Source organism: Diadema antillarum, unplaced genomic scaffold, assembly GCF_040938485.1.
Source record: "Diadema antillarum isolate AM-2024a unplaced genomic scaffold, OU_Dant_1.0 seq00000063_RagTag, whole genome shotgun sequence".
Lineage (NCBI taxonomy): Eukaryota > Metazoa > Echinodermata > Echinoidea > Diadematoida > Diadematidae > Diadema > Diadema antillarum.
The window spans coordinates 357,612-429,700 of NW_027271166.1; the positions used below are offsets into that span (position 1 = coordinate 357,612).

General features: G+C 38.7%; 5 protein-coding genes across 5 annotated transcripts; 1 reads left to right on the forward strand and 4 right to left on the reverse strand.

Annotated features, from left to right (window-relative positions):
• Positions 1-3,023: 3,023 nt before the first annotated feature.
• Positions 3,024-14,055, reverse strand: LOC139725873 (U5 small nuclear ribonucleoprotein 40 kDa protein-like). The gene is made up of 9 exons (XM_071636951.1): positions 13,923-14,055; positions 11,421-11,550; positions 10,586-10,679; positions 7,874-8,039; positions 6,471-6,593; positions 5,971-6,091; positions 5,385-5,467; positions 4,006-4,171; positions 3,024-3,212 (listed from the first exon to the last, which is right to left on the reverse strand). The coding sequence occupies exons 1-9, from the start codon at positions 14,028-14,030 to the stop codon at positions 3,163-3,165; spliced, it is 1,041 nt and encodes a 346-aa protein (XP_071493052.1). The 5' UTR covers positions 14,031-14,055; the 3' UTR covers positions 3,024-3,162.
• Positions 14,056-19,102: 5,047 nt separating this feature from the next.
• On the reverse strand, positions 19,103-27,135 carry LOC139725875 (zinc finger protein 706-like). Its single transcript, XM_071636952.1, has 4 exons — positions 27,014-27,135; positions 26,228-26,391; positions 24,347-24,448; positions 19,103-21,860 (listed from the first exon to the last, which is right to left on the reverse strand). Exons 2-3 carry the CDS (start codon positions 26,360-26,362, stop codon positions 24,356-24,358), a joined length of 228 nt encoding a protein of 75 aa, XP_071493053.1. The 5' UTR covers positions 26,363-26,391; positions 27,014-27,135; the 3' UTR covers positions 19,103-21,860; positions 24,347-24,355.
• Positions 27,136-27,563: 428 nt separating this feature from the next.
• LOC139725876 (bystin-like) lies at positions 27,564-38,894 on the forward strand. The gene is made up of 10 exons (XM_071636953.1): positions 27,564-27,739; positions 28,809-28,894; positions 29,501-29,633; positions 30,259-30,391; positions 31,499-31,638; positions 32,944-33,041; positions 35,491-35,569; positions 36,762-36,827; positions 37,859-38,067; positions 38,681-38,894. The coding sequence occupies exons 1-10, from the start codon at positions 27,593-27,595 to the stop codon at positions 38,892-38,894; spliced, it is 1,305 nt and encodes a 434-aa protein (XP_071493054.1). The 5' UTR covers positions 27,564-27,592.
• Positions 38,895-44,848: 5,954 nt separating this feature from the next.
• On the reverse strand, positions 44,849-47,792 carry LOC139725845 (carbohydrate sulfotransferase 11-like). The gene is made up of 2 exons (XM_071636924.1): positions 47,678-47,792; positions 44,849-45,875 (listed from the first exon to the last, which is right to left on the reverse strand). Exons 1-2 carry the CDS (start codon positions 47,790-47,792, stop codon positions 44,953-44,955), a joined length of 1,038 nt encoding a protein of 345 aa, XP_071493025.1. The 3' UTR covers positions 44,849-44,952.
• A 3,626-nt stretch (positions 47,793-51,418) lies between these two features.
• LOC139725846 (carbohydrate sulfotransferase 11-like) lies at positions 51,419-55,096 on the reverse strand. Its single transcript, XM_071636925.1, has 3 exons — positions 55,092-55,096; positions 54,092-54,237; positions 51,419-52,635 (listed from the first exon to the last, which is right to left on the reverse strand). The coding sequence occupies exons 1-3, from the start codon at positions 55,094-55,096 to the stop codon at positions 51,620-51,622; spliced, it is 1,167 nt and encodes a 388-aa protein (XP_071493026.1). The 3' UTR covers positions 51,419-51,619.
• Positions 55,097-72,089: the final 16,993 nt, after the last annotated feature.

Sequence of the window (72,089 nt, forward strand, 5' to 3'; positions counted from 1 at the left end):
TAAGTGAGAAATTCCCTGAGTTTGAGTCCACGTTGTATTTGGTTACATGGAGTGAAATGGTACATCATTGATAACATGAATTGCCTCTACTTGGGAGTGTGCAAGATCTGGTGTACAAGGATGCCCCATTTTTGGGATGAGGTGGGAGAAATATGAAGAAAATAAAAGCAAGCAAACAAACCATAGTGTCCTCTTCTCTCCTGCAGTGCATCAGTAATTGCTCAAACCAGATGAAAATGCAGATCAGTTTGCAATAACTCGACCTTCAATTGATGCAGTAGTCGCGTAACAGCATGGGCGATTAATTACCACCTGCCACACGGCAGTGGTGGTTGTTGGACATTGGGCAAGGTTGCCGTCTATTCACATGTTGTGAGGGTAACTGCACCAGTTTGCACAGTAACACTGAATGTGCACATGATCTCATGCCAGTTGCAGAGTGATTTAGCAGAAGATATAATTCTAATGTTGCAAATGCCCCACTCATACTTTGCAGAGGTGTGTGAATCTGCATTTGCAAGTCATCTCACAATTTTCAAACCACCTGCTAAAATATTAGTTACACTGCGAAAATTATGGCATAGGTAGAGATCGGCATACTGCTACAGTATAACGAAATGGAACATGAGATATTTTGCAATGTTTATGACAACTTGTGGAAAGGATATGAAGACAATTATGTGTGATAAGTGTACAATTGTCTTAGTGAAATGCCAGGTTGTAGATTGTGAATATTATTGTCATATGTTTCAGCGAGAATGTATGAAGAAATGTATTGTGTACAGAATAAAATGGTACAAAGTGTACGATAATGTATCGATAGTATTAAACCAAGTGTTGTCTCTTGTTTGTTTTTCCCTTGTCATCTTGTTCACTGCATCTTTCTCATGTGGAATCAATATCTGTCAGATGAATGAAGCATGTGTAAAAACTTTTGAACATCTAGTCAGAGACTCCAACCCCCAGCACCTTCTGATCTGGAGATTCTCCCGCTTGAAACCCCTAGCAAACGGGAGACTCCAAGTTGATGTGCACGAAGCGCGAAATTCCTTGCAGCTGGGGTCCAGTCCTAGGGTTCTAGATGCTCTCTCGTGCTATATAAGGCTTACTTTTCAACATACGATATGGCAATAAGTAAGAAATCCTTTCCAACGGGAGACACGAGCCAGGGCGGGAGAAATCAAATCTCAAGCGGGAGAATGGGAGATTTCGCAAAAATGGGCTTTCGGCGGGAGATCTCTCGTCGAAAACGGAGAGTTGGAGTCTCTGTCTTTCCTACCTGCCTGTTTCATGGCTGTTATGACAACATTACTGTATTATTAGTTTGCAAAATTACATAGGCTGCATTATACAGGAAAGAATGAAAACACCACCACCACCATTTAAATCAAACACACACCCAAGCAGCTAGTCTTGTTCACTTTAGTATTTGAATGTGAAGGTTTTTGTTATCAGTCATTGACACTTGAAGTTCATGATGGCTCATTGTTATTGTTGCCAATTTGTAAAACACTGACATTTTTTTTTTTTTTTTTTCAAATTCACTAATTTCCTCTTGGGTAGACTATTCACATGTCTGGCAATACAGGTATACCATAGCTTGAGACCAGCATGATTGACATGGGGCACCCATTTTTTTTTTTTTACGCATCATTGTTGGCTTTTTCTTACAAAATTATTACATATGAAGCAAGACATCCATGAGGACATTTCAAATTCTTCACCCAGGCCTGCATTTAAAGAAAAACAAGAAAAAATAAATCTAATTCCACCATTACTCAGATTTTTGCAATGGCATGCAAAAAATCTCATACAAATTAGTGCATACATGTACTCAACTACTGGTAGACAAACACACGCATCCAAACATGACACACGTACGGGTAATACAAAAATCACATTATGTGCATTCGATGAAGTTTGATTTTGTTACAAATATTTAATGCAAGACATTTACACTTTGTACATGATAACATAAAGTTACATCAAAAATCTAAGAGCCTGTGTCACTACCAGGGACACTTTTATGATGCACTTTCAGATTCTGGGCCTTTTCAAAAGAAAAAAAGAAAGAAAAGAAGTTGAAGGAAAGCAAAGTAGACTTGCAACTAAATGTTTTAAAAGGGGGCTGCTGTCCTTGCTAGTGTGAATTCTAAACCAACTGCTCTCCCTCCATCCCCAAAAGAACAACAACAACAACACCAACAGAAAACTCAAGGCAAAGTCCAAAAATATCTGGGAATACAAATAGTTTCCCATAAAATTCTACTGCAGTTTGGAGAACACTGAATAAGTGACCAAAAAGTATGATGGATGGCAGAGGTCTTTAACAAACAGCGATGTTGACAGCACAGTGACCTCAACCATATATTCTTCATTTGGACACATAGTCTCTTAAAAAAGAAAAAAAAAAACAACCCACAAACAATATAGTTTCTTCTCCAAAAATCATGCAGTGATGCTTTTATATTTCACACAAGTACGAGACAGTCTTCAATAAGGAAAAATGGCACAGAATCACTAGCAATGACAGGAGACAAATAAATGTTTTGTGGGCTTTCGCAGGCCAGGCCATAGGGAATAATCAAGTGCAGTGGCTGTATGGCTTGTTGAATCTTCTGTATATTCCTACATTCTCAGTGTAAAACATGTAAGGGCAATTTAAAGTATTGCAAATAAAAGTACACAAATAATGGCACATTTGAGATTTGGGTGCTGCACTGAAGGTCAAAAACTAGGTTTTTTTCTTCTGTTGTGCTTATTGTGCATAATACTGGTACACAGCTTCCTGGACAACCAATATCACACTGCAATGAAGTTGATGTGTGAAGGTTTTCTGTTTTCAATAAAACTGAAGCCTTCACCCCCCCCCCCCCCCCCCAAAAAAAAAAGGAGATTAAGAAGGAAAATTGAATAAGACAAAATAATCAGCTTGAAAAACAAAAAACATGTAAGCGTCCAAGCACCGCGTCATCATCCAGCTTGAATATCACATTGAGCTACTCCTTGATTCCACAAGGGCACTTCCGATTGGGCCAAAGCAAAGGATGTCCCGCCCACTTTCTAAGATTTGACCAATCACATTTCTCCAATGATCAGAGCAGAGTCCTGAGATGCAGCTATGGCAGTTCTGAAGTTTATCTTCGTTTTGCCTGCTGGATCTCACAGGATTTCTCCCAGAAAGATTTGCTTGTCGCTTGAGCACGAAAGAACTGGAGGAGAAGAAAAGTACAGACCAAACGGTAATAACTTTAATAGCATAAACATTTGCATCAAAAGATACTCACATGAAATGATAATTTAAATCATATTGTCAAGACATGCAGATACATTTGGTGGAGAATTATGTACCCTTTTCAATATTGCAATCTGCACAAAATATAAAGTCATTTGATTTCATCTTTCAATGTGATGTGTGCTGTATTATATACACCACATATTTTCAAGAATTTTTAATTTTCATAAATTTGGCAAGTTGGGTGTTATGCTCAAATTTTGAATCACACAAAAATATCAACTCTGATCCTAACATGAAGGCGACAAGCAGATAATACATTTCGTCATCAATTGCTGTACTCCACAATTGCAAATTCAATCACTCATGAAATTGCTGGGAATTCCTGATTTGAAAAAAATTGTACTCGCTATATATATGGCGCATACAGTAAGTCACACCTGCTCAATGGAAAAAGTACAAGAAACAAAACAAAAGTGAGACTATGAAGCAGATGATTCCAGTGTGTGTGCGATTTCAAATTTTACTTGTAATATACATCAAATGACAGGGCATCAGAAAAAGTTTTTCTTTGACATGTCTTCTCTGTATATCAAGTTACTTTCCAATTCATCTGTCATTCATGTCAGTATGTAGAAGTAATTTCATGAAATGTCAACGTGCTTTCACACTCAAATCAATATAATTTTTCAGAAGTATGATATCATCAACAGCACAGCACACATGCAAATATAGCTTTGAGGGTAATATGCCACTCATTCTGCACTCACTTATTGGCTCATATGGATGGAAGTCGACTTCATTGACGGATCCGACGTGCCCGGGAAGCTTGTAGAGTATCCTCCTCGATGTCGTGTCCCAGACATAGACGTGCCGATCAGCCGAGCCCGCCGCCACTTTGCTGCCATCCGGCGACCAAGAACACCGCAAGAGATTCTGATGAGAGGCAACACAACACCTTAATTGACACAGGGGAAACTCATTACAATGCGGACCTAGAAATAATTACAGGCAACTCCCGTTAAAAAGAAGTCCTCTAAAACCAGCAGTTTTCTCTTGTTAAATTAAAATCTCATTACAACCCAACAAATAACATGTATTAACATATCTGGATGATAATTCTGGGCCCTGAATTTTACTTTGCTGCATCCTGTGTGGTTCATTGTAACAGTGTCCACTATAACAGGAGTGCAATGTACTATCAAATTGTTGTATCAGTATTCTCACTGCTTCGGGGTACAATAACAAAGAAATATGAATTGGTACCTGCAAAATCACTTTGTTATAAGAAGGTTTTGTAATGTCCAACCTCTTTATAACGAGGTTCCACTGTATCAGCCTCAAGAGGCTGCTCAACTTTACAAAGCTTAGGATGGCCTGCTGATTTCATCACAACTGCAACGTGAGAAATCTCTACGAGCTACGGGAAGAAATGAACAGTAATCGCAAGGAAACATTTCTGTGATAATTGCTGAGCACACATGGAAATACTTATTACTACCAAACTTTTGGATGCATCACACTCATGAAATAACAATATTTCTGCAGATCAAAGAGAAACTTTTTGAATGAAATGACAAAGGAATCTCAACTGCAGGAGACTGGTAAAAGACTTGAGCAAAAAGTCAGAGTGAAAGGGGTGGTGTCACAAAATATTGTCACCATTTGAGTGATGGTATTTCGTCTAACAAGGTGTCCTGTGGGCAGATCAAAATGACATCAATTGACCGTGTTGCTTCATTCATTTGCAATGTGCAAAGAAAGAACTCTCCCCAATATAACTCCTCATATTTTCAGGGAGGTACTGACTTCCCTTTTCTATACAGGTTCAGTTAGAATGTGATGTCTTGATACGCATCAAGAGCAGAATCAGGAAAAGGGCCTCTTCAGTTCAGTGAGATTACTGACATGTAATGATTCAAATATGATCAGTAAATAACAGACAAAATTCATAAAAGAGTGACAACAGTGATAGCACAACTACAAATTAACTCTCTGCTGTCCCACAGGCCATTACTTTTTCATAGCTTGTCTCCGTTCACAATTTTCAACGTTTGTAGCTCCTGCTTTTTCTGATTTCAAACTTATTTTCTGCTCTCAAATATGCCCACCTTACATTCATGTCATAAAAGAAGATGATTCTGCCCACCTTTTCAAAGTTGTGTTGATGTCCCTGGAATATCTTCACGCATCTCTCCGGTGAGGCAAAGGGTCTGACGTCCCAGATCCGTACTACAGGAAAGGAGCACACAACCATATCACTAGTCTTATCAGGCACGGTCAATCTCTTACAAAGTTTCACACATTAATGTACACTACCTTGATCAAAACAGACTCTTAAAAACATAATACTTATGGATAGGATTAGCAGCCCCTATGAAAATGAAGCATCATGCTGTCGTAAACTAAAACATTCACTCAACTAATTGGTTAAATTTCATATAAGTTGTGAATACTGAACCTTTTTAGGATGACCTTTGTGCCAACAACTTTTTCACCCAATTTTGTTGTTGTTGTGTTTGTTTTTAAAAACAAAGACCTTACTTAGTTCATTAGCCTCGGTATAAGGATGTGACATTAACTCACTTTTCTCACACAAACACAAACAGCATACCAAAAGATTTCATTCTGCATAAATCAGTATCTAATCATGACGGAACAAAATTTACACATCAGTTTTAATATTCTGTGACTTGACCAGATGACAAAATCTACTGCACCGGGTTGGAACTCACATGTATTGTCCATGGAATTTGTGACCATGTAGGATCCATCAGGGCTCAACTCCATCCCCGTCACAGAGTCCGTGTGACCAGACATCTTGTACAGAAGACCGTTCTTCCGCAGATCCCACACCTGCCAAGGACAGAAAACCTTCATTAGTCTGGAGTTCTTATTCCCACAACCTTGCCCCCTTTGCAGATAGTAGTTGGGTAGTTATAATTACTTATGATAAATATCAATGTCAGAGATCAACATTACTACCAATCAATCTAGAACTGCCAGCTGAATTTTGGTGAAAATTATGACAGAGTGAGCAAATTCCTCAAAGCATGTTAGATATACGCTTTACTTGCCAATTGCTGGTGGAAACTACAATCATGCAGTTGGCAATGATGGCACAATTGACATGAATGCTTCTGAAGTTCTGCTTTTTTTTTTTCTTCTTTTCAGTATTGTTTTGAAATGTATCAAGTGAAATGCCCGCTGAATCCAAGGCTCAAATGTGGCGTACCTTAACGTCATTGTCGATGCCACCGGAGATGATCTGGTCGCTCGTATCATTGAAGGAGACGGCGAGAACCTGGTACGTGCTTTGGAACGTCTGCGCGCAGCCTCTTTTCCTCGTGTCCCAGATCTGCGATATGGGCAGGGATTTGACCGGATTTAGAGATCCATTCCATATAAAATGATTTCTTTGGTGATGGTAAATTGCACTGCTTGAACAGAGTCACAGGCGTTTCTCTTGAACGAATACAGGGCACTCCCATTATAATGAACATGGTTATAACAAAGTTCCGGTTACAATGCAGTAAAAATTCAGGCTGCGACATTATCGGCGCTATGTTTTTATTGTTTATTTGTTCGGTTATCATGAAATTTTGATGTAACGAAAGAAAACTGCCTGACTTCGTTATAATGGGAGTCCACTGTACCCCTTTTGGGATCAACATTTCACTATGTCATTGGGATTGTACTCAAACAAGTCACTGGATGTACTGACAGAGTGACAAGGAAATTCCATACTGATGCTACGTTGCTTTGACTTAAAAACATTAAATGTGCTGAGTAAAAACTTGCGGGGGAAAAAATAACCACATGAAACAAGATATTAACTGTAAACATTAAGAGAGGGAGACAAATTGGCAATTCTGTTGAGCTACGTGTTGAGCAGCCCTTCATTCTGTTTGTATACAAAAATTCTTATTTTCTCTTCAGAAAAATGTTCGTCAGACCTATTCTTGAAATGTAATAAGAGCAATACATTTTTGCATATCCTCTTCTGTGGTTAAGTTCAGTGTGAGCCCAATTATTTGAGAAAAATGAAAATTTGGGGAAATCTTATGTACAAAACATAGAGAGCTGCTCAACACCAACATCATGCACAGATGTCAGTTTGTCATATTCTCTACACTTGATTAACAAATCATACCTTTTCAGAGACTTCAACTCTCCCTTTTTCGACGGGAGATCTCCCGCCGAAAGCTCATTTTTGCAAAATCTCCCGTTCTCCCGTTTGAGATTTGATTTCTCCCGCCCTGGCTCTGTGTCTCCCGGTGGAAAGGATTTCTTACTTATTGCTATCGTATGTTGAAAAAATAAGCCTTAGATAGCACCAGAGAACATCTAGAACCCTAGGAACTTCGCGCTTCGCATACATCAATTTGGAGTCTCCCGTTTGCTAGGGGTTTCGGGCGGGAGAATCTCCAGATCAGAAGGTGCTTGGGGTTGGAGTCTCTGCCTTTTTATGCATTCATAACATTTTAATGTCCCCATCCCCCCCCCCCCCCCCCCCCCCCCGAAAAAAAAAAACAAGACGAAATAGAGCAAAATATAAGAAGTCCGCAAATTAATGCTGAACAGAAATATTTCAAGACATGCTAGGTGAAGAGAGCTTTCCGGAAATACATGACTCACTTTGATTGTTCCATCGTCGCTGGCGCTGGTGACAAGCGACGGCCCCCTCCGGGCCGGGTAGCAGGAGTTGACAAAGGACGTGTGACCCCTCATCCTCTTTACCCTGGTCCCTGTCTCTGTGTCCCAGAGACACACCATCTTGTCTGTAGCGCATGTCACAATTTGACTGGTGGGGGAATGCAGGTAAATGAATATCTGATTTTAGAGTTCATTTCAGAGTTGAATCACAAGCAGAGTAATCAATGAGCACAATACAAGTGTTGTTATGAAGAGATCACATCAAGGAATAGGTTTTAACTACAACATTATCTAATCAATAAACATATTCAATTTTCTTCAAGGAATGTTTCAAAATATTTCCTTGTAGCAATGTCAGGAATGCCAACCCCATACCAGCATTGCAGTATTCCAAGAGCTTAAAAGACTTATTTTTGGTAGGGGAAACAGTATCTTTACCTTTCCTGCAACAGACATATCTGCATACAATTTGGGAAAATGAAACCTGCAGCATCTAAATGGTAAAATAATGCAAAACAAAAAACAATGTTTGCATCTCTGCAATGTCTTGGGAATCACTTTCTTAGAGCATCGCCATGTTTCAGAATAGGGATATTTGTTTCTTCTGCAGGCACTCTTAACATGCTTGCTAAATCGGACAAGAATCTTTCTCATAAATGAATGACGACAATGACAATCCAGACTACATTTGTATTAAAGCAAGGAAGATATGTACAGTGCGCTCCCATTATAACGAATGTGGTTATAACAAAATTGTGGTTACAACACAGTAAAAATTCAAGCCCATACATTACCCACTCTATATATGGTTTCCATTTTTCTCATCATTTGTTTGCTCGGTTATGATGACATTTCAATATAAAGAAAGACTAGATATATCGCTACAGCGACTGATATGCCTCCGCCATAATGCATGGTTCTCCTAATAGGTCTATAGTACAATGTCTTGACAATGTGTGATGACAGTTTCACACAATTGGCAAAATATTAAAATGACAGGTTTGACACAAATGTGCTGAATGTTCACTTTCCTAGAACTAGGTTCAATTGGATGAATGATTAAAATGTCAGAGTGCAGGTATTTGGGGAACTGATGATTTTTATTTGACTTTTGACCCTTTTATAAGTTTATGCATTGAGTAATTTTCAAGGTATCACTGTGAGAAAAAGTATAATTTCAGTATCAAATGGGAAAATAGCATTATCTGAACCTGGCCTTTGAAATTTGACCTCACAGTTCCAAAGACAATCACTGTTAGGTTGAACATGCATAAATATGTAAGTTTCATGATGATACCTTGAGTTACTTTTGAGATATGGAGGAAAAAGTGCAATTCAGCACTTTCACTTGACCTTTGACCTTTTGACAAGAAACTTCCCACAGAATAAATATTGGGTAATACATGTATACATCAAGTTTAAAAAAAAAAAAAAAAAACCTTCAGGCATTGCATAAATATAAGGAAAGTAGTGATATTTTGAGGAGTTGACCTTGACCTTTGACCCCCTGACCTTTGAACCATGACCCCCAACTTCCCTAGATAATCACTGCCCATTGGAACAAGCATATATACTAAGTTCCATGAAGATACCTTGAAACATTTGCGAGATATGGAGAAAAACATGAATTTTCAACCTTTTTTTTCACAAAATATGTGACCTTTGACCCTGTGACCCTAAAATCCAAACAAAGTATTATCCCCCCAGGATATACCCTCATACCAAGTTTGACGTAAAACCACCACACAGTTCTTGAGTTATCGACAAAAACAAAACGGGGGGACATACGTACGTACATTTGTACGGTCAGACGTACGGACGGACGGACGTACGGACGGACGGACGGACGGACGAACGGACGGACGACCCGAAAACATAATGCCTCCGGCCACTTCGTTGGCGGAGGCATAAAAACTGCCGGTCCCTATGACTTCTTTATAAAGGGAGTCGCCTGCATCACTACTGCAAAACATGGATACTGTGGGCTGAAGTGAAATATTAACCCATTGAGGACGAGTCCCGAGTATACTCGGGCTGGTGTCTATGGGAAATGCGTGTTGTAGCAAATTCAAAGCGTCCTCAACGGGTTAAAGGGAACGCAAACTCAAAGAGCAATGTAGATTGAGTAAAAGCATTAACATTAGTAGAACACATCAGTGAAAGTTTGAGGAAAATCGGACAATCGATGCAAAAGTTATGAATTTTTTAAATTTTGGTGTTGGAACCACTGGATGAAGAGACTACTAGAGGCTATGACGTATGAGTGGACAACAATACAAAGAAAATATAAAAGGAATTCCACAAAAATGTACTTTTCTAGCAAAATGAAAGAGTACTTGACAAACCGCTTCCAGAAAGCAGGGGGAATAATAGCTACCCTTAACATATGTCAGTATCAAGTTGATGGAATGTGCAATTTTCATGAAAAATGAATTTTATTGAATTCCCTTTATATTTTCTTTATATTGTAGTCCACTCACACGTCATAACCTCTAGTAGTCTCCTTACCCAGCAGTTCCAACACCAAAACTTTAAAAATTCATAACTTTTGCATGGATTGCCCGATTTTCCTCAAACTTTCACTGATGTGTTTTACTAATGTTACTGCTTTCACTCAACCCACATTGCTCTTTGGGTTTATGTTCCCTTTAAAGTTCATGGAAGGATGATTGGTACACTGTATCTGGTCTTTACCTTCCATCCGTGTTATACTGCAGCTCCATTATGGCTCCCTGGTGACCCTTGAGTACAGCATAATTCTCACAGTCCCCGTAAACGTTCCACAGGACTGGCAGGTTGAACAAAAAGAGCATGTTAGAGTCAACCTTGCCTAAATTAACCTTGCATAAGTCGAATAATCACCGAAGTCAAAGGTCTTTTCAAGTCCTCTTTTCTTTATTCTGACTTCAATCCCTCATTTAAGTTTAATTTTCTCTAAGTAGAAGCTATTTCTTCAGTCTAAATAGATTCAACTTGGGTGAGGTTGACTGTATTTCATAGCAACCTCAATGTGGCTGGAAGTCACATCGTCTATGAAGGTGATGTTAACTACTGCTAGTCTTGGATTGAGTCAGTATTACTGTGGAATGCTTGGCAGTCAATGGCACAGCACATGATGGTGATGATGATTATAAAGATCATATCATCACCTCTGCTATGATTTTTGCCATTCAATTTTAATCATGCTAATTTTAACTGCATCTGATCATCCTTTTTGTTTTTGTTTTTTGGTCATCATCTATACACCACGTTGACAAACATGTACCTCTGCTACCAGTACATCTCTATCTTTATTTGATGATGATGATGATGATGATGACGATGATAATAGATGTTATCGTTATCAACACGATTGCTCGATTACCACCATCATTGATTCTAATTTTTATAATCAAAAGCCAACTACAATGAAGCATGAGACTAGTGTGTTTCCTTCAGGTGAGCTAACTGTTACAGCTTATGCCCCCCCCCCCCAACTTATTTACCCCTCTACATCAATCTGCATTTGAATCTGCCTTGAATTACTTACAAATGGATCTGTCGAAGGAAGCTGATGCAAGGGTCTGACCGTTGGGGTGAAACTTGCCGCTGAATATCTCTCCATCGTGGCCCGTCAGAAGCATGATGGCCGCAGTCATGCTGGACAGCCGAGGAGGACCCTGCAAATCAGATCGTATTGAATGGACCTTCAATGGAACCCTAAACCCATTCGAAGTTTGGGATACATTTCAGTAATGTAGAGGAGAGACCTTCTCTAACTTACCTAATAGAGTTACAATATTCCAATGCAATCAATACTTAAATGCACTTTTGCTGTGGTTTCCGCTGAGTGCTGGCCAAGACTGACGGTGCTTGAGCCGAGGGGTTTTGCAAAATCCACACCTTCAAGAAGAAAAGCCCTAGTCCTGTCATATTTGCTAAAGGGACTGTCGGTTGTGTTAGTGTTACCGACAAACGCTCTTATTGCATGATAATGACCCTGAAATCTAATAAAAATTTTGAAAAAAAAAAATCACTACATTTTTCTCATTGTATTGCATGTACAAATATGTGCTCCAGATAACAGATCTAGCGGCTCTAAATGTGTGTTTTGAAAGACTATTTACGGAAAAATATTTTAAGAATTATGAAAGCTATTAATTACTGGGATTGACACTAAGTAAAATTTAACAGCCTTTCATATTTGTCTAGATCTAAATTATTAATTTTGACTAGGATCAACTCCACCTAGGGCATATATACAGCCCAGTCGTGGCGCCGGGCCGTGCTAATTAATTTAAAGTTAAAATATTTATACATAAACTAACGATGTTAAGAGTTTAATAAACGTACTAAAAAGTAAGTAGATCTTAGACTAGTGTCAATTCAGTCCGGGAGACCCGCTTATGAGGACCGCTCCCGCGTACGAGGACTGCCCCGCCTCATGAGGACCGCCCCCCCGCCTCATGAGGACCGCCCCCATGCCTCATGAGGCCCGGGGGGAACGCCTCATGAGGCCCCCCTATTCACTTCTATTCATCTCACATCTGACGTATAAATTGTCGCAACTTTGCACGGTGATTTTTTGTTACACACACATGTCCACTATCCATGATGAAAAGAAGAAAAAATCCTATCTGTTTTTTTTTTTCCAAAAATCGAGTTTTAAAGGACAAGTTCACCTTCATAAACATAAGGATTGAGAGAATGCAACAATATTAGTAGAACACATCAGTGAAAGTTTGAGGAAAATTGGACAATCGATGCAAAAGTTATGAATTTTTAAAATTTTTGTGTTGGAACCGCTGGATGAGGAGACTACTACAGCTTGTGAGTCATATGTGTACATAAAGAAAATGTAAAGAAAACTCAACATATTTTCACTTTTTTCGCATAATAAAAGAGCACTTGACTTGCCTCTTTCTAAAGGCAGGGGGAATAATATTACCCATAACATTTGTCGATAACGAGTCGGGGGAATGTGTACTTTTTTCAAAAGATGAAATTTTGTGAAATTCTCTTTATATTTTCCGTATATTGTTGTACGCATGTGACATCTAAGTTATTCACACATTGCAGTAGTCTTCTCATCCAGCGGTTACTACACAAAAACTTCAAAAATGCATAACTTTTGAACGGATTGTCCGATTTTCCTCAAACTTTCAATGATGTGTTCTACTAATATTGCTACATTCTCTCAATCCTTATGTTTATGAAGGTGAACTTGTCGATGCAGAGCGCCCATTAAAACACACATGTTTTAATGGGCGCTCTGCATCGGTTGATTAAAACTCGATTTTTGAAAAAAGAAACAGATAGGATTTTTTCTTCATTTCATCATGGATAGTGGACATGTGTGTGTAACAAAAAATCACCGTGCAAAGTTGCGACAATTTATATGTCAGATGTGAGATGAATAGAAGTGAATAGGGGGGCCTCATGAGGCGCTCCCCCCGGGCCTCATGAGGCATGGGGGCGGTCCTCATGAGGCGGTCCTCAAGAGGCGGGGCAGTCCTCGTACGCGGGAGCGGTCCTCATGAGCGGGTTTCCCGGACTGAATTTGATCATGAATGTTACAGTACCCTTGACCGTGCTGACCTTTTAGCTTAGTTGAAACCTGAAAGTGCTTGTAAAAAAAGCCGTAGGTACTTAAATTTGTTGTAACTTTGTTTGCTTCGCATTTAAGCATTCTTCACACCAGCAAAACTGACAACTTAGTGACAGGGAGGGATCCAGTGTTGCCAGCTAGAGTAGTATCATTACGTATCAAGTATCATTCGATTCGTATCAAAATTCGAATTTAGAAGAATAGAACAAGTTCCCAACAACTAAGCGAACTAGACAACTCAACTCTAGGTAGAGGGTCTAGATGGTCCACAGTAGACAGACAGCCTAGCCCTTGTAGAAACTCTAAAAATGCCCGCAGTAAATTTAAACTAATGCAATGTCTATGAGAGTTGTGCTTTGTGAACGTTTTCAAACTGTCTGTGCTGTCGTGGTCGTGGGTCTGTGATGACTGATGTGTTAAAAAGAAGAAGAAAAAGAAACTTACAGCTTGAACCACAGCACCATGCTGCGCTCCTGCTACCACCAGTTCATGGTGTTTAGCTCTTTTGATTGCCACCAGCGCCCCTTCCTCTGCTTTTCTTTTTTGGTCCATTTTGAGTAACAACTTACAGAACGAAACGAACCACTGCGAAAGTTGCTGTATAGGGTCTTTGCACAGGTAAAGTTTGTTAGTCCCGCCAGTGTATTGTGTGTGTTGTATGTCTCGACAATTTGTATGTACACGCGTGTCAGTGTCTAGGACATGTATTTAGCTCGGTGCATTATTTTCAGTAATACATATAAGGTAGCCGCATACAGACAGCCAACTAGCAGTAAGACTTGCTGTACAGCATCAGAGCTGGAAGAGTCATTTTATAAAGGCTAAGTAAGTTCTCAGTCGCACTCATTTGACATTTTATTCACTTATAATAACATTTATTGTTTGTATTATGTTTTTAAATTGCTCATAATCTTAAAAATGTATCACTGTAAATAAAAAATGTAATAAAAAACCTGGATATTAGAATATGAATAGTCAAATGTATATTACGTTTACATTTCCTCAGTCAACAGCACGCTTGCCACAAGATGGGGCTATTGTTGTTGACGGCTAGTACTGTATGTAAACTTGTTCAAGGTCAGATCTATCGTTAGATGCGCACAGAGAAATAGAACGAGAACTTTACTTATAATATCATGCATGTGGATTTTCCATTCATATTCATGTATTCATCATCGTGTTTTAGCCTTAGTCATATTACCACCTGCGGCTTCCTTTCTTTCCATTGGTAAAGTGATGAATGGACAGGATAGGAACTTAGAATTTGCAAAAATCATTGTAAAATCATTTTCTCTCTTTTACTTTCTCTTCTTCCTTCTGTTCCTCTTCTATTTTTTTTTTGATAGACATTCCGATAAAGAAGATGATTTAAAAATCAAAAGAATCAATGTCAATATTTGAAAAATCAGAGCAGCTTTTAATTATTGTATTGATTGTCAAAAATTGTCAACCCCTGCAGAGTTTGGGATTCTGAAGCTGAACTTATGTTACAAATATATGATACAGAAAATATATTTGTATTCATGTTTAGTCATGTGAGGTAAACAACCTACCGTACTAGTATCTGGAGTAAACTTAATGGTGACATTATTATGTTTTTGTTCTCTTCTATATTGCATATGCCTTCCCATGTTAGTGAAACAATTCAATGCCTTTCAAATCATGAATTCTAATCGTGTCGAGTTTTTATTGCAAATGATTGACAGATTGCCTTACATCAATGTAATCCAGCCAAAATATGTAATGCCCATTTTTATTTTTATTTTTATTTTTTTATTTTTTTTTTATCATGGCTAATCCTAAAACATAGACTGGGGGCCAATCTGGTGCTAATTTATCCCATCAGTAACCCAACCGCCTGCCCTCTTTAAAAAAAAGAAAAAAAGTTTTATGCATTACTATCTTTATATTGTTTTCATGTAGAATACCGGTATATAATTACGTAATGAAGAGGTCAAAGGTCAACAAAAGTATGTCAGAATTATTTATGTGACACACAAGTCTCTTCGTAGAATCTTGATAGGCTTTCAAATAGACAACTTAATAATAGACAAAATAATCATGCAGTGATCTATTTTGCATAATCTAAAAAGTTGTTAAAATGAAGAGTAATATTGCTGTACCTTCCAGGGAACAATAGGCCATTATGTACAGAATCTTCAGTTACAATATATTACATGTATAAGCATTAATCTCACCCATGATGCACAACCCATCACACACACACACACACACACACACACACACACACACACACACACACACACACACACACATATCCACACAGATACAGACACAGAAGTGCACAGACTCCAATCAAGAAGGCATGTGATTTGCCCCTAGGCGTAGCTTCATTGTTTAATAATGGGCCAAGGTCAAAATGTACATCCTTACAACACATACATGTATGTGGCACAAAAGATGCCACAATTCAAAAATAAAACAAAAACAAGACAGACACACAAATAAAGACAGGAGCATGGTGAAATAATCTCTTTGTCCTACATCAAAGAAAAAAAAAGAAGAAAACAAATCTCGGAAAAAATACCAATTACATTGAAAATGGATAAAGCGGGATACCTATGACAAAATCTTAAATGCACTGGCCTACTACTTTTCAATCTTGCATCCTCATTTTTAATAGTGACAAGCTCATCACATGTCAAGCAAAAAAAAAAAAAAAAGAAGAAAGGTGGACTTTACCCACATGAAATGCAGCTAATCATGAAATACATTTCAGCTCAGATTTACAACATTGTTAGGACTTCCTTACAAAGAGAGCTGACAGACTCGCCCACATGCGCGACCTATCGGATTTCAACTTATGTAACACTGAACAGGGATGCCAGTTAAAATGAAACAGAGGGCCTGAAATACATCCACATGAAGCTCCTTTGTAAATGAAAAAGCCTGAACTTTGAAACTGCCAGGGCCAGAATTCAGGCTTCTCCGCAAATACTGGCATTCCTGACTGAAAGAAAACTTTGGGAAGCTGAGTTTTCATTGAAATGTGAAAAGTTGTGTGTGTACTCTTTGGGTTCATGTGCCGTCACTGATAGCAATGACGCTGCTTCTGACATCATATGGTATCTTTACACTAAAGTCACGGAAAGGAGTGTTCAGTATCTCTTTTACTATCAGCAGTCTGTGGTCTATGAATACAAGCAAACCCAACCTAAACAAAATGTAATAAATCACAATCTTTATTAGTGAAAAATTGAGCAAAGACAATAGAATGCCATCAGGTTCAAATTCTGATGGAATCCCATTTTCTTTGCTTAATTCTTCACTCATGAATTATATTCATTTCTGGTCAGTTTCCCGTTGTTTGCGTTAATAAAAGATGTTACATATTCCCTTTATGTGGCGTCTTGAGGTCAAAGGTCATCCTTATTTGGGTTACCTGTGCTAGATAATAAATAAAGCCCTCATTATGCTGTAGTTTGTGACGACTGCACTCTCATCTCTGAATTTTGCTAATTACCCTTTTCCCCCTTCATAATCAGCACACTTTAACATACAACTGTATTTCATTCAGGTACATGGTGGCGAACCCAGATAAATGTCAATGGTCATATTTTGTTTCCTGTTGTAACACACCTTTTTTTTTTTCTTTTTGGAAGCGACAGGTCAGTATCCCAACAATATCCAACGTGCAAGAAATTAACATTAAGATTTTGTGCATGCGCTATAAATGCATGTATACCTGCTTCCACTGCAGAAGAGCAGACAGAGAAATTAAGCTTGGAGCTCATTCGCCAGTATGAAAGAAATTCTTCCCAGGCTTTCCCTGTTTGATTCCGTAATAAATCTCCTGGGATGATTCCCCGAGTGGCTAGCAGGAAAACGGTGCATACAAAAAAATATAAATACTGTATTTAGTATATGCCCTGATTATCAAGTGGTATTAATCACATTATCCACACACTGAACTTGAAAATAAAATTTCAGGTTTGGAACATGAATGCATGCCAAAAAAATGCAAATGTATGTATATTGAGTTTTCAAATTTCTTGGGCACTTGGAAATCCCATGAGTTCATTTCTGATGAGCTCTACAAAGTAAAACAATTTATGGTTATCAGTTTGTGCAGTATAAAAAGCTCTAGGGAACTTGACTGAAACACACCTCAAGACAACAAACCTGGGTAAAAGTATTATCAAATTGCGACTTTGGTTTGCAAGGACGATGTTACAAAAGTGATTGTCTCTCTTCGGGTGTAGAAAAAGATATACATGTAGGTCTGGACTTGAGAGACTATCCCTACTAAAGCAGTGAATGAACTCCATCACTGCCGGAGACAAGAAGTTTGCATACATTGGCAATTGACAATGTGAAATTATTATCCCCGGTCCTGTTTCATAGAACTTGTTATCAGTGACAACTGCCACATTTCTGTGACAAATTTGCTCTAAGCCAATCAGATGCAAAGATTTCAGTAGCTTATAACAACTGTGACAACTTGTCACTGATAACAAGTTTTATGAAACGTGGCCCTGATTGGTTTAACGTAGCACATGGAGCATGCTTAAAGCTTTCAGGGCACTGAACATAGAAATTTCTGATATTTTGTGAAGGCACAATTTTTTTTCCCCACTCGGTAGTATCATGATATGAACCATCCAGTTGACATAGCCGGCTGTAAAGTTTTCTTTTCTATGAAACTTTGTCTCCTTGATTCATCTTGAGCTTGCATGATAACACATCACTGCATTTCTGTTTTAATAAAGTCAACTTCATATGAGTTACTGGTATATGTCCGTAGTGTCACTGACAGAGAAGTGTTCAGGAATTAAAGAGCTTGAAGTTTCTTTGGTCAGATTGGGTGACATGTTCTTACACCATATACAATATGTATGTGTTTCAGAATGACCTGCACAACATTGTTAACCCATCGAGGACGGGCTGATTTTGCTACAACAAGCATTTCCCATAGACCCCTGCCCGAGTATACTCGGGACTTGTCCTCAACAAATTAATGTACGACACTTTGCAGACTACAATGCCATTATGTGTATTTCACAGTAGTTTTAATTTACACAAATTTTGTGAGCAGACTGACATTCTCGAAGTAATGGCACAGTGAAATATTTCCTCATGAAACGCCTCCTGCGACACAATTACAATGTACAATGTTTAAATCGTCTCCAAGCTACAGTATTGCTAACTGTTCTTCTTAGAAAAGGACTCTGCCAATTACTCATCACACTGCGTGTGCTCTCCATAGTGATTGCAGTATTAACCCGTTGAGGACGGACTGATTTCGCTATAACACGCATTTCCCATAGGCCATAGGCACCTGCCCGAGTATACTCGGCACTCAACAGTTTAACAATCCCTAATGAAATTGTCTCATAAGTGCCAATTCATTAAAGGACAAGTTCACCTTCATATACATAAGGATTACGAGAATGCAGCAATAATAGTAGAACACAACATTGAAAGTTTGAGGAAAATCGGACAACCCGTTCAAAAGTTATGAATTTTTGAAGTTTTTGTGCAGTAACCGCTGGATGAGAAGACTACTGCAGTGTACGATGTCACATGCCTACAACAATATAAGGAAAATATAAAGAGAATTTCACAAAATTTCATCTTTTGAAAAAAGTACACATTCCCTTGACTCGTTACCGACATATGTCATGGGTAATATTATTCCCCCTACCTTTAGAAAGAGGCAGGTCAAATGCTCTTTTGTTATGCAAAAAAAATGAAAATATGTTGAATTTTCTTTACATTTTCTTTATACTGTTGTACTCATATGACATCACAAGCTGTATTAGTCTCCTCGTCCAGCAGTTCCAACACAAAAATTTTAAAAATTCATAACTTTTGCATCGATTGTCCAATTTTCCTCAAACTTTCACTGATGTGTTCTACTAATATTGCTGCATTTTCTCAATCCTTATGTTTATGAAGGTGAACTTGTCCTTTAAGCAATATGCTCACAAAATAAACCATGCATACCGTGACTGAGTTTTACTACGAACATGAATAGTGGAAACCTCACTGAAGCTATTCTGAGTCAAAGATTATAAGTACAAATTTCATAAAAGCAATCCATAGACATAAGAAAAGACTACATAAGTTTGGCAAGCGGGAGATACCTACATGTATAGCTTTGCTAAACCATGCTAACTGTGTAGATTACTGTAACAACAAAGCGTACTGTTTACGCAGGCTCACAGATGTCAATTTCTCATGAAAAGATACAATACCTAACATGCCATTGTCCGTGCTTTCTATACGTAACCTTCATTTTGAGCTACAACAGTGCTATAATCTGTAATCAGAAATATTACAGCCATGAACAAAAGTTATTGTATTGGAAGATATTTCTGTATAAAATGGATCTGTTTACTTCTGTACCACCGATTACATCCTATGCAAATTTCTAGTACATTCTTGATTGGTTTGACTGCAGAGTAGGCACAAAATCACAAGAAATGTCAGTTAAGAACACATACACAAAGAGTAAAAACATACATTTCTCCTTTCATGTTATTGTGAAGAAACACATTTTTGATTTTTGCATGTTTAGTTCTTTGTTTTAGTAATAGGTTTGCATGTATTATCTGTGGTCTGAAGAAAGCTACAATGTCTTGTCTGCGTATATCCACAAAATTCTAAGTATTTGAGAATGTGAACAGTCTAACACAGCTTAGGCAGATTCTATGGGGCTATTAAACACGAAACAAAATCACTTGTGTGAAGAGGGGCATAATTACCAGGCACAGTACAACATGTACATCAACCCTACAGACATGAGGCTCAAGCATGGTGCATCTCAATATGAAGGAATAATTCTACACTGCAGGAGATGGATCATGGCCCCTCTCAATGTCACTGCAATGTTTTGATTCCTTAAAGTCTGGTCACCACATTTCAGACATTAGCATCTTGCAAACAATTATTGGTCAATCCAGAGTCTCATTTCAGGAAAGAGGCTTCGATAGTTATTCTTGCTAGAAATACAGTAAGCAACTTCTTACAGGAAACAGACAATCAGAAAGGGAGATTTTCTACTACAATGACACAATTCCACTGCAGCAAAGAGTTGTTAACAGAGCAACATTAGAACTATGAAATAGTTAAGCCCTGACATTACAAGAATTTCCATTTCAGGAAGTATTATTCCTAGTTTCTATCCATTCTCTTTCTTGCTGCAAACTTTACAAACCTTGCCCACCACAAGCTGCTTGCACGCACTATTCTAAGCTTAACATTGTTTATAGGCTACAAGGGGTATTAGTTAGGCTATCTTTAATTTTTTAGCTATTTACACAATATATGCATAATGCTGGATTTAGGTTCATGTTTTATAGAGCAGGAGGCTACATAGACCAGTCAGATCATAATTGGGGACCTAAAAAACGCAATCACATAACATACAATCGGAATCTCAAGGCGGCACTTTTGTCACTGAAGGAACTGGAGGTAAAATACAATGTCAGGAAGGAAACAGAAGTGGTAGACCAAGAATCTCAAGTTATAAATATCTTTTGATTCCACGTACCCTCCATATTCAAAGCGTGAAGGTTTGTAAAGGGGGAGGGGCACAGGCAAAAAATTGAAGACAATTTTTCATTAATTTTGTTTCATACGATACTAATCAAACAAAAACATGATATGTAAGTGTAACATATGATAACACAGAAAAGAAGTGAGCACTTCCAGTAAGTTGAAAAACTAAGGCCTTGATACACACGCAAATTTCCAACCTGCCTGTCCGCAGGCTCTCCCTGCAGCACATAGAGAAACTGAACCGAAAAAACCTTCCCTGTCGTGCATTTTTGTCGCCATGGTAGACACTACGTAGCTTCCGTGGTCGCTCTCTAACGTCAGCGAGCGATGGAAGCTGGAGTCGCAGATTGTCGTAAACGCTGAATTCCACTGGTGCTGGGCTCTGTCGCGGACAGTGTCGCTATTGATGTGCTTTTCTAGCAGCGTCCCTCTCTACAAGGAGCTCATCCCGCCATCAAGCCGTTCCTCCAACACTTCCCATGGTTGACACGCTTTGATCCGAGCAATAAAATTCATCCTCCTACGCACAACACGCAGCGTTGCATTTCCCCAGTTTTCCCCCTTCTATTCTCTCTTCACTTCCGTGTGGAACTTTGAATCATCGAGGCCAATCATCCGTGCGAGCTCGGCCGATAAATCATGGAAGCCTTCTGGTGATGAGAAAAAAAAAAATTATCCAGTGTCCTTTGGATGCGGCGCGGGACAACCTCCCATTCTCCTCTTGCTGAGACATGAGGCTGGTGAACAGCGCCCTCAACTACGGATCTATTGTTGTCGAGTGAGTGTCAATGATCACATCCGTTCTACAACATGCAAGTCAGTAATAACTGGTTCCTTCATGATGACATCAGCTGTTTCCTGTTTTTTTTTTTTTTTTTTTTTTTGGGGGGGGGGAAGGAAATAGTATGATACAAGAGCCATGAGTCATGTGAATCAACCTTCATAATGTTTATGCTATCACTCTACCAAATCAAAGGCTTGGGCAGGGGGCAATCTGCAAGGGATGGGGTTAATATGTTTGGAAGATACCATGAATTTATATTCCTTTATTGATTTGAGGAGAGGCATCCCCAACCCCACCCCCCCCCCCGAAAAAAAAGAAGAAAAATAAATGACAGATAAAAACTAGACAGCATGTGGGTGATGATTAGACTACATTCAAGGCTACAGCTGTTCAAGCACTGGTGAGTCACAAATACTGCATCCTGTCAGGACCACAAACAATACAAAACAAAAACAAATCTTTAGTGCAGTCATGTAACTGTGATGTCGATTCTATAAGAATTGGACTAATATATCTTTTGCTTCATTCAAGAACTGCACAGAGTTACGAGGACCAGTATGTCAAATTCTGTTCATTATATCTTCTAAACATTGTGCTAATGTAAATAATCTCAAACAGATTACATTGCAATACAGCAATGCACATAATGATACAGAAAAGGATGCAATATTCCTTCTCTCACACCAGAAGTGCTGTAAAATAAATGTCAAATCCAGTTTTTTCTTTTTGCAGACAAGCAGTTGTGTTTGTTTTGTGAGGTACCCAAATGTCATGTTTACTCACATTTTTTAACTCTGGTAATTGAAGTCATGTGGCTTAAAGGGATAGTATTGACCAATTTGGGTTCGTTGAGGGCAGCAGACAATTTGTGGCACTGGGCGCAGCCATTAGCTCAAATTGCGGTGTCCCAGCTGACCCCCCCCCCCCCCCTCCCCCCGGGCAACATGTTTATCGCGCACTTGTAACAAAGGTTCGCACATTTAGCAAGCATTCGCGCACTCAGTACGAGACGCCCACTGGCTAAAGCAATCATGCATCAGTTTTTCATTCCGTGCGCGTGATTATGTAGGGAGGGGGTGGGGGAGTGGGGGGGGGGGGGGTCGGCTGGGACACCGCAGTAATGGCGCTGCCCATGCCGATAATACACAAAGCGCGTCACAGAATCGGTCAATAGTTCTGGCTGGTTGAGATTGGGCTTCAAGTTACAGACTTTTTTTTTTGAGATAATGAGGAACCTCTTAAGAAACATGAAAGAGCATACAATTCTAAGAGGAATTCAAAGTTTATTTGATAGAAGTTGCTTTTGAAATGGCCAAGGTATTCAAAACAAAGTGATCCTAATAAAAGATGGGACCCATGCTTTATTGGGATTGCTTTGTTTTACTTTGTGGATATCTTGGCCATTTCAAAACTGATTTTCATCAAATAAACTTTGAATTCCACTTAGAATTGCACGCTCTCAAATACTTTGTGAGTGGTTTCTTATTATTTCGCAAAGAGTTACAATAAAAGTTGAATCTCCCATCTCAACCAAAACTACAATAAACTAAGTAAATGAAACTCTACAAAAGAAAATCAAGGTAGAGCAGTTTTCTCTAACGGTCTAAACTCTGAAAAAAATGATAAAACCCAGGAGTGATGGTAATACTGTGAGATCAGAGTCTCTGCCACGGTCTTCATGTGTGTGTGTACATGTTTCATCAGTAACCGTTCTGCGCATTCTTATTCGATTACCATTCTTTTTTTTTTTGGGGGGGGGGAGGGGTTGCTTTTTCAGATAAATTGTCAGGACATTGACTGTGTCACAAAATCATAATTAGGAGCTCCCTTTCCTTGCACCATTAGGCTAACTGAAAGAATTTTTTTTTTGGAACTAAAATCAACAAAAATACTGATTATCACTGATCTTCCACACTTCACAACTTGCAGGAATTCAGAAAATTATATCTTGTGGTTGAATGAAGCTACTTCTTTTCTGAAATAAAAGACAGTATGCGCTCCTCCAAAATGAAAATACGTATTGCAAAGTGTGCTTACACACTACAATTCCACACTACATGACAAAGACCAGTATTGTATCTCATGTGAAATTAGTATCACATGCCAGTAGGACCTCCACAAACATTAAGTCACTTAAAGACTGAAGTACATGTAAGACATCCCCCACACACATCTAAAATGAAATCCCAAATACTAGTAGCAGGTACTTGGATTCACAACCTCAAGAAGTCACATTTTTAGATGGTGTTTGGGACGATTCCACATGAATGCTACCACACTTTGTAACAGTACCAGGGACCATGTCACATTACAAATGCTACCACAGTTTGTAATGGTGCTAGGGATAATTTCAAATGAATGCTACCTCATCTGGCAACAGCTTTTACACCCTTTGACTTTTAAAATAAACAAGCAATCTGGAAATTTAGTGAAGAGTGAACACATGGGGGGGGGGGGGGGGGTGGGGGGTGGGGAGAGAAAGAAAGAACCAGAGTCAGAAATTGTGAGATTACACTAACATATGTAGGGTATTGGAGATAAAGCTGAGGTTTAGGGTTACCTGCTCATGCTACGCCTGCTGTGCCAACTCTGCAGGCAGGGGGCTCTTCGGGTGCTTGTTCTCAAAATGCTGCTTGTAGGTCTTTGGGTCAGGCATCTGAGTCTGCAAGATGGAATAGTTTACATCATTCAACGTTCTCCGATCCGCACTTGACTTACATGTAGAACCTATCTTTGCCCAGTCCTTTAAATATAGACGAATAGTGCTTGATTCAAAAGAGTAAACTTTGCTGTCTTGCATTTTATAATGCATGTTCAGATGGACTAAACAAAACCCACTGAAGTATACAAACCTCAAAGAGGTTCAGTAGACTGCAAAAATGGAAACTTTCGCTGTATTGAAATTTTCGCGCATTTCGCGCAACCAGAAGCTAGCGCGAAAATAAAAACACACAAATATTTTGCAAGCTTTATGTGCCAGTAATTGATGTCTGGATTCTGCAGAATTAAAAACATGCAAAACTCTTCCTACCCAGCCAAGCGCGAAAAATTAGCCACACGAAAGTATCCACTTTTACAGTATACTGGAGTGCTTACTCGCCCAATTCGCAATACGCCATGTACAACTGCTCTATGAGTGCGCGGAAGGTCGCACTATAGAAGCTTGCCCCTCATGGTGGACAGTGCTCCTGGCTGCCGTGCTAGTAGCCTAGGAGCATCCAAAGAGCGCAGATTTTCAGTACGCCCGGTAAAATTGTGCTGTGAGCGCGCGGAGCTGTTCTCAAAATGCTGCCTGTAGGCCTTCGGGTCAGGAATCTGAGTCTGCAAAATGAAACAGATGATATAATTTAAAGTTCTCCTATTTTGCACTTGAGGTTCTGTAGATGCAGAAATTTTTGCGCGACATTACTTTTCGCGTATTCCTCGCTACTTCTGGCTGGCGTGAATTCTAAAACCTGTGTATCTAAATATCTTCACAATTTTCTCTACACGTTTTGAATGGGCCGACAATTGTGCAGCGCGAATTCACGAACCCGCGAATATGTTTCTGAGGTGCTCAGCGTGAAAAATTTATTGTGCGAAAATATCACCGTTTACAGTACAACGTAGCAACCTATCTTTGCCCACTCGGTAGAGACACATAGTGCTCGATTCTAAAGAATGAACTTTGCTGGCTGACATAATGCATGTTTACATTGACTGAACAAAACCCACTGAAGTATACAAACCCCAAAGAGGTTACATGTATATAAAGTAGGTATTAGAGAGCTTTATACTTGCAATATACTATGTACAACTGCTCTGTGAGTGAGCGGAGTGAGGCGCTAGGCTAGCCCCTCATGGCAGTCAGTGCCCCTCGCCAACATACCAGCAACAGGAGCAGCCATGGGGTACAGACTTGCAGTACGCCCTGTACAATTGTTCTGCTAGCGCACAGTGCACACACGCATGGAGCACAGTCCCTCCATTGCTAAGAAGGGCACTTCTATGTTACGTCTCCTTACGATCAAAACAATCTTACTTAGTCTGCCTGATATAGAGATAGCCTCTTTGAAAAACGCTTTTACGATTTCTGTTGTCACTCTCAAGATACAATGCATGTAAGGCCCATTGTTATCATGCCCATAAACTGTTCCAAAGTGGTTTACTCCCAAACTACTGTCTTTGTGAAAAATTCATTCTGGTACTGTACAATGTGCATATCTGGTCATTGACAAATTTGCACTACAATGTATTTCGATGAAATGCACGTACACTGTATATTACCATCACTTTTAACCACATATTTCTGTTTGCTTGTTTCTCATTGCTTCATTTTGATACAATAATCAGAAGAGAATGCTGGGATTTTGTCATTAAGCTAAGCAAGATCTCAACCCTTGCAAACATTCTTGTACTGTTGTCTAATATTGATCACATAGGGCAGGGTTTGCTATCTTACCTTGCAGACTGTACACTGGAATATCAGAGCCTTTTTGGCAGCTACTTTGGAGTCAACGGCATTCCCCTTCTTCTTTTTTTCTGCCTCCTTCGCCCTCTTCTGCTGGGATTGGATCTTTTGCTGACCGCGCGCCATCGCCGTTTGTTGTTGTTGTCAAATCTCAACTGAAAACAAAAAGTGAAGAAATTGAAGCAACAATCTGTGTAAAGGAGTGGAAACAAAATATGTCACATGACCAATCAGAATAACATCCAGATTTTTTAACATAATTTTATTATTTTTTTTTGTACAGTTAGCTTGAAATTGTAATTTGTGTATTAATTAACTTTACTGTGAGACTATATAAATGTTAGTTGTGTCATTGCTCCCTAGTGGAAAGAGTTCCTTATGTCCCCCCCCCCCCCCACTAAATTACTATTTTCTTTTACTAATAATAAACAACTAAATAACGCTAGGCCTAAGAAAGGTTATGCCATTTTATGGGAAGACTTCCTTATGACTCTAATTTGAGACATAAATTTAGCCTTTAGTTTATATTTAGACCCTAGTAAAAAAAAAAATTGTAAAATTTTAATTTATTTATTCTGTGCAAATTAGAGGGGGGGGGGGGACATACGGAACTCTTTCCCTAAAGAGAAGCTACTTAGGGCCTACTGCTTACGCTTAAAGAAGTAAAATCTAATTTACAGCCAGTCCAAGCACTGCCAAGAAATGTCGATGACAATATGCGTGGTGTTGTACAAATAGCAGAGCAGTAGCCAGTATTAATCAGTGACAGTATGTCACCTGATTTTGCTGATGTGCAATGATGAGTCAAGAGTCGAAAATTTCCAATATCTGATTCTGACACGACGTTTGATTTATGGACACAGACAATCGAGTGACACGTGGAGCAATTCAATGGTTGTCGACTGTCTACAACAAATGGTATAATGCTCTCTTGAAATTCTAGTTGCAGAGAATATTGTAGTATAAATTACGACGTGGGAGAACCAGCAGGCAAACGAGATACAGCAATCCAGTCAGCAGTAATTGTGCACACTTTTACATGCATTTAGAATAGGGATTGCGACTAGATGCAGAAACAGCATGCAACACACATGTAAGTACAGTTGTACGTTCACTTGTTCCGTAGTCCTTTGTACATCCCACACACACACACACATACACACACACACACACACACACACACACACACACTAACTACGTAGGTTGATTGACACTAGCTGGCGCTGTTACTATTTTTGTTACAGGATGATTTTTATGTGTGTTTTTCACACATTCACAAAAATTGTACTGACGACTCGTACGGTACTTATCACACACGTGTGTTGATTTTACACAAGGAGAAATAAAACCGAAAACATGGGAAAGGCAAAGAAAAATAGGAATAGACGCGGAGGAGACCCTGTTACATCAAGTGGACCATTGGCAGACCAGATTGAATATGATGACAGTGTACGGGTATCACAGAGAAAGAAAGAGAGAAGGAAAACCGAACAAGACGACGCGGTAAGTTGTGCACTGTACTATTACAGTCCCACCTCTTATATTCTGTGTGACAATGAACACACTCGACGTCTACTTCACCATTCATCAGGAATCATTGCTTGGGACTGTACAGTACTGGTTTAGGTGGGGATTCATGTTTTGAACATTCCTAAGTGAGATAGTGAAAAGCCTCTTATGAAATACGAAAGAGCATGTAATTTTAAGAAGGATTCAACGTTTATTTGATGAAAATTGGTTTTCAAATGGCTGAGATATCCAAAAAAGTGCTAATAATATAAAAAGGCGACATGCCACAAGTTCCAACTTTATTACTTAGGATCTCTTTGTTTTACCTTGTTTTTTGATATCGCAGCCATTTCAAAACCGATTTTCATCGAATAAACCTTTGATACCCCTTAAAACTGTATGCTCTTTGACATCTCATAGAGTGGTTTCTGAATATCTAGCAAAACGTTAAAAGCTAAATCCTCACCTTGACCAGAACTGTATATTTACACACACTTTAATAATATTGCATGCATGCTGTCATGATGTATGTCCATGCAGGGAGGTGGTCCACCTCCCTGGTCCATGCATCCATGCCTAACTATAAATGCCATGCTGTACTTGTAATGCTTGCTAACCTCTTTCTTGATCTTCCAGCGACAGATATGAAATGCTTCACATGGTCATCCATTATTGATTTATCAATGTTTATTTGAGTTAGTTGAAAATGTACTTAATTTAAATTTATGCTTATTGATTATAATATTATTATTGATTATGATATTTAATTAGATTACTATGGCTATGCTGCTTGTTGAGATTGATTCACAGAGTGTAGCATGGGCCATTATGGATATTTTCTGTACGAGGTACCTGTAGGCATGTTTCCGGCTTGATTAAAATGTGTTTTTTGTTCAACTGTTTGTTTGTGAAGTTTGTCAAATATCCCCAATAATTCAGTTGGTTTTGCTTCTTTCATTTTGACATGCTCATCATAAATCACTCGTAACAACATTGTTAGCTCTGCTGAGCCATCTCAGGTTATCTCACAGAGTACCATATTTATCTTTCTTATGCCATGCAGTTTGTGGATGAGAAACTATCGAGGAAAATTCTGGAGCAAGCTAGGATACAGCAAGATGAACTGGAATTAGAGCATGGAGTGTCAAGGTAATCATCAGTGTTCCCTTATTTAAAATGTTTCCTCTTCTCTCCTTTTTTATGTACACAATAAGAATAAAGTTTTCATGTTGCTTTCATGTGGATACAGTGGACTCCCGTTCCAAGAAATTCCTTGGGACTGACAGTTTTCTTTGATGGTTATATCAAAATTTTTATTACAACTGAACAAATACACAATATAAGAACATAGAGCTGATAATGTTGCGGCCTGAATTTTAACTTCGTTGTAACTGGAATTTCATTATAACTGTGGTTGTTATAACAGGAATGTACTCTAGATTTTATACTATCAAAGGCAAAAGTGAAGGATGAGCTAGTCTTCTATGAAGAATTGCTCCCCTTAGATTGTAGCTTTAACTTATTTTTCTTTATCGTTGATGTTCCATGTAATTTGTATCAAACAATTGTCAGTATTTTGTATTCATCAAGTTTATCAATTCTTTTTCAAAAATCATATGGTTTGTACAAAAGAAAGATTCATTTGTTTGTATATTAGGCTTGTCATGGAATTGCAGAAATAAATAAATATCAAATAAAAAAATAAAAGATCAATACTAATCTTTAACCTGTTGTTTCTATACTTCTACTTTAAAGACTTGGCGCGACAAAGAAGCCTGCCCCAAGTCTTGGTCCAGCCTGCGATGAGGGGTCAGATGATGATGAGGAAGAGGAAGAGGAAGATGACCAGGAACTGGCTCATAGTCAGGGACAATTTTTTGACGAGATTGTGAGTTGGTGCATATCTCTTCTTTCCTTGTTATTTCCCTCCCACACACACTAAAACAGTTCCACAGCCACTGATGTACTGTAAGTAATATATATCATTTAGCAGCATAAATTATAGTTGTTTGCTCTGAGCAGCTTACTGCTGGCAGAAAGTTTACATTGCTGCAATTCTAGGCTTGGCCAGGAGCATTTATTTCTGTTCAAACAGTTTTTGTGATTGCCACTGTTGCCAGTGTGATACCAGGGTAGCTCATAATGTTGAACCAAACATTCACGGCTACAAAGTTACATGTTTGGCCTTCCTTGAACAGAAATACTCCTATGTTTTTATTCCTTCTCTCTCTCCCAGCATGCAATTATCTCTCTCTCTCTCTCTCTCTCTCTCTATATATATATATATATATATATGTATATCTGTCTGAGTCTGTCTGTCTATCTATCTATCTATCTATCTGTCTATCTTTATCTCTCTCTCTCTTTCTCAATTTCTTTCTCTGTATGTATATCCATATAGGGTCTATGCATCTATATCTACATTGTATCTTTCTGTATATTTATATCCAAGTATGTATATATCTATCTATCATTCCATATAGATATCTATCTTTCTCTTTTCTTTAATACAGGAGGTGGATGAGAAGGATGAGGAGGCCTTGCGGCAGTTTATGACGCAGGACGCCCCCACGAGGCGGACGTTGGCCGACATCATCATGGAGAAACTCACAGAAAAGAAAACAGAAATAGCTTCACAGATGTCAGGTGTGTGCCTAGCCATCATGGCCGACATTAATCTTCCTTCCGCCAAGGTGTTTTTATTGCAGCTGATCGACAAATTGTCCTACATCGACGTAAATAAGCACTGAATTGATCAGTGTTTTGTGTAGTAGCCATGATTAACAAAGAAATCATGGGCTTATGTACTTGAACAGGATTCGAACCTATGACCTCCTGATTTCCGGATAGGCCTCATCTCCACTAGACCACCAAGCTTCCATCCAACAGCAAGTGTTGGTTCTATATAATCCTTACCAGCATGTGGCAGGTACTTGCGTAATTATTTAAATGCATGAAATTCTTCCGACGAGGTGTTTTTTTTTTTTCTATTGCAACTGATTGACAAGGATTGACAAGGAACTCTTGGGAAATTTTTAGAGTTCCCATTAATTGCCCTTCCCACAGCTTTCAGCATCTTTGCCAAGTCATGAATATTGTCTACAGTGAGGTGGAAAACAATCAAATTGATGGAATTTGCACTGCATCTTTTTCATTCCTTCCATCCACTCTCCCCCTGAGAGAGAAAAGGAAATCAACAAAATACCTGCAAGTATCCCGATAAATCATCCACTTGAGTATATAAAATACACTAATGACCTTTGCACCTGCTAATTCTTGCAAGAAAAAGTCTAATTTTAGTCATGGATGTCTCGTTTGATCAAAGTTGTGAGAGTTATTTAGTGCACGGCAGGTGGCTGGAGTGGTGAAACTCCCTTATCTGTTTTGCTCTAGATTTTTTTTTTTTTCCAACTGCATTGAAAATAGGAGTATTCATTTACTTTCTTTTTTATTTATGCACTACACTTTATACAGTGGTGGATCCAGGGGGAGTGCATGGAGTGCATGCCCCCTTTATTTTTTGTTAAAACAAAAGAAAAAAAAAACTGGGGGAGGGGTGCGTGCGCCCCCCTTTAATTTTGTAAAAGCGCCCCCTCTTAACGGAATTCTAGATCCACCCATGCATATTATATGTCATTGGGCCAGCTCGACTTTGTATCTTACCTCAAGTGGCAGGACATGTCATCTTCTCTTTCTATTGATGTTTTTGTTTTGTTTTGTTTCGTTTTGTTCTTTCTATTTTCCCAAGTGTAGAATCTGGTGTCCCAACGCCACAGCATGACGATAGAGTGATCCAGGTGTACAAGGGGGTCGGTCAAATCCTGTCCAGGTACCGAAGTGGAAAACTACCCAAGGCATTCAAGATTCTTCCGGCCTTGAAGACATGGGAACAGGTTTGTTGAAATGTAACTTTGGTCTGCCTCCGCTACATTTCAATTTTTTTCTTATGCCACAGCCATGAAGTGTCGCAGAAGGCATTGTGTCTTCAGGTTGTCCGTTCATCTGTCCATCCATCCTTCTGTCCATCTGTCTTTTTGTCCGTAATCAAGTTTGTAACAGGAAACAATTTGCTCATATTAAGGGTTATGAATATAATCAGCCCCTTCTATTCCAGTGGCGGATCCAGAGGGGGCGCACCGGGCGCGCGCCCCCTCTTTATTTTTTGCGAAAACAAAACAAATAAAGAGAAAAAAATGGGAGGGGGCACGTGCGCCCCCCCTTTAATTTTGTAAAGGCGCCTCCCCTTTACGGAATTCCTGGATCCGCCCCTGTACTCATACTTTACATCACTGATTTCTCAAACTTGTCTGACCCGCTTTCTTTTATCTGTTTTGCAGATGACTCTTACATATATTTTTCACATAGTGGTCCTAAAATCCTATTAAAGATTATGAATGATGAATTGGAATTTGTTCAAGATTGGAAATATGCAAATAAGTTATCTCTGAACATAAAAAAACTCAATTTATGGTGTTTAATAACATTAATCAGAAAAATCCCCTGCCTTGTCATATAGAAATTGATGTCAATTTGCAGCCAGCTGATTCAGTTTTTTAGGTCTGTATAATGATGATTACCTCTCATGGAAATCGCACAATAATCATTTGTGTAAATTGCTAGCAAGTAACAAACAAATAATCTCCCCAGTGTATTTTCAACCATGTTAAAAACACCCCCAACAAAACGATGAAATTCATGTTTACCCTGCCCCACAAAGCTGTCTCATGCATTTGCCATCGATAAGAGTGGTTTTTGCTGAAAAACAATGAAGTATCATGGTTCTAAAGTCTAGAATGATATCCCTAGTAATGTTATCATTAGTCATTCTCTTTCCACTTTCGAAAGCATATCAAAATCTCTAGTTATTACCGTGAACTTTGATTTTTTATTACAATGTTCCATTGAAATAATGTTTTGCTACTGTTGTGTTTGCTGTAGTTATTCCCATTGTATTATTCACATCTAATATTCTTTGGTGAAAAAGAAAGCGAAGGTGCATTATGCTTTGTTGAAAAGTTAAAATAAATTTGAATGCGATATATAATATGTGTGTTATCTTTGTAGTGCTTTGGTCATGACATCGTTTGAGCATTGACGTGACCTGTCCCCCCCCCAAAAAAAAAAAGAAAAAAAGAAAAAAAAAAGAAAAAAAGAATCTTACCTCATTCTAGTGGTGTCTTGCCTCTTTTGATCTCTAGCTGCTCTATGTGACAGAACCTGATAAATGGAGTGCTGCTGCCATGTACCAAGCAACCAGACTCTTCGCCAGCAATCTCAATGCCAAGATGGCACAAAGGTGATGATCATTTGGCCGAATATACCGTTTGTCAAAACACAAAACAAAAAATTAAAACAGGACCCTTTGCAACAATAACTTTGAAAATAGTTAATCAATCTGAATACAATTTCATGGTATGAAACTGTAACTTATTACCTACATCTTACAGAAAGCCCCATCCGATTTACATCAGTGGTCAATGAGAAATGAGGATCTTTGTAGAGCATGTCAGGAATCCCTTCCCTCCAAGTTCTGTCCATTGTCTTCACACATTGATATGCAGTTCCAAGAGCATCCAAGTGATTAACTTGGAAGAAGCAGATGAATGACTTGCTTCACAAAGATCTACATTTCTCTATGACCTCTTAACCAAATTTAATCATGGGTTTTCTGCAAAATATAGGTAAGATGTTATATTTTTAGACCCTGAAATTCCATTTAGACAGTTTAATCACGTGAAAAGTTAACAATGCATAAATCCGATTGTAAATTTTTTTTGGACATATTGTAGTGCTTTGTTTCTGTTTATTACTATTCCAAATTATTATCTTACATTACATTATGAAACTTTGCTTTGCTGTCATAAGGTGAAAGGATTTAGAATCATATTGGACAAAAAGTATATATACAGTCAACCTTGCTGAAGTAGACCCCGCATAAGTGGAAGAATCGCCGAAGTCAAAGGTCTTTTCAAGACTTCTTCTCTATAATATTTTATTGATTTTAATCCTTCATAAATCAGATTTTCTCTAAGTCGAAGCAATTTCTTCAGTCCAAATAGATTAGACTTGGTCAAGGTTGATTGTATATGTATTAGAGTACATATACCACATTATAAAACTTCATTTATTGTTTTTTGCTTAATTGTTGGTGCAGGGTCATATTCATATATACTCATAGCCATATCATGTGAGTTATTATTGAATGGTCACATGTGAAATCATGTATTAAAACTGTTCTATTCTGTCATAGATGTATAGACGGATAGAGGGCCACATATGTGGAAGAAAATGAGATGTTGGAAATGTTAACGTGGTATGTAGTTTGGCAGCCTCGCATGGAAGTGGATTTGTTTGAAGGATATGTATACTTTGTATACTGTATACGCTATATATTTCGTGGGGGTTTTATTTTCGCGAATTTCGCGAGTCGGGAGCTATTCGCGAAATTAACAACACGCGAAAATATTACCTTCCAAAATGAATCCCTTGCCTTGATGATACGAACATTTCAGTACTAGTATACCATGTCACGGCTTACCGAACAAACCATACTGGCTAAGCTTGTTCACGCAAGTCCACGTCTACTTTGGACGAATACTGTAGAGAGCCAATCCATTATCGCAAGGGGACCACTCGTCAGAAATCTAGGGGACCACTCATCAGAAATCTAGTGCGATGGACTTAACCACTTCAAAAATGTTGAATTCTAACTTACTAGTTCACAGAGTTTGGCAAGTCTTTTTCATGCGGTGTATAACTAGTATCATTCTTATTTGCTAGTAAGTTGAAAATTCACACTTTCTTTGCCACTTCATATTTTCTCTAGTCCCCCAATCGCGAATTTAACCACTCGCGAAAATGTGTGACAGCGGCAATTCGCGAATATTTATGTATGCGAAAATTATAGCGTATACAATATGTGACCGTGCATTACAAAACCAACAAAAAGTCGCACACACTGATTTTGTGTGAGGACTAAAAATAGGCGAACCAAATGGGTCAATGCATCCAATCTTGAGTTTTTCATATTTTCTGAAAGAGCAAGTCTTCTACATTATACGCAAGTTTGGGATCATAAAACGAACAGGAAAGTCTGTTTCTAGCAGTTTTTCTGGAACACTTTTTGGTAGAATAATGTGATTAGGTGAGTCTTATAGAGTCCCCTTTTCATTTCTTGAAAATCCTGTCAGTACTCTTCATTCTCAACTCTAGTAACTTGGGAAAGGATGATGCTACTGCTTTGAAAGTTGGCATTAATCATCAACAGAATGTGTTAATAAAGCATGCTCAATTTCAGCTTAATTTGATAATGTAAATTCCTTTATTGTTGCTCCAGAGGTTTACATCCTGTTTTTCACACTTTCCAGAGTGCATGCTTTCTGTCCCAAATTAGGAAAGGTTAGGAGAGTCCATTTGATTTGAGTTACACATCATTTTGAACCTTAAAGTCTGCTCTTTCAGAAGCTGCTCTTAACTACATATCCATGTCTAGCGACTTTTTGTTGGTTTTGTGAAGCAGGGTCACATACGTCCAAATGAAGTGAATACACAGTCCAAGAGTATGAAGAATGCATAAAGTTATAACTGGTACCAAGGAGGATGAAACTTTTCCTGAACTGGTAGCGGTTGTATGCCGTGGCATATTCCTGGCTACCTGATGAATAACCATATTATTGGATGTTTCACATTATGATTCGTCTTTGTTATCCCTAGGAAATATTTATTTTCACCATTGATTTCCACAGATTCTACAACCTCATCCTGTTACCAAGGATACAGGATGACATTGCAGAATTCAAGAGATTAAACTTTCACTTATATATGGTGAGATACTGGAAAACTCCTGCATGTTTTTGTTTTTTTCTATGATTTATACGAATGAATGAGTATCTAGGGTTCTATAGACAGCAGTATTAGCTTGATGGTGAAAATGTGTTCCTCGTATTGTTGTCTTTGATGCAAAAAGTTGAGGAAAAGATTCAGGTCTCAGGTCCTCATGACTTGCTCAGTTTTTAAGATATATTGGCTGCAGTTGATGAATATTGAACAATAAGACAATGAAGCTAAAATATATAACCAGGTTTGACATAAGTTTTGCATTTACTGCTTGTTTGCTTACCAAATCAATGCTGATTAGTCGATCCGGAGAGGTTTCATCCAGGAACTCCCTTTTGTAACCAGGTTAATTTACGTGCAGAATGTATGAATACTGGAAAAGTGGATATTTTTTCATGCGCAATTTTTCGCGCTCTGACGGGTGCGACAAATTTTGTGTGCTTTTAAATTCCGCAGAATAAGTTCATTTGTTGCTGGAACATATGGCATGCATGAATATTTGCATGCTTTTATTTTTCAGCTAGCTTCTGGTTGCGCAGTATGTGAGGAAATTTCCACAAAGCTAAAATCTACACTTTTACAGTTTATCAATGTGGGGCTGTTTCATCCAAAACTTCCACCTTTCTCATTTTTATCTAATGAAAACTATTCAATAGAAATTAGACAGTAAGTAGTTTCCCAAAAAATTGTCTTCAGAGCATAAGTGACACAAATAGATTTTAGCAATTGAAATAGTTACCAAAAGTAAAAACTTCACAACACCTATCTCTCTCCTCTCCCCCCTCTCTCTCTCTCTAAAAAGAAAATAAAAATTCCCGAAACAAACCAAAACAGAACATAAGTATCATTACAGAATACATAGGGCCAAGTAGCACAATTTATCACAAAGATAGTATTTTACACATATGTAAAGTCCGAAAGGATGTACTGTAAAAGGGGAAATGTTCACGGTGTTGAATTTTCACGCATTTCGTGCAACCAGAAACTTGCGCAAAAATAAAAGCATGCAAATATTTTTGCTTGCCATTATGTTCCAGTAGTTTATGTCTTGATTCAGCGGAATCAAAAACAGGCAAGACTCATGTAAACGGGCCAAGCATGAAAAATTCATCGCATGAAAATATTTACATTTAAAGTAAACCATGAGATTTGTGTCTTCATTGAACATTCTCTTTTCCAGGCGCTAAAGAAGGCACTCTTCAAGCCAGCAGCATTCTTCAAGGGAATCCTCATCCCCCTTTGTGAGGTGAGAGTTTTTTATCCTCTGCCAAGATGGTTGGGGTTGGTTAAAAAAAGGAAAGAAAAAAAGGAATGCAGTCTTGAGAAATTGAGAGTCCAAATGTAATGTAGGTAGAATTTTCATAGAGGAGTGTAAATAAGGTATTTTTATGTGATTAAGATACCACTTTTAACCATCTCTCCACCACCTAAAAGTAAGTTAACTATTTCTATGCCCGGGACGTTGGACAGCAGTGGCGAATCCAGGGAGGACCGCAATCAGCGCACCCCCTTTTTTTTTGTTGAAACAAAAGAAATAAAAAGAAAAAATGGGGGGAGGGATGTGAGCGCCCCCCTTTAATTTTGTAAACGCGCCCCCTCTTTACGGAATTCCTGGATCCGCCCCTGGACAGTGTGTACAATATTACAGAATTATTTGTGCCTGTTGGTACTCATAACACACATAGGTTTATAATACTACTGAGCAGTATGCCTTCACTTCATAATGCTGCACAGATTTGTATGATTGGGACTGTGAGGTTGTGTTGAATGCCAGTCACTGAGCATGTGGATAGCCTTGTGCTGCAACAAAATTTGTTTACAAAAGAACAACTCCACGACCCTTACCAGGACTTGCACATGGCGCATCGCAAACTTCCGACAGCTAGGCATCGTGCCATGGGAGATCCAAGTATTAAAGGGGTCATCCCACAAGACTGACACCCACGAGTCTTACAGCCCATGAGTTTTATGTTGAAAACAGGTCCATGAGTCATACAGCTCACGATTCATACGGTCCATGAGTTCGACACTAAACAAATAAAGCCCATGAGTTTGACACAAGGTAAAAACAGCCCACGAGGTCGACAGATACAACACAGGACTTAACATGTTGGTCTCGTGGGCATTGTTAGCTTAGTGTCAAACTCATGGGCTGTATGACTCGTGAGCCGTATAACTCATGGGCTGTATGACTTCTGAGCTTTATGACTCGTGGGTGTCGGTCTTGTGACATGTACCCGTATTAAACAGTTGTTGTTTTTGTTCATGCTACTCCAGTCTGGCACGTGCACGCTTCGCGAGGCCGTGATCGTTGGAAGCGTCCTCGCCAAGACAACGATACCCGTCCTACATTCGGCGGCAGCCATGCTCAAGGTTGCCGAGATGGACTATAGTGGAGTGAACAGCATCTTCTTGCGCATCCTCATCGACAAGAAATATGCCCTTCCCTTCAGGGTCATCGATGCACTTGTGTACCACTTCCTCAGGTCAGTGCACAGGATTGTGGGAAGGTTGGGTTATTGAACCTCCCTGCACTCTTGTTGTAACAAAGTTTCATTGCTACAAATCAAAAACTCAGGGCCCAAGATTATTATCTTTAAATTTATTCATTTTATTGCATTGGTTCGCTTATAGCAAACTTTTGAAACAGTGAAAGAAAACTTGCAGCTCCCAAGAACTTTGTTATAAAAGGATTCGCCTCTTTTGCCCTCAACACATACAGCTCTAATCCCTGCCATAATGGATTTCAATCTTGTGATGTCATTTCATCAAAATATTTCTTTTTGGTGAGATTTTCCTCAACTGCATGTGTGGAATTTGAACATTTTTTTTTTTTTTTTGGTGTGTGTGTGTGTCAGTGATATTTTGAGCTTGGGCAAGTAAGATGAATTTCATGTGGTTTTGATTCAATGGATCAAAGATATAGAATAAAATTACACCACATATGACAAGTAAGAAATCTGTGTGCTTTAGTTCTTGGCACTAGTTTCATGTCACTCAAAAGGTGCTGAAATTATCACTGTCACAGTAATGATGAGAATATTCTACCCTAGAGAGATATAATAGGCAATTTCTGATGTGCATACAATCATGATCCAGGTTCGTCCAGGACAAACGGAATCTCCCCGTCCTCTGGCACCAAGCTCTCCTAGCCTTCGCCCAGCGATACAAGGAGGACATCTCGTCAGAGCAGAAGGAGGCCCTCATGGAGCTGCTCAGAGCGCACGTCCACCCGACGATCACGCCGGAAGTCCGACGCGAGCTCGTCAACTCGAAGTCGCGCGACTGCGAGGAGCCGATGGGTACCGATTAGACAAAGTGTCCTATCGATCTACTGCTAGACTTTGGTGATGTTGAATTCTCCTTAATGTCAGAGGAACTGTCAGCATCACTTTTGAAGACATATCCAGATTTTCGTGCCTTATCACTTCGTTCAAAAGTGATAGAGGGCTGCAGGATGTACATGCTCATGCCAGAGGAGGCTCTTTCCATCGTTCGAAATCTGCAGGCCTAGTTGCAATGTTCTCCTCGCAAGGCTCAACACCATCAATCATCAGAGTGCCGCTAATGATTGACAATTTTTATGAACACCTCATCTGCATCCCGGAATTGACCGAGGGAAACACTTTTTACTCAAGGTTGCAAGGAAATTTTACTGTATCTGATATTGTTCTTCAACCAAAACAATTGTATGATTTTTTAGGTGTCTTTTTCTTGTACTTGGAGTTAGTATCCACATATACAGTGTATTTGTGCTTTCCCCATTTTTTGAACAACTATTTATACAGTCAACCTTGCTTAAGGCGAACTTGCATAGGTCAAATAATCGCCTAAGTTGAAGGTCTTTTCAAGTCCTCTCCTCATTATATGCTATTGGTTTTAATCTCTCATAAGTCAAATTTTCTCTGACTCGAAGCTATATCTTCAGTCCAAAGAGATTCAGTTTAGGCAAGGTTGACTGTATTTTTGCCTTCAAAATATCTTTTTCCCTGTGAACTACCACGATTTTGGTCAGCAGAATTTTACAGGCAATCTTGTTACAATATGCTTATTTCAGAGGGCTGTTTAGAGCTGCCAAGTCTCCTCGAGTACACAGGACGCTTCATGAATGATTGATAATTTCTTCATATCCTCACTAAAAAATGTAAAACCACCATTATTCTGCTAAAAAAAAACTACAACTAGCTTCTGGGAAATGTTGCACTTCAGAGTTGGTAGAAGTATTGTCATGTTATGATGCTTGATATGACAGTTATACAGTGCACTCCCGTTACAACGAACACGGTTATAACGAAATTTCGTTATAACGAAGTACATCTTCTGGTCCCAAAATTATCACAATCAAAGTCTATGGTACAAAGTTCGCTTATAACGAACACGGTTATAGCGAAATTTCTGTTATAACGAAGTCTTTTCCGAGCGCCACAGACAAAGAAAAACAAAAGAAATGTGTTCCGTTATAACGAAATGTGAATTGCTTTCGAAAATACGTAGCGGAACAAGCATTTATAGCGTCTCTGCATGTGTGAACGCGTCACACGACTGTGTGTCCGCTCCTTGTGTCACGCACAGTTTCTGAGGGGACCTTGCGTTTATTTATATTGTAATACAGTTATCCCATCACATTTCACATAGCTTTCCAGTGTGTGATGAGTATTTAGCAAACATGATATATGTAAACGTGGTTTCCTTGTTTTCGTTATATATTGTATTTGTTCGGTTATAACGAAATTTCGTTATAACGAAAGAAAACTGCCGGTCCCGAGCATTTCGTTATAACAGGAGTGCACTGTACTATCTTTACCGTCATCATCAAAGTGGAATGTATCACATCTGTGAAATCTTAGAGCAGCACAAAATTGATGATACTTTATTATTTTTTTGTGAATAATGTAATCTGTCCACATAATATACTAGCCAAAGCAGTGTGTTTACAGTCAGAGAAATAAAGAACACACAGAAAATTTCCACATTAACAGTCTCATTTTCTTTTTCTTCTTCTGCTTCCTTTTTCTTCTTTTTTTTTTTCATTGATTGATCAGTTTATCACTCTTGAATATGTATGAAAACGTAATTATCAGTGACTGTTAAGTAATGTATATTGGTACACTGTAATATAAAACTTATACTTCAACAAATGAATAGATCCCACTTTCATCTTTGTAAATTATGCACTCTGTCCAGCAGAATTGACATACACTTTGCTTTGTATTTGTACATGCTTGTTTGCTTGTGTGTGTGTGTGTGTGTGTGTGTGTGTGTTTATGCCCTTTAGTTGTGTATCTTGAAGAGAGCATTTAGCGATTTTGGGCCTTCATACAAAAAAAATAAAGAAAATTGCTGACTATGCTTGAACTTTCACACTCTTTTTCTTTAGAGTATTATATGGACACTCTTGTCTAATAAAATTAAAATGCAATTTCATGTCATATTTTGAAACACCTGATGGCATTAAAAAATAACAACAGCAATGGATTCTTGAGTTTTGAAATAAATTAAAGTTACAGGAAATGTTGAAGGATTACATGTTGTGACAGTTATATAGGTGAAAATGACACATGCAAATTAGAGGTTGGATTATGTCATCACCTTCACAAGTCCACCAATGAACAACACAGTTTTGTTTTGTTTTTGCTATAAAATCAGAAGGAAAAAAAAAAAACATTATCGTTAGCATCTAGTAGTAGAATATATTATGTTAGTGGTGGTGACTTAAGTAGGAAAAGGGGCCTAACTGTTACATCGTAAACCACTACTAAACATGACTATTTTTTTCCTCTTATGATGTCACAATGCACAAGAATACTGAACAATAAGAGATATGTGAGGCTATGACATCATCATCTGGGTCCCGTTTCATAAAAGATGATAGGATGGCAACTCCTGCTGGAATGGCAACTTCCAGTAGCAATAGCCAATCAGGAAGCTGGATTCTTGTCATTACCATGACAATTGCCATTCCAGCAAGAGTTGCTATCATATCAACGTTTTATGAAATGGGGCCCTGATCTTCTTTGCATTATTCATATTTAACTGGTAGCTCTGAAAACTATCATGTATCATTCTGTTATGTGAATGCATAATTATGTTTAAAGGACAAGTTCACCTTCATAAACATAAGGATTGAGAGAATGTAGCAATATTAGTAGAACACATCATTGAAAGTTTGAGGAAAATCAGACAATCCGTTCAAAAGTTATGAATTTTTGAAGTTTTTGTGCAGTACCCGCTGGATGAGAAGACTACTGCAGTGTATGAATAACTTAGATGTCACATGCGTACAACAATATAAGGAAAATATAAAGGGAATTTCACAAAATTCCATCTTTTGAAAAAAGTACACATTCCCCTGACTCTTTACCGACAAATGTTATGGGTAATATTATTCCCCCTGCCTTTAGAAAGAGGCAAGTCAAGTGCTCTTTTATTATGCGAAAAAAGTGAAAATATGTTGAATTTCTTTTACATTTTCTTTATATTGTTGTACGCATATGACTCACAAGCTGTAGTAGTCTCCTCATCCAGCGGTTCCAACACAAAAATTAAAAAAATTCATAACTTTTGCATGGATTGTCCAATTTTCCTCAAACTTTCACTGATGTGTTCTACTAATATTGTTGCATTTTCTCAATCCTTATGTTTATGAAGGTGAACTTGTCCTTTAACAAGATTAGATAAATTTCATGTACAATGTAAAAGATCTGTGTGTGTATATGTACATATATATACCTGTATATATATATATATATATATATATATATATATATATATATATATATATATATATATATATATTTATTTATTTATTTATTTATTTATATTTATATATTCATTTATTTATTGCTATGGGCAAATTGAAGCGGAAGTACTGTGGGTCATATTAAGTTATATGTATGTAGTTGATAAATTGACTATTCCTTAGTAAGCCACAAACTATATACTTGTGTCAACGATGATCAAATTACATGACAGTAACAACTGCAGAGATAACGCATCAGAAGCGGTTTTCCACGATTCGGTGTCTCTCTTTTACTGTTTTCTTTAATATCATTGCCATCCTGACAGTAACTGCAATTTCCTGAGCAGCAGCCACAGCATTGTAATCATTGTGACAATTATTCCAAATCTGAAATAAAGACATGAATATATTCAAAGAGTACATCATAATTGAATCTGACTGTTGGCAGATTTTTTTTTAATCACAATTTTCCGTTCCATTTTATCAATTTTACCTTCGTTTCATAGTTCCAGTCAAAATTGTTTCTATGATTCGTTCATCTCATCATATGCTAATGTTATATGACTTGGATAAATATGAATATAAATATAGAATGTATTACATACAGAAGCCCTTTCACTGCTCTCTCCAACTTTCCTCCTTGCTCGCCTTGTCATTTCCAATTCTGAAAAAAAAAAAAATCCAGTGGCAAATTACATCAAAATAGATTTGTCATACGTTTATATTGCTCTATGGTTGATTGGCAGCGACAGGGCAGTACGTTCGTTCAGCCAACTTTGTATCCTTGGATTCTGTTAGCTTAATCATTTTCAGCTTACTTATACTTCAATATTCACCACATCCCTTCTGTTACTAAGAAATTGATGCCTTGATACGATGGGACCTCATTAACCATTTGCGTGACACATCGATTTCCTTTGCTTAGATGTGTGTGCGACATTTTGTACACATTTGATTCCTCGGCACAGAGAGGATTAATCCAACAACTTCAGACCCCTGAATTTGCCCGTTATATCAAGGACATAAATAAACGAATATAAAAAGAATGGGACCTACAGAATTACCTTGTTTTATAATAATGGCAATGGAGTTTCTCGCTACTTTCGGATTCGCTATTACGATGTTTCACTTGGATAGTGCACTCTCGACACAACGAGCACGCAAATTACAAATTTAGGTCCCTAAATTGTCATTTATGTTTTATCTTGATATACTTTACTGCTCGCGAGGACTTAGTTGTTATTACGGCAGTGCACTGTATCAGATTTTCACCTTTTATCAATGAACAAAAAGTTGACAATATTGGATAATATACATGAAAACATGTCATGCTGCTCACTGCCTGCGGGAACCTCGTATTATATTTTGTGCTCAGTCTGCAGCATAATCACACAAAGCGGTTTCACGTTCATGACTTCCTAGTCTTAGAGACCCTATTGATTATTTTGCCTTTTTTAATGACTATAAACCAGTTCGTAAAAAGCTTACGTGCACATTGGTACAAATAACCTTTATATTTTCTCGTTTGGTTAAGCACTTCACTCGTTTTAAAAGTGTCATACAATGCGTTATAAATCTTGTTCCACGTTTTATGTATGGTACTCATGTTCAAGCAAAGAATGAACTTGCGTAGACCAGGGCCCGTTTCATAAAACTTGTCATCAGTGACAAGTGATCATAGATGTGACAAGCTACTGAAGTCCTTGCATCTGATTGGCTGAGAGCAAATTTGTCATAGAAATGTGGCAGTTGTCACTGATGACAAGTTTTGTGAAACGGGCCCCACGTGACCAGAATGGTCCGTCAACTTGGGAAAGCATCAATTTCTTTGTTTTGCATTGCATGCTAACTGCTGTTAATCTTGCTAAAACACCCGGTCTGCTGTCAGGTAGATGTGCTGGCAAGCACCGTTTGTAGGGATAACACGAGTAGTCATTGCATCACAGATGCTTAGCTCAGTGAATGACTACTGGTACAAAACTGGTACAAAAACTGGTACAAAAACCGTGATGACTACTGGTACAAAATGACGACCTTTTTCTGCTCATGCGCAAAGTGGAACTACAAACTTGCTTAATGCTGACGTAGGAAAGAATGACGATAGCGGTAGTCTCGGGCTTCAGCCATTGTTGTTTGATTGGTGATGGGCAAAAGGTCTGCCGCTCGAAGCAAAATTTTTTAATATAAATGCACTGTATATTGCTTCTATTCCCAAATGACAAGGACAATTCCCGGAACATTGCGAATTCATAGGAATGTCTTTTTGTTTAGTTGTTATCTTCAGAAGTTCTTTCCTCTTTAAATACAGAGGAGTACATATAGATGCTGATAATTTTACTGATACATGTATTTGTATGCCTGCTAACTACAGTGTACTAGTATACTGATAATTATTATTTCCAAGGAAATATCGAACTGTTAACGACGAAAATAATATTGCATTATAACAACAAACTGAAAATATAATGACTTTTTTGTTTCTTTCATCCACTGTTCTATAATAGCCTGAAAACTTGTGACATGTGTGAGCTGCGCTGTCAACTGTAAGGATCTTACACAAAGCGATGTAAATGGACAGTCTGGAAACAACAAGATATAGAGAGAGCGGGCTTCTAGGAAGCTACAATTCGGCTCAAATATATGGAGGTTTCTTGTAGCCAAAAAAGTAAAAATCTTTTCTATAAATGCTCCATAACTTGAGCAAGTCTTTTCTAGGGAGCCTTCTGAAATAGGACTCGTACATAGAGGAGCTATTGGTCGGTCTGCTTGTTTCAGACCCCGGGTAGCTCACCCGGTCCTCTACTCCCCATTTTCGGAGCAGGTACTTCGATTCCGTAGACACGTGTTCGAGTTTGCCAATGAAATTGTAGTCGACCTCGCATGGAGATGCGATGCTCACCATTTCCCGCCAGTGATCGCTGAAGTGTATACTTCTGCGCGCTTCGAAGGGGGCACGCTTGACCGTGTGTGTTAAATACTTCACGAATTCCTCCCACGTGACGTTTTCACCTGTTGTCCGCGCCTCGTTCGTCGCGCGAGGTCTCCACTCCTTGATGATTTCCCGCGCAAACGGGTGGAAGAACCGATTGTGGCGGTAATATTCGAGGTCCTCGAATTTGTTCCTGAAGACGGACACAAGGCGCTCGAATGGGTGGCGCACGAACACGAACTTCTGATAGGTACGCAGAATTTTCTCCTGCTCATCAGGAGGGTATGACGAGAGAAATTTAAAATGGGATTTGATATGGACTTCGTCTGACGTCAGCCCATCGACTGCATCGACCTGTTCGTCGAGAACCATCAATATTCTCTTCCAGTTGCTACAGCCGACTTTAGGTATGAAGCAATAGACCAATCTGTACTTTTCGATGACGAAGATGTGTTTGGCGGTGTACTCCGGAACCTCGGTCGGGTACCCGATGCGCCGGCATTCCTTGTCCAAAGTGGCCTGGCGCTTGGACTGAGTATGCCTGATCTCGTCATCGGGGTCTGGAACTATGCGAGGAGCACGGATAGCCTGCTTGGCGGGGTTCAGGTACAAATCCCTAATCTCGCCTTTGTGATTATAAAAAAAGAGAGAAGAAGAACAACAAAGAGAGGAAGAGAAAAACAATGATGTCAGCTGTGCGTACAACTTCAAGCATACAGACGTGTCACGGACATCTAGCTATCAATGGAGCGCGATATACTAGTAATCCTACTAATGTCTCTGAGAGAGGCTAACTGTAAATAGTGAGATTGAAAACGCTTCAGGCCGTATAAGATCCCCTCATGCACTATCAACGCAGTAGTTCATAAGTCTTAGAATTTTCTTCCATTTTTTGTTCTTTCTTTATTCATTTTCTTCTCCAAAACTGTGTGTGTGTGGGGGGGGGGGGGGGTGGGGGGTGCCCGATTCCGCGGTCCCATGAGTAGAAGTAATAATAAGTACAATACACTGTAGTAGTAAAGTAGTTGTTGTTGAAGTAGTAGTAATAGTATAGGCCGTATATTATGGTAGAAGTATAGTAGTAGTGAAATAAGACGAGTGAGAACTATTCATTATTATAAAGGTGGTGGTATCAATGTGGCAACACATGTGATAATGTTGATAATTGTGTTTGCCACTGTCATTATGTTGATTTTTCTGACCATCTAATCTTTTATGAACCAGCATCCATTCAACTAACCATTTTTTTTTTTTCATGTTAACCTCGCATTCGTATGTCTTCACATTAATTCAAGGATACCGCCACTTTGAGCATTGTTGCATTGTTGGAATAAATGAGAAACGTATAGTTGTGTTCATATTCATCACAAGGAATATTGAACACAACTGATTAGTATGTCCCCTCCTTGAGTACGGTAATGCAGTCCTGTCTCCCCGCTACACTTCAGACATCAAGACAGTGGAGAGAGTGCAGAAGAGAGCAACCAGGATGATCCCCTCTCTCAAACACCTGCCTTATACAGAAAGGCTTAAACTCCTCAACCTACCATCCCTTGCATACCGAAGGGGAGAGGAGATGTGATAGAGGTGTACAAGATCATACATGAGTATGACAGGATAAACCCTGATGACTTCTTTGTACTGGCAGACACAACTACACAGGGCCACAGGTACAAACTCTCTAAGCTGAGATGCAGAACAAATGTAAGGAGGGATACGTTCACACATCGACTAATAGAGGACTGGAATTCCCTGCCGGAAGAAATAGTGGAAGCTCCATCTATCGATGCTTTTAAGTCTAGGCTTGATCGGCACTGGGAAGACCAACGATTCCTATCCCCCTATTCCCAATAGTCAATTCTGATGTGGGATGAGCAGTAATTACTGACAGCCTGTCTGCCTTGCCTTCTTTTGAACTGACGATACGGTGTAGATGAGGATAGACCTGGAAGCTCGACTGCTGCTACACAGCAATCTTCCAGTATCTTCGGTAAAGGTAAAGGTAAAGGTTAAAGGGATGGCACAGTTTCGGGTGAGATGGGGCTTCACGTTTCCAACGATTCTGATGATGAATTTTTTTTTTAGATTTTGAGAGACCTCTTGTGAAATATGAAAGAGCATATAATTCTAAGAGGAATTCAAAGTTTACTTGGTGAAAATCGGTTTTAAAATGGCTGAGATACCCAAAACAAAGCGATCTTATTAGGATCGCGTTGTTTTTTTTCTTGTTTTCTGGATATTTTGACTTCTCTACCAGTCCATATTGATTGAGTTTACTCGATCCTCATTAAAATCCGGGCTAACTTTAGCATAATAGTGTGCATCAATTTTGCACTCTGAAGATGTGTGATAACATTTAGAGTGGATCCCTTACGAAGAATTGTTGGAAGTAAAAATACATGTACATTAAACTTGGAAATTGACTTACGTGATTTGTGTTTTGCCGACATCACGAGGAAACCCACTTCACAAGCTACGATCAAGGCAGCCGCCATGGCAGTCGCGGCGGCTACTACACGGAGATAGTTTGTCGTGAACACCATCGTGTCCGATGTCCTTTGGGTCCGGCACCGCTGCGCTGGCGTGTTTGAACGGGTCAACGGCCAGTCATACGTCTTCTTCGCGAGCTGGATGAAGCAAGCTCATCGTCCCAAGATGACCGCGTGTCGTGTCTATGATGCAGACTTTTTAGTACCCACAAATGCAGCTCTCAAAACATTTCCCACCTCTATAGTCACAATACTCCATTCCTGGTACTGCACACATACATACCTAGGTATTTTTTGTGTGTGTGTGTGTTCAGCTTTTCTTGCATTAGATAAGCGAGCAAAGCTAAGCCGGTTCACGTTCGTCGTAAAAGAAGCTTACTAGTGTGAAAGGAGAACAGTTTGGACATTTTCATTTACGTCATTGTCCACTCCGGTGCTGTAGACTTTGAACGGAATGAAATGATGTGCACGTCAATCATCAACTTGCTTGTCCGACAAAACCGTAACAATGTTCCATGTAATGCACGCGAACTTCCGTGAAGTCGGGACGAGTCATGTTGGAAAGTGACGCCGCCGTCTTTGCATGAGAATCGCCTGTACAGACAAGATTGGGAGACGGTGAATGGATGAATAGTCCAAAGATAACGACGTGTCAAGCATGTCCAGCAATGTCCAGCGCGCATACCACTACCACGGGCTGGACGTGCTTATTGATGCTTGACCACACATGAGACCATAACACAAAAGCCTCTTGTGTTGGACCAAGCTGAAGGCTCTACAGAATTTGCATCAAGAACTTCACGATTTGAATTTGCTGTATCTATATAATTAGGGTGATTTAGTCTCGAGGATGGAATTGGATGGTTTACGATCATAAACTCGTGTTCATGAAACAAATGCCCATTTCTCACTCTCTCCAGAATCACTTCAAGGGAAACGCCCCTCTGTCTTTTATTCCCAGACACACCTATTACACTTCCGAAGCCCTGAATACGAGTTGAAAAATAGGAAGGTTTCTCGTGTTTCCTGTTTACATGTAAGCTTACGTAAAAACGTCGTCGCTCTCAACACTCCCCCCCCCCCCCCCCCCCCCCCCCCCCCTCCCCGTTCATTTGTCTAGGGAGCAGTGGGTAGAGTTTTTCCCCTTTCGCTGCGGAAAGAGAAGATTCGAATTGTATGAGATGACTCAATCATCGTGAAGAGAATATTCCCGTGTGAAGGTTAAACGCTTTTCTAAGCTCAGGTTGACTTGAGTAAGTAGAGTAAAATCCAAGGAGCGCATACGATATGGTGAGCTTAAATGCAAAAGGGAAAAAAGATGCATCCTTTTTGTCAGCATAGGATATTTGAGATTGAAGCTGGCTAGTGACAAACAAGGAAAATAGATGAAATATATGTAATAGTTTTAACAATATCTTCAAAAATATATCTTGTTATGCATAACGAGTGCAGTATCATTGTATACACAGATATCGACACACGCACGCACACACACACACACACACACACACAAAAATATTTATGTGATTGGTGATTACCTTAAAACAAACTTTAGAAATGGAGTTTGTCTGTTTGTTTGTGTATTTTTTTTTTTTGCATTCAAACTCTTCACGATATAGGAACGTTTTACAATAGTTTAACATTCGAAGCGTTTCGTAACCACTCGTGCAAATCAGATGAGGTGATATAGCTTTGGCGTATAAGCATATCTTCCACTTATTTAAGTTATACCCACAAATTAATCTTCGCATACATACATACAAGCACACAGACAAAACACACACACACACAAACACACACACACACACACACACACAAACACACACACACAAGGAGAGAGAGAGAGAGAGAGAGAGAGAGAGCTACCAAATGAGTTTCGGTAAAACTGCTGGGAAGATATTTTGTTTTACGTTAAACACATTTTACGTTTATTTTTCACTAAAATGGACCTTTTCAGCTCTCTGCCTATGTCTTGTTTGCTACCAAACGCTATATATTCGACGTTTTCCACCTGAACCATAATTCACTTCTAATGAACTTGCGCCCTACGGCATCAGGCGAGTATAACACGCGTGAAAACTCATAGGTGGATAAAATCATAAAGATGCAATAAAACACTGTTCCTTGACTGCACCTCTGACATAGAAGAATAGAAGCAATGCTTGCGCAATGTAAAACGATGGCTGAAGAATGATCAACAGTATGCCATCTGTGAATATACGCATTGCGTATTATCTAATCGTCATAGTGGGATTAAATTGGTATTTGATGCCCTCCCTGCGGGATGCATCAGAGAAACAGTTCGTTATTCCGATGGTTCGTTAGTCTGGAGGTTCGTCGGTGCAAATATGAAATATACGTTTGTTAATACGAAAATAAAGTATTGTTCTATATTTCGAAGGTTCGTTAGTCCATAAATGAAATAAAGTTCGTTAATCAAACTTGCTATCAACAAAACAAAAAAGTAATCAAATACTTTGCGATTTCAGATCGAAACTTACTGGTTATTTGCACATAATTCCAATTATGGCCAGATATACAAAGTGATTTACAGCTTATTAAGCTACAGTAACCCGCCGAGAACAATATTTATTCTCGTTGTTGTTTGAATACCGATGACCGATTACCATGAATATAGAAATAGCGCTACCTTCGACGGTAAAAATCCGGTAGAGTTTGGAAGCTGTAAATACTAGGCCTAGATAAGTAACCAGTGTATAATTTCAAGAAATGAACAGGGAGTCAACTCTACACTATACAACACACTAGGACACCATAAACATAATTACACTACATTTACTTTATGCTCCAGCACAGTCTAGGGACGCTACATCGACTGTGAGTACATCTAGACATTTTGAGATGGCCATCAGTTTTGCAAAAACAGATACAATCGCCATGTACAGGTTTCGACAAACATGGTTTTACCCTTATTTTCAGCAAATACTACTGTATTTTACTCGGAGAGCACACAAAATTATAAGCACTTTATATACTGCATAGCCCCCCTTAAAGGCGGCTGCCCATTTTGAATGCATGTTTTGGAATGCCTACCCCATAATGCTTTTCAAAGATGTCGATGAGTCGGACATTGCAACTTTCCTATCTTTCATTTTGCGTATGAATGTCCACAGCACACAATATAAAATCATATATATATATATATATACAGTTGTATATATATATATATACATATATATACATAATTATGACGTGTCACATTGACATATTCAAAATACTTTATCAAAAAAAATGTAACTATAATTAATACTAGTCAAATGACAAAGGTGCACCATGGCAAACTGCGGAAGGAGAATAAAGATAACCTTCAGTGAAAGTGACTATGATAATACATAAAAGTCATCTGACTTGGTGCGTGCTTGGTATGCTTGCTAGTCCATCCAACTGAGTTTGTGTGTTCAAAAAAAAAATCCTAGGGATTCGGGTAATGACGCTTATACTGATAATATGTATTTTGTTGTTGTTACTGTTATTGTTATGTCCATTACATAACCATGCTTTGTAGCATCCCTCCCAATTTCCAGCATTTCCGTACGCTTACAATATTCTGTAAACTTATCTTTTATCATGCATTTGTGATGCAATTTATGTATTCAATTTCTGCAAAATATTTATATGTTTCTGTTGAAAGTGGAAAGAATAAAATGAATGACAATGCATGAATGAATGAATGCTCAAATGCGGAAGTGTTTGTAATTTGAAGAGCAACTTTCTCACCAATCATATTCATGTCATACACATAAAGTGTATATCCGGTTTGACAGAGAAAACATTACTCTTACTAAGATCCCTTCCTAAACTATGCTAAGTCAGCCGTAGACACATTTAGGTACCTTATATTTAATGGTTCACACAACAATCTAAACATCCGAAGGCACGAATGACGGACGTTCGTATCCGAAGAGCGTGAAGTCATTCTGGTAAACGCTCCATAACCTTCCTAAGTCTTCAGCGGAGAGCTGCGAGAAATACGCCTCGTATTCCTGCGAGCTATTCGTGGGCCTGCTCGTTTCTGCCCCGAGATAGTAAACTTTATCCCGCACGTTCCACTTCTCAAACAAGTACTGCGCGTCGTCGACCACGGTCTCCAGATTTCCGACGAAGTCGAAGTTCAGTCCGCAGGGTGAACAGACCTTGAACATTTCCCGCCAGTGATCGCTGGTGTAGTAATCGTTCTCCATCTTATGACGCCGGACCGTGTGCGTCAGGTATTTGACGAACTCCGGCCAGGTGACGTTCTCGCCCGTTGCCAAGGCGGCGTCGCTGGGGTCGGGTCGCCAGCTTTTGATCATCTCCCTGCCGAAGCGATGGAAGGCGGTCTTTCGTCGGTAGCTCGTCACGTCGGCCAGCTTGTTCTTGAAGACGGAGACCAGCCTCTCGAATGGATGCCTCACGAAGACGAACTTGAAGTAATCGCGGAGAATCTGTTCGCGATCTCGAGGCGGGTACGACGACAGGAACCTGAAGTCGCCGTTGATGTGAACCTCGTCTGACGTCAGACCTTCAACGGTGTCTCGCTGGCCGTCGAGCACCATGAGGATTCGCTTCCAGTTGCTGCAGCCCACTTTGGGGACGAAGCAGTAGGCCAACCGGTATTTCTCATTGACGAGGATGTGTCGGATGGAAAAGTTTGACACGTTAGATTTTAGCTGCAATCTGCGGCACTCGCTCTCGAGAAGTCGCCGCCGCGCCGATTGTATGCGCTCAGTTTCAGCCAAGCGATCCTTGCCCTGTGTTACAACATGGGAAGTTCCCGCCTTTACGTCATGAATGACGTGTCCAGAGTCGCCAACATTCACAACATTTTCTTCCTTCACAACATCTGGTTCTTCGACGCCAAACTCGAAGAATTCACGTGGATGATGGCTGACCGTGTCTGGGGAGGAAAAATATCACAATTCTCATACTTTTTTATCATTGACTCCGGCTTGGCTGTACAATGTAGTGGGAATATTAGGTATAATATAGATGTCCGACATAGGACACTGTACTCCAATTACACTGGTTAAAGTCGAGAAATCCTATCCTAGTCCCAAAGTCACTGAAAATGGGTTTATTTTGCTCGTTTTTTAACTTGTAATGATTTAATAGAACAAGAATGATAACAAATGTCTTGTCATTTTTCCTTACCTTAGGTGTTCATGTCGCTGGGAATTCTCTTATATCTATTCCTTCCCTGTACAAGTGACACCTTGGTTTGACGGGCTTGCGCAAACCCCCACTTTTTTTTTTCATTTTAACTTTTCACAAAATTTCATTTTTGTGTAAAGTATACATTTTTTTGACTTTTTACTGGCATATATAGGTAGAGAATATAATCCCCCTTGCTTCTTAAAAGAGGTGAGCCAGGTGCTCTTTCATTATGCCTGAAAAGTAAAAATATGTTGGAAATGTCTTTCTATTTAAATTTTGTTCACATTGTTTTCCATGCATGACGTCGCCGACTTTAGTAGTCATCTAATCCAGCGATAACAGCACCAAAACTATTATTCATAACGTTTGAATCAATCGATTTTCCTCAAACGTTCACAGATGTGTTCTACTGATCACCCTGCTGTCACTCAATCCACATTCATATTTGGGTTTTGGTTTCCTTAAAGGGATACTATAATTCTGGTTGAGATGGATATTCAGTTCTTACCTTTTTGTGGAATTCAAACTTCATATGATGAAAATTGATTTTGAAATGGCTCAGGTATCCATAAACAAAGCAAAACAAAGGAATCCTGATAAAAGTTGGTTTCCACCTTTTACTAGGGTTGCTTTCTTTTGGATACCTCAGCCATATCAAGACCGATTTTCATCAAATAAACTTTGAATTCCTCTAAGAATATGTTGTTTGCTCTTTCATATTTAATAATAGGTTTTTTGTTATCTCACAAAAAACTTTGGAAACCTGAACCTAATCTTAACCAGAACTATATCATCCCTGTCTTTGTCCTTGTCCTTAACTCGGTTTTGTATAAATTCTATTTGCTATGATACTGCAAATTGTGGAATGTAATGACACTCGTCATAAGTTTTTGCACTTCTAGAGATGCACCCCTAGCTTTTTTTAAATTGACCGCATGCTACTTGTACTTATTATATATTCATATATGCAGGGGCGGATCCAGGAATTCCGTAAAGGGGTGGGGGTGGGGCGCCTTTACAAAATTAAAGTTAAATTAAAGTAAATTAAAATTATTTCTTTTTCGTTTTATTTCTTTTGTTTCAACAAAAAATAAAGGGGCACGCCCGGTGCGCCCCGCCTGGATTTGCCACTGTATTTGTTAGAAATAAATGTCATTGAACCTGAAAAAAATCCTGAAGAGTCTGAAAGGGAGACTCACCTTGGTCCCGCGTCATCGATGCGAATAGAAAGCCCACCTCCCAGGCTACTATCATGACGACGGCTATCACACAAACCACGCACCATCGCTGGAGTCCCTTCCCCAGAAGGACCAGTTTGGAGGGTTCACTTGGATGCCTGGCCCGCCTGCAGTGGAATACAAGTACATCGTGTGATTCAATTTTGTGAGAGATAATCCGTTTTTCTATAACATATTGTACAGATGCTTGCTTTTGTTGTAGGATATCTTCTTTTTTTATGTCCAGTTGTTTATATTTTCGAAACTTTGTTGAAAGCGTAACTGCATCTATACTTCCTGATACTCATCTAACATCGAATGCATAACTCCATTCAACTCTGAAACGAGGATTTGGTGGAAGAGCATGTATAGAGTACCCACACACACACGAACGCACAAACACACACGCACGCACACACACACACAGATATATATATATATATATATATATATATATTATATATACATATACATATATCTGAGTACTTATTACATTAATGTTTATGCTCATTTTTTGTTTTATGCATTTGCCCATAGAATCCAATAATAAGATATTATCGACTTTTTTTTCCATAATTGAAAGAACATGCACCATAGCAGTACACTATACGTGCAATATTATTGGAAGAGCTTGGGTTACTTTAGATACTGATGAAATGTATATTATATCAATGAGATTAATGATGACGTTGGTCATCAATCTCCTTTATAATATATGGCGACCTTCTGAGCAATCACTACTTGATTTCAACAATAATACGAGTCTTATTAGGCAAGACACAAAACTTCTATACATTCCTGCCATAAAGGTGACTTATAACATTGCGCGTTACTGTGCAAGTTTGAAATCGTTACTCACACACACACACACACACACACACACACACACACACACATACACACACACACACATACTGCACATTAATAGGCCATTTACATTTTTTCAAGTAGTCGGTAATTTATCGAAATCGGTCCGACTTACTGCATGATGTATCCACTGATATCAGCGTTGATCCAGTTTAAATGTCTCAGTTCAGCATGAAATCATCACCACTGTCATGAATACTCCATCCTTGTACCCGTTACAACGAAGGGTTGTTGTCAAGTTTAATTGTATTCAACTTAGCTTCGTACCAGTGCCCGCCATGTCAACGAATGGTCGTATGCAGTCCAGTATGATATGTACAACTTTGAACATAAATAACGTTTCAGCCCGAACGAAACAGTAGAAGTTGAATTATGCACGATGTATTTTGCCGAAAAGACCGTTAATCTATGCAGAATGTCTAATAAAAGGCAAACTGAGCGCCTTTCAGAGGTACTCAGTCATGAGCCAATGTTCTCCCCTCCTACGTAGGCAGTGCTCCAATATACTGTGTGTGTGTTTTAATTGGTCGACATTACATACTCGATATATTGACTCCGTGGGCCACCATCTGTTTAATCAATCTCTTACGCTAGCACTCAACGCCCTTTCAGTCCTAAGAGTGCGACCCGACAAAAACGTTGCGTCAACACAAGCCAATTCTGTTTGTAAAGCGCTCTTATATATGAAACCAGGTAAAATCCCTAAACAACACGCACAACTATGGGTGTCCCAAACTGCCTCTGACTATCTTGTGTGCCCTCTTACGTCTGAAGGTTATTTCTTGGCCGAATCCTTGTCTAACCAGCAAGCGGAACTTACTGAAACAAGAGGTCCAAAGTGCGGACCAACAACGACGTCACAAAAAGGGGGATATCTGATTAACCTTGTTTAGATTTTGTTTTTCTCTCCTCTAAAAGTCTAAACTGGTAATTCAAGGACACGTAATGACGTCGGTATAGTTTAGGAATAACAAAATATTATGCCATCGAGATATATACCACATACCTCGATGTTTTCAAGTTCAGAGGTAAATGACGGGGTAAAAGGGGGCTGAGGAAGACAAAAATAATATGATTTTTAATATTCATATCGTTATCATGAACAATATTCTTGAGAGGGAGGAGCAACCACTCGAAGTTCATTTCATTCCTACTCATCTCGTCAAGCTTATATACGCCAGTGTAAACAGGAAACATTTGCATCGAGTGGACATTTAGGGCCGAATGCATAAAACAAGCAATTGCTTGTAAGCAATTGCTTCAAGCAAAAGCACAAGCTCGTCTAGCAAAAGGTCTAGCTCAAGCAATTGCTTAAATCCATATGCATAAACTTTTGCTTATGCTATTACCTTTTGCTTGTCCCGCACAAGCAATTGCTTGCGTTTTCAACAAAAGGGACTTCACGCCTGTGCGAACACAAGAACAAAGGCGAATGTGACAGCATGGATTTGAAAGGGCATGAGTGTGTGGAAACATTTCCTGACATAGCAGAAGAGCTATGAAATGCACACACAGACACATACACACACAGCTACACACACACACACACACACACACACACACACACACACACACACACACACACACGTATTACTGGCTGATTCCCATCACTGCAGCTTATAGTAACCCGGATCTGCCAGATCGCACGCGGAGAGAGGTCTCCTTGCTCTCCACCGAAGTCAGACATCATGATTTTCATCACATTTTGCGTGCTAACCACTGGACATTCCCGTTGTTGAAATGAAAAAAGTGTCTGACACTACTCAGGAGTAATTTCTTGTAGATTTATACCACTCCTTCACAAGTATGGTCTTTCTTTCATGAATATGAAAATGATTAAAAAAGGGAACGTTCCGGTTTAAGCAAAAGCTCAAGCTCATTTTACAGAGCTTGGAAAATCGTAAGCAATTGCTAGCAAGAACCAGCAAAAGGTACGTTTTATGCATACGTTTTTAAGCAAATGCTTGGTCTCTAAGCAATTGCTTGAGGGCAGCAAGCAATTGCTTGTGCTTGCTAGCAAAAGCTTCTGCTCGCAAGCAATTGCTTGTTTTTATGCATACGGATTCGAGTAAAAGGCTAGCACAAGCAATTGCTAGCGTTTATGCATTCGACCCATTGAGATGACAAACGAAAAGCAACACGAAAGGTTCTTGATACGCGAACGAAACTCTGTTCCCAAGCCTTGGAGTAGCAACTGAATTCGTTCGAAACATCAACAATATGTGCTGTGCGTACAAGGGAACCCCAGGGTGTGACGTAATAGTCATTCATCGTCATGGAAACTGGTTTTCAACAACCTCACCTGGCACCTCGGCACTAACGTCTTAGGTTGCTAGGTGCTGCATCATCATTCGAAATTCTCTTTGGTTGTCTGTTTGTTTGCTTGTTAATTTTGTTGTCACTCTAATTTTTGCTGTGCTTTGCGCTGCAAAGTAGCGCAGCGTCTTTACGGGGGAATTCCAGGCAAGTTATAAGTTAATCTGATAAGAAAGAACAATTAAGTACTTACAACCACAACAGTGAAATTCTAATCAAAATCGGAGAAAATTAGGGAAGTTATGATATTTGTGAAGTTTCGCTAATATCTGCAAAACAGTTCACGTGCAGTTGATATGAATATGCAAATGAGGGAGCTGATGATGTCATCACCTCTAAAAAAATGACAAAACAAAAATATTCTGCTACTCAAGTGTAAAGCATGTAATTCCTGGTTGAATACCATCAAAGTAATGATCAGTTAGATACATCAGAATTTGAGACCGAGGCGTAATTACGTTTAATCAAAAACTGGAAATTTCATGACTTTATGTTGATACTGACTGGCAGATTGCGAGATGTCATCGTCAATTCACTATTTTGCATATTCATATTGACTGTGCAATAACTGGTGATGATTAGCGAAACTTCACAATGTCATATAATCTCTTGATTATTTTTCCTATTTTGACAAATTTACGCTGTTGTTCTTGTTAGATTTTACTCTTCCTTTTACGATTGATCAACTTTTAATTGCCCTTGCATGATATCTCCCTTTAGAATGTGAAGGGGGAAGATCGTATTACTGAATGCCCATGTAATCATGATAACCATAGGTGTTTGTTTTGGAAAGATTATTCTTTCTCACATTTTCATTCATTGTGGGGTTGCAGAAACCCCAGTCATCCCTAGCTCTGATCCTATACCGGTTCCGCGCGCTCCCATTCTTATCTCCTTTACAAAATATACAAAAACAATACGGAAACTGTTTACAAACCACTTGTTCGTCATTACACGTCACCGTCAAAAAATAAACAGATAGGGCTAGGACCTATTTGCCAATGCTGCCCTGGCTATATGGAGAACCTTTCTAATGACTATGGCTAAATGAAAAAAAAAAGTATTTAGCCACGACTTAGCCTTGTAAACACTCCGACGTCGGCGCTGGCAGAGCATAATACAACGCCCACTTAGCTATATCATAGCGCTTACAATATCCACATTGCAGGATGTAACAGTTTACTCTTAGAACAGGTCACGTCACATAGTACGGTACGTGTAGTTCTTGGGTGTAGATGTTCGTTATAAGCGAATAAAGAAGCAGAAAAACCACCACCACCACAACAACAAACAACAACAAACAAAACAAAAACAAAGACAAAACGACATAGAGCGGATAATGTTGCGGCCTGAAATTTTACTTCGTTGTAACCGGAATTTCGTTAAAATCGTGTTTGTTATAACGGGACCTGCATTCCTGGTCAATCACATGCTGGCGCTCTTCGATAGGCCTCATTAGTGTCCTGACAGGGACACTAGGCCTCATAAATGTCCCTGTCTACAGGGACGCAGGGCTTCATAATTTGAATCGACAGTTACAATCAATTTCACCACTTTTGCAATAATCATTTCACTGACAGATTGATTCAGGATTTAATTATTTATTTTTCATTCATACACTGATTCTAAGCATTATTTCATATATATCACGAAACGAATAAGTGCCCTTCCGGCTTATTTGCGTATTTCCAAAGGGTACGTACTATAGCACAACATGCACAATGTAGCTCGTGTAGAAAGGAGAAATGTACATTCAATGCATGAAATGGCAGACAATGATAAATCAAATAATACACACTGACTGTCCAAAGCTTAACCGTAACTAGGCCGGGGGGGGGGGGGGGGGGGGGGCTCCGAGGCCCCCCCCCCCCTCGACGTTCCGCGCGATGTATCGCAATCGCAAAAAGCTATCGCCGCGACGTTTCATGACTTTTTTCTTTCGAGTCTCTCGCATCTTTTGACACCAAATTTGCGATGCCCGGGTGCGCGGTTCTGAAGTTACGCATAAATATGGACATGCATGTCAGACCAAAAATTGCTCAAAAACGTGAATTCGTGTACAATTTAAATGCAAACTGTGCTTACAGGCAAATTTCATAAAAGCATGATTATTTGGGGGTTTTATTGATTAAAATCATTGAATTACATACTTTCTTTTTCGGAGCGATGTCATGGACAAATTTCATCGAAAAAACACTGAAAAACATAAAGTCGAAAAACAAAGAAATACATAGGAAATTCAAATAACAATAAAATACTTCAGAATTTTTTCTGATTTCAATTTTTTTATTACATTTGCTAAGGACACTAAAAAGAATATCTACACAAAAATGTGCCTGTTTTGAGCTTTATTTTGTGATTTATACCAAATAGTCTGATTTCATGCATCATTATGCATAGATTAGCATAATTAAGCATAAATGATAATTTTTTGAAAAATTAACTTCAAGGTATTTTAGATTATAACATAGGCAATGTGTGTGCCAATTTTTGTCGCGATAGCGCGGTCGACGGCCGAGATCTAGAAGGGGGGGGGGGGGTGGTCTGGGAGGCCCCCCCCCCCGCTCTATCTAAACTATGACACTATAACTTCGTTCATTTCTCATAATCAATCTAATCACTTCTTTCTCTCCTTCTTTACATATAGATAAAATAAAATAAAAAATAAACAATTACAATGTGCATGAAAATTTGTATCGCTGATTACTTTTTTTTTCCAAAGTAGTCATTTTTACGTTTTAAAATCAATCATTAAGACGTATTCATCCTGATCATGCTGATAGCTAGTATTTTTTCTTTCAAAAGCTATAAATGACCACATTCGTGCTTTCAGTTTATTTAATGAAGTATCACAAACAAAGTATTCTGCCTCTCTTCTGCAGTCAATATTTGACCTCTCTACATCTTGTGACGTCATACGCACATACATAATACAAGACATTATCCCCCCTGTGATCACATTTTGGTTGTTGCTGTATACGAGCATGGCTTCCTATGTGTCTGAAATCCCAAGAGATAGTCAATCGACCTTTGACCTTCAAATCGTGTAACAGAAATGGATAAAATAAAAATTGTCAAATATCCTCCTCAACATTCACAAAATTGTTCTCGGTCGTTTTTCCAATTAAGAATTGTATTATTCAGGTAGGCCTACATAACTCTACAAGAAACATTGTAACATTATTTCATATTCGAACAAAAACTTGTTTACCTACTTTGAATACATATCGATTTATATACTACCACACAAATGTGTATCACTGTACTTAGTAATATTTGTTTGCGAACTGGTTGGGAATGAAAGAGGGAGAGACAATTCTCTTTAATGTCGTTGTATAACATCAATTAACATGTGTTTGCCTCCCTCTCTGCGAAGAAAAAAAAATGCATCTCAATCTGCAATAAAGCAGTCTCCTTCATGAGGGAACTTGTCTGGAATTGAATTCAGTACGCTATAACAAAAGTAGAATGTACATGTAAACCTTCCCGTAGTTGTTGTTGTTGTTTTTTCGCTTAAAAGTCCAACTGATTTGGACAACTATGCGTTCTATTCCGGCCATATGGACAGGTCAAGTGCCAGCTAGTGTTGGTCAAGTCGTCGAGCAGACTGCTCGTGCCTCGTCTTCCGACTTGTCTGCTCGCCGAAACAGAATATGTCGTCCTTTCATGATTATTGTCAGCCGACCGTAATCAGTCTTGATGTTTACCCACACTGAGAGATAGATAGACAGGAAAACGATATACATATAGGTAAATATGTAGATAATGAAATATATATATATATATATATATATATATATATATATATATATATATATATATTTATATATTTATATACTGTATACGCTATAATTTTCGCGTACATAAATTTTCGCGAATTGCCGCTGTCACACATTTTCGCGAGTGGTTAAATTCGCGATTGGGGGACTAGAGAAAATATGAAGTGGCAAAGAAAGTGTGAATTTTCAACTTACTAGCAAATAAGAATGATACTAGTTATACACTGCATGAAAAAAACTTACCAAACTCTGCGAACTAGTAAGTTAGAATTCAACATTTTTGAAGTAGTTAAGTCCATCGCGCTAGATTTCTGACGAGTGGTCCCCTTGCGATAATGGATTGGCTCTCTACAGTAGACGTGGACGTGCGTAAACAAGCTTAGCCAGTATGGTCTGTTCGGTAAGCCGTGACATGGTATACTAGTACTGAAATGTTCGTATCATCAAGACAAGGGATTCATTTTAGAAGGTAATATTTTCGCGTGTTGTTAATTTCGCGAATAGCTCCCGACTCGCGAAATTCGCGAAAATAAAACCCCCGCAAAATATATAGCGTATACAGTATATATATAGATAGATAGATGATATAGATAGATGATATAGATAGGGAAGTTAGATGGATAATAGATAGATGCATAAATATATAGGTGAAAATATTGATATACAGATGTATAAATAGATAGAGAGGCAGATAGATAGCTAGATGGATGATAGATAGTTGAATAGATAGAAAAATGATAGATAGAAGATACATTATATATATATATATATTTATATATACATATATTGTTATACAGATATATACTAGATAGATAGATATATAGATATAGATAGATAGATAGATAAATGAAGATAGACAGACACAAATATAGACAAATAGACAGAAGAGAAAGAAAGGAAATGAAAGAAAGAAGGCAGATAATGAAGAGTCTTGGGAGAATGCAGAGACCAGTCAGCAGGCAATTGGTACCAAATTAATCATATTAGACTGAGACAATTTTTATATGATTAATCCCTGTGACACATCCAAAGGTTTGCTTGTGCGTATGTGTTTGTGTCTGTCTTGTCTGTGTGTGCTTGTGTGTTGGCTTTGTGTGTGTGTGTGTGTGAGTGTGTGTGAAAGGCAGGAATAGTTGTATACCAAAACTCTTGTATAGGTTTGCTGTTAGTTGTTGTGGGTCTCATTCTTAACGCACCTTGAGTCTCGTCCGGAAAGAGGGAGTCCAGCGTTACGCTTTTGCCAGTTGGGGGCCAGCCGCACCGCCACTCGCCCGTCGAGCCCTGGTCCGATGAACTCCAGTCAGTGAGATTGGCGAGCCAGCAGCAGGTGCATCGGCACCACACGTAGTCATGGTTACCGCACTGGGCCAGTTCCGCATCAAGCAGCTCTACCACGTAGGAGCGATTGTACGGTATGGGCAGTTGTAATCGTTCGCCGCAGGATACCCTGGCGAGATAATGCTTCGTCCTGGTACAGAGGACGAGAGATTCATTCGCTGGAAGAAGGGATTTGGTTCCATGAGTAAGAGATAGGAAGAAAGGAAAAGTGAAAGAGATAGAGATAGACAGAGAGAAAGAAGGGGGAGATGATTACATTGAAATCGACTTATAAACAGCAAAATAACTATGGAAGGGAAGAATGTGCAGTCAATGACGGACGGTAACTTATGACCTGACGGTTTTGATCGCAAAACAAGCAAGTCAATTTGAGATATTTGCGGTTAAAGGTGCTAAAAGCAAATAAAATGAAAGGAAAATATTGGACATTTTGAATCATAACTTCAAGATATTCCTTGTCATAATAACATGTGAGGGGTTGCATCTGATCTGATGTTGGACTACCTTTAACATGTGTACAAACGGCTGTTAAAGATTCAAAAATCAAAATAAAAGATTCATGCTTTCGTACGACTGAATGATAAAATTTTGATCCACACGTCATAACAGGTAAGAAATGTGTTCGTTGTTCTATAAGCAAATTATTTCCACGTCCCGCCAGCTTGTGCGACAAACATATACTGCTTGAGCAAGTTCCTTATATCACCTTGTTGAAAAAGAGGGGAATAAAATGAAATGACGTGGCTTATTCTTTATTAGGTTCAAACTCACAGGATGAGCTGCGTTTGAAATAGGTTTTTAAAGCCATTTTAGTCAAAATTCAAGATGAATAGGAATATGTCTCCGTTTATCCATCATCGCGTATGGTAATGTTCACATTTTCACAATATCTGTTCCAAAAATGATAAAATATTACACACGTGACGTGGGACAACTAAGAGTAGAATCATTTTTTTTTCATCAAGGTAAAATTACACCTGCATTGAGTATAGAATCTCAAATGGGATGCCTCCACCAGTTACATAGTTATCATGGGTATAACGTGTAGCGTATGATATACTGTACGTGTATTTGCAGAGCGTGATAGAAATCTTACAAAATTCATTTAACTCACAGTAACCCTTTCCCACCTATTTCTACCATTATCGTCAGCATCTCGAAATTCTACTGTATGTAAATAACTAATATCATCAAGCATCATTAAATAGACATCCATCATGCTCAACGTTTCCATGGTTACAAACGTTTCCTCATGATTTTCATTCTCACTCATTAGGATACTATATAATAATATACTGTATGCAGCAAACCAGCATCCAACTCTGTCATGCAGTGTACCTGTGTCAACTTGTAAATAAAGGAACCCTGCACACGTCACATTAGGCGCTGTCATGTATGCATGACTGTTTACATAGAGATCGCCTCGGACAATGGAATGGCCACCTCTCGCGCTATGGAAACCACGCAAGCGTTCTATATATGTTAGTCCATGATGTGTCAGATACCGATGAATTAATTGAAATTGTATAAATTTGTATAAACATTTGCATAAATGTTGCAAATCAATTATTTTATGGGTTGTTACGCATTGTAGGCCTACTGTTGAGATGAGATTCACACAAACTAATTAGTGTAAGAACAGATTGTGACTGCAGTGCTGTCTGCAACGGCCGGGCCGCTTGCTTCGCGATTGCATCGAACAAAGTTCACTTATCGCGCTGTGAAATCCAGGCGTTCACAGTACATGATTGTAGGCCATAAAAAGGGCAGTTAACCTGGGTGACATAGGCTACATGAGGGTCGTTTAGTACTAATTTTAGGACAGTTGGGTTACTATAAAGCTGCAGCACGGACAATTGTGGAATTCAACCAACAGACCAATGAGAATCGGGTACTTATTACACGGGGCACAATTATAAAATTTCTGATAGACTGATCAACGTAGCTGAAAATCCACAATTACAGCGGTGTTCCATGTGGGCACGTAATATGTTGAATGCTATATTGCGGCGAGCGAAAGTCGGTCGCAGCATAATCATGCATTCGCATACTGCTAGCGCGAGCGGGATACCGCAGTTAATAAATATTGGCGAATTTTGCCGCCAGGTCGAATCAGTCTAACAAGATAATGTATCGTGTCACAGAAATTGGTGTGGTTTCTGAGATTTGCTGGGATAGTGTATCCAAGGAAATAAAGTCCTACAATACCGATAGATTCGTTGGTGGTCAGAGCGGGTTGACTGGTTAGCACTGCTTGAGAGGTCCCATCTGATTCCGTGTCTGTTGTTGGCACGGGCATCCATTTCACCTCTTCTATTGCTTCCGAATAACCACCAGATAACTCAGGATAGACGTAATCGGCGTCGGCCACTGCCGAATATATCATCGTGGTCACTTCCATGGTTATTTCCGTGGTCATTTCCGTGGTCATGATCATTTCCGTGGTCATGTTAGGGGACAGTGTGTCCGGTCCCAATTTTATTGGTCCTGGACTGCGAGTATGTCCACCTGCGTAAAAAGCGATATACTATAGGATCCATAAAGCAAGAGACGAATGCGTGAACGTCCGTCGTGAATAACTCTGTAATGAACTCACTGACTCTCCCGTGTAAGACCTTCCTGTGAATTTTCAGTATAGATTTCTCCGTTTACTTCTTGCGCAAATCGACAACCTTACCATCAATGCACACAAACATTTGCTACGTTGATATGTTTAATCGATTAAATTTACATAGTATTATTGTTTGGAGATAGTGAAAACGAAATAACAAATGTCATTGAAATTACACAAACTATATTTCTTTGCCAATGTCCTAGACATTATTGCATTAAAAATTTAACAAATACAACCATAGAAGTATTTTCACTTCATGTCTTGAATTCATATTCAAACTCTTTGAGAGCCTTTGGTCGGAAAAATATGTTTATGTTTGGAACTGACTGACACAATATAAATATTATAGGAAATGGCTCTCCATATTATTGTCATTTATTCTCAGGTTTCATTTTTATTTCAGGTGCAAGTTGTAAGCTTCACAACTTTTGAAATAGCAATGACAGGGCGCAAAACAACAACAATAACAAAATGGCAATCATCGAATTGAGTTGCATTATCACGTTACATCTACGGTAGATTTGGAACAATTCTCACCTGTGTCAATCACTGGGAGGCAGGCACAATGCCGGGATATTCCAGGTAGGGAGATAAGCGGTTTGATTTCCAGCGAAATCGTTGCGAACTCCTCCCCGTCTCTCCCGGGGAAAGGACGACATAGGCTGGTCAAGTTCGCGCACGAGACAAGCTTAGTGCTCGGGAAAAGGTTCACGCGCTTTGAAGCTGATATCCAACACGCACAATCTGCGGGAGCGAAATGCGATCAACTTGTCTTATGTGATGCCAAGAACAGTGGCTGAATTGTTTTAATCATAAGCATGCAGTTATCATTCTTGTGTTAGATTTGATTTGCACTTTGTGCTTTCACTTTTTTTTCACAAGGTATAAGTGCTACTGGTAGGTCCGGCAATCAACTTGGAAAATTTTCATGACTTTACTAATAACAGTGATATTTATTGTATTGTCTAAATAGATATCCGATTTCAAAAGCCAATTAGGATGACTTTATTGGTGAAGCAATTTGCGAAGCTATTTTCTATTCTACCGTTTGATGACAGCTTATGTGGCCTATGATATAAGGCGAGAACATTTGATTTGACTGTATCATATTTCATTTGAAACATAAAGAACACTGTAACTAATGTGGACGAAATGATAAATAGGTATACCCTTACAACCACCTCACTTCCTGTACTTCTTTATATAGCATGAAGATTGTCTGAAATTTGAGCATAAACCAGATATTGATAAAGAATCAACTGAAAACGCATATTTTTGTTTGTGTCTGCAAGGGAGAAGTAAGACGAGTAAAAGTCATTTAAGAAGTAAAAATTACTGCTTTGATCATTCCCTAATAATTGTAATATCACACGAGTGAATCCTTCACAGAACTTTTTATTCAGCGGTAGATTTTTATGTTGGATGGCTATAACACTCGTCATAAACAGATTTGATTTCCATAACTGGTCATCGACTCGCAAAGTAAAGTAGTACCATTTTCTTATTACTGTATGTGCAATGCACTGATTCCTAAGTTTTGACTTGATCTTGATCTCGTAAATTATAACCGTAAAAGTGTCTTCTATAGGCCTACATCTTGGCATTTTTTACAATCGGGCGATTCGAAGAGGTACAAATTTTGACGTTTACTTACGCGCCACTAGAAGCAGACAAAGCAGGCGACAGGTAGGCATCCCGACCATGCCGACGCCGTCGTCTTCTCTACGCATTCCTTGTAAAATATGAAAGCATCAGCCGGTCATTTCCATTACTGAATTCGTCCATGGATTCTGTTTGCAACTAATACACTTTCCTATCTCTCTCTTTGTACCTAACCCAGATATACAGCGACGCTCACACTCGCACGCGTGCGTAAAATTGGTTAAGGAATCCTCACCATCATACCCAGACAAAAGGAGCGCACGCACTCACTTCTTCATTAACATTTAATTCTCTCTCTCCTCTCTCTCTCTCTCTCTCCTTTATCCCCCTTTCTTCTAAAAAGTATTCTGGGATATACGATTTGATATATCAACTATTTAAAATTGAACTTGCACTTGAAACACAGTAAGATTGGCATTCGTTTTAAAAGTGATCTCTGTCCTTATTATTACTATTTTTCTCAGAACAAAACTATTCTTTTAAAGGAGAATAATTCTGACACATTTACTGCTGTATATAGGTGATACTACAGTATCAAAATAACCGCACGAGACTGCATTTGTGAAACTCACTATACTCACGCAAAGGAATCAAACCGAATCCCGCTCACCTCTCCTATAAGATTCTATTCTAATTATTTTCTACTGGAGCAGAACACCCGGGGGAGTTTTTTAATCATAGCGAGGGACAGAGTAGCTGAAATCACTATAACTCAAGGTTATAGAAACAGAACAAAGGAAACCCTTTCATGTAAGTAACAGCGAATGTTATTCGCGACAGCTATAGTTGCCCAAGTGATTCATGTAGTCACTGATGAGCTTATTGATTTGATATAAAAGTTTCAGTAAATCGTTGATTTATTGAATTGCACGGACGGGCGAACAATATCAATCGACAGAAAAACACAAAAGAGGGTGATACAAGCAGGAAGAAAGGCAACGTTACTGGAAACTCAAAGATAATCAAAGGAAACACAAATTTAGTCTATTTCTATCTATCTGTCTATTTCTCTCTTAATTGCATTTCTCTCAACCTCTGTCTGTCTGTCTCTCTATGTATTTTTTATCTCTCTCTCTCTCTCTCTCTCTATATATATATATATATACATAGTATATATGTATATCTATATATGTATATATACATATTTTATGTACACACACATATACACACATATATGTATAATTATACATATAGGTAATTATTTAAACTACATACATTTCTTTTCATTTCTCCGTTCATAATATTTATATATATCGTTTCTTTTTCTTTGCCAAAACGTAATCTCTAGACAGATAACAATAGTTTGTCCACCTGAATGCGTAACTATTCTCTTTATATATATATATATATATATATATATATATATATATATATATGTATATATATAAGGAGTTATTGCTATGCGCGTTTCCGCCTTTCACGTATTGATTCGACAGCATTCATTACATGCTGGCTAATCGATAGGGCGTACGTGCAAGACGGGAAAGTTTTGAATCATTTAAGAATTTCGATTAAAGAGTGGTTAGAAACAGCATGAGTTGAAAGACAAAGAAAAATTACAAAAAAAATGTCATATGTATGAATTTTTTATATGATTAAAATGATTAAAACTTCATTTTTGTATATTTGACAGTGCCCGACATTATTGTCCTGATTGAAATGTTCACCGGTATGTTGGTAGTTTTGTTTGTAACCAGGCTTGTTTGTAATTCACATTTTGAAACAGGTTTATTACAGCTGCGGTTCATTTTTTTTTTTATATTTGGCAGTGTTTGATATCATACAGTGCTTATATAGCGCGTTAAGGAGAGGGATATTATTGATTATTGATAATAGTGTTTTGATGAAATGTTTATTGGTAGGTGTTTATGTTGGTTTTGTTTGTAACTCATATTTTGAAACAGTTGTATAGCTGCTGTTCATATTCTGTATATTTTGGCAGTGTCTGACAATATTGCTCTGATTAAAATGTTTACCGGTTTGATGTTGGTAGTTTTTGTTTGTAGCTCATAGATTTTTTTTTATTCCTTGTTTCATCTGCATATACGTGCTCCAGGGAACAGGATTATGGGCCAGGGACAAATTTCACATTCCTCTCTCCTCCTCTCTCTCTGTCTGTCTGTATGTCTCTCTCTCTCTCTCTCTCTCTCTCTCTCTTTCTCTATCTCCTTCCTTGGTGTGGGTTATGGAGCAAAGGGTTTTGGGTATATATTGTAAGTATAAATGTTGAAATAGTATTATATATATGTTTGAAGGGATTTGATGTATTTATTTAACCTTATAATAGGGAATATTAGAGGGTTTATCTAGTTATGTTATGTTTGATATTACTGGTTGTTATGCTAACTGAGACTTATGTTAGTTATTTGGGTGTGTGTGTGTGTGAGTATGTGTGTTATTTTGAATTTTCTGATATAAGTTTTGTTTGTAGTATTATGTTATCATTTTGTAAATTTAAAATTGGGGGCTGAGAAGGGTTGAAGTAGTTTGATTTATATAGGGTTATAAAGAATTGATATATTGTATATGTATTGTGTAATAGATTTGTAGGGTGTTGTTTGTTTTCATTGTGCTTATCATAGACGTAATCATGTAATTGTGATGTAAACTATGTGAACTGTTACGATCATTTTGTTGCAATGTAATGCCAGTGGAAGCCAAATTTCTATGTCTGACATAGACCAATAAAGAATGAATGAATACTAGCATATACACGTCAAGAACAATCTAACCAGTCCGTCTTCAGATGGTACACATGAGCTTTACTGTCCTTGTAACTTTTACACTTCGGAAAGTTTAGCAAATTTTGGATATAAATCAAACAAAACAAATTTAACAAGTCGTGGTATTCTGATTGGTAATTAAGATGAAATTTATTGGCTGATAACACAACAACATGAACTTGTATCTATAAAATTTCAATAAAGACACTGATACACATTCAAATATCTCATCGACCTGGCTTTATGATTTAAAATTAATTCATAGAGAGCAAACACTACAATGCAAAGTTAGTATACAATGCACTACCGTTATAACAAACACGGCTATAACGACATTCTCGTCACAACAAAGTAAAAATTCAGTTACCTAATTATAAACTATAGTATCTCTTGACATACTTTACAGTTCGGCTACAACGAAATTTCCATAAAACGAAAGAAAACTGCCGGAACTTGCTATTAGATGGATGCTTTAAAAGTTTATGGGACGTCTCAAGATGATCTTTATGTTTACGTTGGTAGTAAACACTGCTACGTGATATATTTTATCATGTTAGCGCGTTACATTGTTCTTGGGGCATGTAAAAATGATCCTGGTTACCGTCAATAATATATATAAGTTTATAAATCATTCTATTCAATTTTTACTGTCAGTAACAAAAAGATCACATGCAGACTTTAAACGATTGGTTTCATTTTCGTTAAATTTCTCTACAAAGTGCTGCTCCTGTGTCCAAAAAGCGGAATAGGGATTTTGGTAAACCCATCTTTAGATATCCAAAGAAGTTGTTTAAGAAGCCGCTTGCGCTGGTTTCAGAGGAAGAGTTTAAATCAAAGCGGTCTAATTCGGGCCAAATCTCTGAGACAAAATCAAGTAAAGAAAGTTATTTCAAAAAAAAAAAAAAAAAGCTCTGTGCGCTGCAACACAAGCATTAATAGGGTACTTTATATTTTCCGACGGGGACGCTCAGAGGAAAAAACAAATGTTTTGAACATGTGCAAAATCGCTTATCAAAACCGATCTATTACTTTATAGCTTGCGTCGTCTGAGTTTTCACTTCTTGCTCTGGGCTGTTTTTAGGTCCGCTCAATTCACGACGCAAAGATACTTGATACCTTGATCATTATGGGGGCGCCATTTTACTTTTTGTAAGTTACGTCCTCGCGTAATCTAAAGCTACTTTTCAACACGACGCAGGGAGAGAGGAGAACGTCAAACGCAAATCTAAAGCTCCCTACTGGCTTGGCATAGGAAACCCACGGTTATCTTCTGGTCAGTAAGAGAAGCAGATTGCTCGGGCACTCTCCGCCCTGGTGGCTCGCCGAAACCGAATCTCTCCTTCTTCCATTATCATCGCCATGGTACCATAACCATTCTTATCGTTTACCCACACTGGAATAGAACAGAGATAGATAAATAGATAGATGGATAGATAAAATATAGACAGACAGATAGATAGATAGATAGATAGATAGAAATAGGCGGAATGTTAGTGCAAGGACAAGCAATAAAGATATTTTCATATTGAGAGATCCAATGGAATAAAGAGTAGATGGATGATGAACATTCATGACATTGCATGACACAATGGCTGAATGAGAGATGCAGCCCTATCTTATAGCTTCTGGTAGAAGGTGATTATAATTGTCTGCTCGTTATATAAACATTATCACATAATATTAATAAATTACTGTGTCAATGCAATATCTACATTCATAAACATTCAGGTACATGTAAGACAACTTTTTGATCAGAATGAGAATCATAGTGTATACCAGATTGATCTTTATAAATTGACGCTGATATACGTATTAGGCAATATACACTGACATTATTACTATCAGTGTGTGCACTTCTTTATTTTGTTTATGTAGGCCTATATAAATTATGTCAATTATACGCTACATAGATAGTCATATTATGCATCTCTTTGGGTATGTGCATTATGATCATTGTGGATGTAATAACATCTGTCTGAGAGCATATATAAAGATAAAGAGAGATTTCAAGCAAATAAAAAAAAATGAGAGGAAGAAATGTTTCTCTTTATAACCATTTCACTTCCGTATACAATCATTTAAGAGTGTGCTTCTTACCTTGAGTCTCGTTCGGAAAGAGGGAGTCCAGCGTTACGCTTTCGCCAATAGGTGGCCAGCCGCACCGCCACTCGCCTATCGATCCCTGGTCCAGTGGACTCCAGTCAGTGAGATTGGCGAGCCAGCAGCAGGTGCATCGGCACCACACGTAGGCATGGTTACCGCACTGGGCCAGTTCGGCACGGAAAGCCTCCAGGACGAAGGACCGGTTGAAAGGAATTGGCATTTTTCGTTCGCGGCAGAATATCTTGGCGAGATAAAACCTCGACTTGGTGCACAAGATGAGAGAATAATTCCCTGAGGATAAGGATTCAGTGAGTATACAGAGATAGGGAAGAAGGGAGAGAGAAAAGAGGAGAGAGGAGAGACGAGAGTCGTATTAAGATCAACTTATAAACAGCAGGCATGCATCTTACCACCTCAGAAAGTAGCCTCCAGAAGACGGGCAGCTCTTAAGGCTGTCACGGAAGAATACCACTTCCTCTACATCAAGATTCATGCCATCTTCACTGGACAGCGCATAAAAAGTACCAGACCTTCATCATCCAGGACCCCAAACGCTATCCACAGGAGATGTAACCTCA

Coding starts and splice junctions, on each gene's coding strand:
- LOC139725845 (XM_071636924.1), bottom strand. CDS start 47,792: ATGGTGTTCACGACAAACTATCTCCGTGTAGTAGCCGCCGCGACTGCC. Junction 45,876..47,677: donor GTCGGCAAAACACAAATCAC/GTAAGTCAATTT, acceptor ATAATCACAAAG/GCGAGATTAGGGATTTGTAC.
- LOC139725875 (XM_071636952.1), bottom strand. CDS start 26,362: ATGGCGCGCGGTCAGCAAAAGATCCAATCCCAGCAGAAGAGGGCGAAG. Junction 24,449..26,227: donor TCCAGTGTACAGTCTGCAAG/GTAAGATAGCAA, acceptor TCCATCTTGCAG/ACTCAGATGCCTGACCCAAA.
- LOC139725876 (XM_071636953.1), top strand. CDS start 27,593: ATGGGAAAGGCAAAGAAAAATAGGAATAGACGCGGAGGAGACCCTGTT. Junction 31,639..32,943: donor CCTTGAAGACATGGGAACAG/GTTTGTTGAAAT, acceptor TTTGATCTCTAG/CTGCTCTATGTGACAGAACC. Junction 38,068..38,680: donor CTTGTGTACCACTTCCTCAG/GTCAGTGCACAG, acceptor ATCATGATCCAG/GTTCGTCCAGGACAAACGGA.
- LOC139725846 (XM_071636925.1), bottom strand. Junction 52,636..54,091: donor ATCGATGACGCGGGACCAAG/GTGAGTCTCCCT, acceptor TTTCCTCCCCAG/ACACGGTCAGCCATCATCCA.
- LOC139725873 (XM_071636951.1), bottom strand. CDS start 14,030: ATGGACCAAAAAAGAAAAGCAGAGGAAGGGGCGCTGGTGGCAATCAAA. Junction 10,680..11,420: donor TTCCTTCGACAGATCCATTT/GTAAGTAATTCA, acceptor TCAACCTGCCAG/TCCTGTGGAACGTTTACGGG. Junction 6,594..7,873: donor GCGACGATGGAACAATCAAA/GTGAGTCATGTA, acceptor CCCATATCGCAG/ATCTGGGACACGAGGAAAAG.